This window comes from Trichomycterus rosablanca, chromosome 24 (genome assembly GCF_030014385.1).
Source record: "Trichomycterus rosablanca isolate fTriRos1 chromosome 24, fTriRos1.hap1, whole genome shotgun sequence".
Lineage (NCBI taxonomy): Eukaryota > Metazoa > Chordata > Actinopteri > Siluriformes > Trichomycteridae > Trichomycterus > Trichomycterus rosablanca.
The window spans coordinates 5,338,093-5,399,040 of NC_086011.1; the positions used below are offsets into that span (position 1 = coordinate 5,338,093).

General features: G+C 38.6%; 1 protein-coding gene across 1 annotated transcript; it reads right to left on the reverse strand.

Annotated features, from left to right (window-relative positions):
- Window positions 1–1,526: 1,526 nt before the first annotated feature.
- epha8 (eph receptor A8) lies at window positions 1,527–58,852 on the reverse strand. The gene is made up of 19 exons (XM_062986899.1): window positions 58,704–58,852; window positions 36,835–36,899; window positions 26,777–27,440; window positions 11,989–12,144; window positions 11,471–11,636; window positions 11,181–11,347; window positions 10,029–10,153; window positions 9,111–9,273; window positions 8,116–8,212; window positions 6,789–6,856; window positions 6,478–6,603; window positions 5,140–5,325; window positions 4,981–5,042; window positions 4,411–4,620; window positions 4,103–4,252; window positions 2,686–2,912; window positions 2,421–2,458; window positions 2,004–2,106; window positions 1,527–1,746 (listed from the first exon to the last, which is right to left on the reverse strand). Exons 1-19 carry the CDS (start codon window positions 58,789–58,791, stop codon window positions 1,632–1,634), a joined length of 2,976 nt encoding a protein of 991 aa, XP_062842969.1. The 5' UTR covers window positions 58,792–58,852; the 3' UTR covers window positions 1,527–1,631.
- Window positions 58,853–60,948: the final 2,096 nt, after the last annotated feature.

Sequence of the window (60,948 nt, forward strand, 5' to 3'; positions counted from 1 at the left end):
TTTCAGCGTCCAAAAAGGTGGAAATCAGATGGCGCTAAATCCGGACTCTCTCAGTCTCTCAGAGACGACCAGTTACTACTCCTCCCACCCTCACCGTTTCCAACCAAAATATAAGTGCGGAAACTTTTTGAAGATCCCTCGTGTATATATACCAATGCAAGTTTCAGGCACAAGGAATATTTACAAAGTGTAAAGTGTATACATTTTTTCATACTTAAAGGGTCCAGGTTCACTAAAAGAAACTCTCCAGGAGTTTCCAGCGTCACTGTCAGGTCAATTAAAATGTAGAAATGGGACGCGTCGGCCAGCGTAGAATAATACGACGACCTAGTCTGGCCTCAGGGAGAAAGACAGACAGCTGAAAATTAGAAGTGGGACAGCATGGATCGGTGGCATGATCTATGTGTTACATCATTCTGGGTGGAAATGAGGATACTTATGAAGACTCCTGGCTGAAACACTCACACTGATGTGGGATTTTAAACAGTTAAGTCACTTGCAGATCCCTGATGGCAGTGTTCGATCTTTATTTGCACTTGCCATTGTGTACAGAAGTGTATTGCTCTTTGAAAAAATACAGAAAAGATGGATGTTATTGTTTTATGTACACATGATGAACCGGAAGATAGTTACAACTTAAAACACTATTTCTTTAGTAAATTCATTCTTTTATACACACTGATCTAGTCTTTTACCATATTGCAACAAACCTGACGAAGCACATGGAAATACCCTGCATTTGATCCGTCAAAAAAGTGGCCAAAAAGTCGTTTGCTTACATTTACAAAACCACCCAAATGTGCTTAAAATTCTTTGTCGTTTACCAAAATAGTGTTGTTGGGGTTTTATAAGCTATACTAATAATAAGTAAAGCGTTATTTGGTTACAATACATGGCCAAAATAATGAATTTGTCTGTTTCAGATGCATACCAGAAAGTTTCCATCTATGCAGTCTTCCTAGACAAGCGTTTGGCAGTAGAATGGTTGTGGTTCCAGTCCTTCCCAACAAGAATTGCTCTAGAGCTCGGTGGTGCACTGTTATCCATGATAAAATGCTGCAAATAGTACAAAAGTTCATTAAAACACTCCAAAAAAACACACCCCACAGGGTGGAAACCCCAGATTTTAAAGATGTGGCCTGTTTACTGCATGATGACTTTAGTGTGAGTTTTGGAAATTGTGTGTGATTTTGTAAGAGATCTTCCCTCCTAACCAGTAGCTTATACGCAAATTAGTTGTTTTATAGGTGAACAGTTTAAACTTTGACATGCCGATACTGTAGTATGTGATTGGTCAGGGTATTTATGCAGATTTACTACATCAATAGTCCTCTAAACACTCTCTATACACAATCATAAAATCATTCTTTATATACACCAAAAATTTAAATTATTTGTGTATTTAAGGCAGTCCATTCATTCACAAAAAATATGATATGAAGACAAAGTCCAGGAGAAAAGTTAAAAACAGCAGAGAAAGAATGCAGAGATCTTCCTGTAAAATTCCAGTGTTGGGAAAATCCTTGAAAAGTTCACTCTTTTTCTACAGAAGAGTCTTAAAGAGTTCATAACACACCACACATATCAAATGGAAGTGTATTTAAATTGCGAAATGAGACCCGAAGAGGTGATTATACGTGTACAGAGGGTACACTCTGGTTTAGCACCTGTGCCCGCATCACCTGAACGCTGGTGATGATCTTTTTCTGATGACCCATTAGTGTTACACCCAGCTTGTGAATGTCCCTGTGAAAAGAGATTAAAGAATCTGGGTCACACACTGCTTTTGTAATGTTTGCAACCATTGAACCCTCTATTATGGGAAGTCTTTCCTTAAGATATTAACAAAGTGCGTCTGCACCAATTGGTGACTATTCAATCAAAAGAGTGGATTGAATTGGAACGTCGATTGGAACACCCCCAACAAACAAATGCAACCCAAAGATACTTTCAAATTTTATTTGTCACCCACCTGCATTTGAGTACACGTCAATGCAACTTACTGGTGATTCATGCTCATGACATGACCGAGTGTATGAAAGCCTCCCGCTGCAAAGTGGTCTTTGTAACGGCCCATCTTGATGGTGTCCAACCACTCGTTCACCGATCTGCAGCTGGTGAAATCAGGAATGGTTCTGTTCATCAAAGTGGTGTTGAGTCTGAAAATGGGAGGACACAGAGCAAGAGAGGTAGGAAAGGCAATGAGGGGAAGCTTTGAAATGCAACCAGCTCAGGCAGAAAATCAATATGAGATGAAATGATGGAGAAGTGCGAGAGGTAAGACCTGATTGCGGCTCGGCTACTTTTGGCTAGATTAATGCAGGACTGAAATCGTCACTTTGCTCCCGTTGTGATATGCACCAGTAACTCTCTGGCACCCGCGCTCCCATCCGAGCAATTTATCCAAGTCCAATTGTAAATGCTGCCTCCGAAACCCCCTCCGTTCCCACCGCACACACTTCTGATTGCCGCGGATCAATGTCAATATAGTGCAGAGCCTTTTTATTTAACAGAGAACACATCTATTTGAAATGGGCTTATTGGAAAATGTACACTCTCGACGTAGACCACCGTTCTTAAGACAACTGGTTTCATTCTCGGGTAATGAGGAGAAAACTTTCTGGCCTGAACTTTTTGAGCCTGGGTCATATCTGACACAAACAAACGGCCTATGCTGTAATTTACTTGACAAATGCGGTGTATCGATCGCCAGCCTTCAACCTGCACATTGTGTCCATTGACTTGAGGTTCTCTGGGTTGCGGATCAGCTTGTCCAGGACTGTGACAATCTGGCAGAACCTGGGCCTATCACTGCGCTCTCTCTGCCAGCAGTCCAGCATGAGTGTATGGAGGGAAGCTGGGCAGCTCATAGGCGCTGGCAGCCTGTAGCCCTCTTCAACTGACTTTATTACCTGCACAAACAAACATAGTTTGGTCACTGATTTATCTGCATCACTGAAAAATACTGTAGTAGACGGTACCTTCACCTTGGTGACATTTTTATTTGATATTTAATATATATTTAAAAAAATTTTTATAGACATATACAATGCTGTAAAATGTGTTGTAATTTATTTTAGGAACAAAGTTATACAACAGCCATGTTAACAGCAACTTGCTAGGTGGTAAAATGTATATGGTAAAAAATATATATTTCTGCTTTTTCTGCAATAAACAATTGACATTCTAGAATATTCTGTGCTGCCTGACACCCAAACCCTTGTTGCAAACACTATATGAAACAACGGAACTATTTCTAAACCATGTATCTATGAATTAAAATTGAACTCACTTAAGATGATCCCGGACGAGCCCCCACATTATCATATTAGCCTTTCACAGTGCAAAGTTTTCAGCAATAATCACTCATTACAGGACACCACAGCATCATAATAGAATTCAAGTGTTTGTTTTTAGCTTAACAGATGTAAACATGCACCTCAGCTTTATCTCATGGACAGATAACTTCATGTTTTTAAATGCTGTGTTTGCTTTTTGTAAAACACAACAAGTCCTTTAATTCTGATCCGACTGTCCACAAAACATCATCCTAATAAGTTTGTGAATCACCCAGATACTATTTTGCAACTGACAGATTCAAAGCACTGATATTTGATCTTAGCACTGTGAATCTTTCCATAAATTCCATATTTGCCTATTTTATTTTGCATTAAGGTGTCACGGACTTCGACTCTAACTAGGTCTAGATGTTTGCTGTTTTATAGATGCTTTCCTAGTATCCTTTTTGACTTCCTGGATGAGTTGGAACAAAGTCCTTTGAGAAATGTAAGCAGGTTGGTCATCCCAGAGTAACTGTCTTTATTTAAAGACAGTGAATCTTAATGTAGTGATCCTAAGCTTTGTTATCTGATTTATGACTTTGACTTCGATGCTAAAGTTCAAGATAAGTAGGATTTATATTCTACAGTGATGTTCAATAAGCTGCATTAGCTTACCAAATTCATTTGATTAACTGGTTAATTGAGTTATCAAGGAAACAAGAAAACAAACTTTTGAATATTGAGTGTTGAACTTCAATAAAATTGAATTTTACAAAATATGTTTTTAGGACTTAGGATTTATGTTTTTTTTTTGCACTTACATCTCTGTTGGTGAGGTTCCAGTATGGTCGTTCTCCATAGGACATCACCTCCCACATCACCACGCCATAACTCCACACATCGCTGGATGAAGAAAACTTGCGATATGCAATGGCTTCTGGGGCTGTCCAGCGAATCGGGATCTTTCCACCCTGCTATGGGCAGACAAATCAGCTTAACCCAAGAATACACAAGGCTTTATACATTTAGAGTTTGTTGGTAATCTACATACATTTTGACTTCTGAGTTTTCCACTATTTGTTAGAATTAATTTTAACTATTTAAATACAGCACAATAACAGAGACTCACAGTGGTCGTGTAGGCTGCATCTGGGTCATCCTCCAGCACCCGTGACAGGCCAAAGTCTGAAACCTTGCAGACCAGATTGCTGTTGACCAATATGTTCCTGGCAGCCAGGTCCCGATGAACATAGCCAAGATCGGACAAGTATGTCATGCCAGAAGCAATGCCTCGGAGGATCCCAACCAGCTGAATAATGGTGAACTGACCATCGTGTCTCTGTTAGAGGAAATAAATTAAGGTGTCACTTTTGGTCCTAAGGGGTCAGCTGTTGAGGTACAGACAAGACTTATAATTGGAAGGTTGCTGGTTCAATTCCCACCAATAAGTTGCCACTGTTGGGTTGCCACTCTTACAATGTGATTGGTAACAACTGTAAGTCACATTGGAAAAAGGTTTGTGCTCTAAATGTAAATTGAATTTAAATTGTTTGTGATACTCATATGATGCCATCACATAAATATTGCCATGAAAGTTTAAAATGCTATTTTGTAATATTTTACTTTTTCAGCCATGAGAGAAAAGAGACATTCATAGACATTAAATCCTGCTAAAGGTCACACCACAAGACTAACTTACCCTTAGGAATGAATCCAGCGAGCCATTCTCCATGTATTCAGTAATGATCATCACTGGTTTACCTGATTTGAGAAATAGAGAAGTAAACAAGAATATGGTGATGTTTTTTAAATGGAAAACAGTTGAAATGCATTGACTAAGAAAACACAGAACACATACTTCGTGTGACCACGCCTTCAAGGTGTATGACGTTGGGATGGTCAAACTGAGCCATGATGCTGGCTTCACTCAGGAAATCTTTTCGTTGTTTGTCAGTGTATCCGGCTTTCAGTGTTTTTAGAGCCACAGGGATGTCACGCTTTCCTGGCAGCCTCATACGTCCGTAACACACCTCTCCGAACTCGCCTGTAACATGTGAGGTTAAACAGTTGTACATACACATTTGGCACACATATGTACAGTATATACATGATATACATGAATTCAGAAAATGTAACCCTTTTACTTTTTACCCCTTTTTTGTTGCAGATTTGAATTTGAATGGATATAATTGCCATCTTACCCACCAATCTACACCAATCAATCGTAATAACAAAATGAGAATATGTTTTATAGTGTTATAAATACATGATTCATGGAGTGCTGCAGAGATAGTTCATCCATCAGGTTCTTTTATCTCTGCACAGGACCTGTGTAGCTCTTTTAGAGTGAGATTTGGTTCTTCGTTACTTCCCTGACCAAGGCCCTTTTCCTGGATGCCCGATTTGGCTTGAGGGCCAACTCTAGGAAGGTTCAAGGTTGTTTCATGCTTCTTCTAATTTTAGCTATTGAGGCTACTGTGGTCCTGGGAACACTCACGTTCTAGATGTTCTACATATTCTAGATGTTCTATATGTTCTAGACATTCTAGACGTTGTATATGCTCTACACATTCTAGACATTCTTGGTGTTCTAGATGTTTTACACATTCTACACGTTCTTGATGTCCTACACATTCTAGACGTTCTAGACATAAAACATCTAGAATGTCTAGAAAATGTATAATGTCTAGAACTCCTAGAACATGTGGGGCATCTAGACGCTCTACATGTTCTAGATGTTCTACATATTAACACAATAAAGTTCACAAAACGTTAAAGGCTAATGTATGCTCTTGCAGTATGTTCCTGGGGTATCAATTAATAATTTCTAATTATAATAATAATTATTATTATTACTGTTATTATAATAACAATACAATAACAATAACAGTAGAACTAATAAAGATAAATTAATTGAGCACTGTTAAATGTTGCATAGTTGAACTGATTTTAATGTTTTAGCACTTTGAGATTTGTTTTCAAATGTAAAGTGCGTTATAAATAAAATGTATTATTATTATTATTAATAAAACATTGATATTGGACCCAAATGTAGCACTGTATGCCTAAATATTTTGTTATAAATTGTGTAGAATATAAAGAATCTTGTTTAGGAGGACTTGGTTGAAAAATAATAATACAACCTATTGAATCCAAATACGTATTGCCCGTTCCTTCATATGTATTCCAAACATACCTGAACCAATAATTTTCTCAATCTTGATCCTGGAGGCTTCAATTTCTCTGGCAAACTCATGGACAGCCAAGCATGGGTCCTCATACGTGTGTGGATCAATATAAAAGCGAGCTTCTGGAAACGATACTAGAATCAACAGAATTAGCATTTGGTCACATATTGCAGGATGAAAGCTGTTTTCATTCACATTCATAATCACTGATGCATCCGGCCAGCAGCCTGTGTGAGATATTGGCCCTGAAAAGCAATAGCTGGTACTGACTATAGTTTATTGAAAGTCAAGGTTTGGAGAAAATAGTATCTATTCTTACCGTGCCCATTCTGGTAGTGCATCTTTTCTTCATCTGAGTCTTGGAACGCTTTGCTGTAGCCGCAGTGTCTGTGAGAGAACACATGAGGAGAGGTGAAGACGAATTTTGAGAATAGTGAAAAGAGGAAATATCTTTCTTGTTTGTGAATCCTTTCTGTGGTAATGACTCACAAACCACACTATATGGTCAAAAGTACTGGGACATTTCACCAAGTGTTTGCTAGACGTTTCATTTTAAAACCATGGGCATTGAGGTTTGCAGCTATATAGCCTTTCACCCTTCTGAAAAGGATGTCCATGAAATATTAGTAGTAGTTTGTTTTTGGAAATTTGTACCCACTCAGTCTATGGAGCACTTGAGGGGCACTTTTGTCCTCTGGTTATCAATGGGCCTGGCTAAAACATCTAAACTTAATCGGTAGGGTATATTGTGTATGTGGACACCCAAAAGACTATATTTTTTTATTCAAAAGCTCTGGACATTCATATGCAGTTGGTTCCCTTTTTACTACTTTTATCAGCCTCCACTCTTCTGTAAAGTCTTTTTAATACATTAAAAAGGATCCACTCATTCATCCACAAGATTATAAGTGAGATCAGGCACTGATGTTGGGTGATAAGACCAGCAAACTATTTCTTTATGGGTCTTGCTTTGTGCACAGGGGCATTGTTATGCTGAAACAGAAAAGGTTATTCCCTGAACTATTGCTTCAAATTTGTAAGCACACAATTCTCTAGAATGTCAAAGTATCAAAATGTTTCTTTACTGGAACCAGGGGGCTTTAGTCCAACCATCAAAACAGTTTTAGAATACTAATCTTTCTAGGTGCTATGCATTATTATCCTGGAATTTATAAACCCAGATCTGTTTATAATTGTAAATTTATCAATACTGAGATTGTGTTTAAAGCACCTAAGCTAACCTGGCATTGATTCTCTAAACATTCAGCCAAATAGTTCTAGTGCTTAGCTTGTGCTAAGCTTTCACAATGGGTTTAAAACTGTGTTGCAGTGTTACAACAAAGGCAGATAAAATTTGACACTTTGGTCTCATTTTAAAAGCTTGTGTGACCTACAACTTTAAGGTTACAACTCAGTAGACCAAAACGCCACATCTGAAGACGTGTGTTTTTCCTTATAACCCATTTCACTGCCAGTGTATGGGTGCACCTATAAGCACTTTTTAGTCATTTAAACATACTTTTGGTCATGTAGTGTAGTTTCACCTAGGCTACAGGACAACACATTTCTTATCTTTGCCTATTATAGATGCTTCCTGTCAGAAAATAGGAAAAGAAAAGTCAGACAATTCAAAGTACTCCTCTTGCCGTTTTCTGCAGATGACAATGGCCAGAAATGTCACGATCGACGTAACCAGTGCCATGGAGATCCAGATAATAGTCATGGTGTTGTAGCGTAGGGGGACTGGCAAGCCATGATTGCAAGAAGCCATTGATGATTTATGCAAATAGAGAGACAGATAAAAGCTTATCAGACACAGAGTATGCAAAACAATTGCACATTATTTATTTCAATTGTATCCTTTCTCAAAGTCTACAAAAAATACTTTCACCTATCAAGATCTCTTTTTAGTAAGATCTCCAGAAAATACACATACGGTTTGAAAGACGCTTCAGTAAAGAATTCAAGGTGGTCGATCCCTAAATAAAACCTGATTTAATATGCTATGAAAGCTTTCTTCAAGTATTTTTGTACAACACCTTAACACAATGACTTATTGATATTTCCTTTGTGAATAAATAAGTATGCCTTTTGATTTAAGAATGCCCCTCCTAACAGTACCACAGTAATACGCCTTTTCAGAGAGGGCAAATTTTGATCAGGCTATTATTGACAACCTAGTGACTTTGATGCCTGATTAGATAACTCTGTAGACCCAATTAATACCTTTATTTTAAAAAGCCTTTTGACTTAAGGAGGTATGAGCTATATCTTATGGTTAAAAAGCATATTAACACCTGATCATGATCTTTTTGCGCAAATTATTTAAAAAACAAGGGTATTATTATGGACCCCCACCCCTTTTGAAAATTCAGTTGACATTCCAATTATTTCCCAGGGTGTTCCTATGGGCTGGGGCCAGTGATCTGTGCAGGCCATTGGTTTATTTGTGCACAGTTTAGGGTTAGGGATGGGGTTTGCCTTTTTACTCTATATTCCATATTCTATAATCTTTAAAAGAAATATTCATCTCTAAAATGCATTTATTTCCTTAAACACTTTCTAAACATTAAAACAATAAAGATAATAGTACATATTGATTAGTACATATGATTTTGGCAGTGCTATATTAAACCCTTACCTACTTTTCCTGTCCTGATTTCCACTAAAGGGCTGAAACGGCCGCAACCAGCCGAAGTCCTGGCCCGGATCTGAAAGATGTAACTGGTACCAGGCTTGAGGCCAGATACTTTAGCACTTGTGGTCTTTGACTTCAGAGTAGAGTAGCTCTGTTGCTCATTGTCCTGTAAAAGTTGGGAGGAAGATTTTGGAGGTCTAGAGCCACATGATCAAACCCATATTAAGAAGTGTTTTTATTATTGCTGCCTGAAACAACCATAAGCATTTTTATTTAGTTAGAATGTGTATCCTAGCACTGCTAATTCACATGCACAACTGAGCTCCCTCTTGCCCCATTAGTTGACAAAGCTTCTAGCTCAGTCAGCAATTACTTGCTCCCCAGTGCTTGGCATGGCTCATGCTGTTTGCCACAAATTGTCACTTTCAATAATTGGATTGAATTGGTGACAAACCACCACCAGTTGGTAATTTCCTTTCAATTAAGTGGAGCTGCCATTTAGCCATTCGACTGAATTGCACAATCCCAGGACTACCTGGACCATAATGTTATCCTCCATCTAATGGTTTTACCAAGCCATTTTTGTTTTGGTATAGATACATTTGTATGGGACATGCATTTTAATGGTAGGTATTTTTATGTCTGTTCCTTTTGTCTGACTAAACAAACTTAGTTGTAAAATATATCTTGGACAAAGCAGTATGTGTTTTAAACCTTTAAAGTTGCAGATGAATTCAGATAAATTATAAGTGTAACAGGCTGACCTGTGGAAGAATGCAGAGATCTAATGTTTTTGTCTATCTGTTCTATATGCTTTTGTTCCTCTTTTCCACTATTTTGGCCACTTGTTGGTCTGTATCTTATTTTGGGTGCAATATGTTAAAGATTTCATATAAAATATACCTTTCATATAAAATATACCTTTTCATAGTATTTGATATCATATTCAAGGATTACTCCATTCGGCTGCTCTGGTTCATGCCACTGAAGAGTAATGCTGTTGGTACTTGCGTTTTCTTGATGGACAGCCATTACCTGGGAGGGAGCTAGAAATGCAGAAAATCTCATTTAAATTTAATAAAAAACAATAAGGACTGTTGTTGTATCTCAGTGTACAAGAGTAGAAGAGCAACATGTAGTAGAAGATAATTTGCTGATGTTCCATGGCATTTAATATCAATTTTCTTCTGGCAGCCAGGCTGACTATGTTGCAATGCATATAGCTACTTTGTAGTTTCATTGGTTTTATATACTTTCTGAAAATGATATTACCTTATAGCAGACACACAAACTGTATGGACAAACGTATGTGGACGCCTGACCATGACCTTGTTGGACATCTGTCCATCCATTCATCCTTCCATCTATCTATCTATACCTTTAAACACCAGCTAGAGATACATATGACTACAACACCTGAACTCAGTAATTAGAATGGGTGTCCACATATCTATGTGCTTGTTTACACCTTGCAAGATGTAAGTACAGAAATAGAAAAAGCAGAACAGTGAACCTTTTCAATTGCATGGATTAATTTTAAACTAAAGCATGCAGCTAGCTCCAATATACTAGACCACACTGCAGTATGTGTCCACTTACATTTTGTATATCAATCTGGCAACCTCTGTTTGCTGTTAAGTACACCTAATAGGACTTTGTGAGTATGGATCTTTCAGTTAATGAAGCACACGTCTTATTGGCTAAATACCAGTGTCATTTTTAAATGTGATGAACTAGAATTACATATCACTTTTAAATAACCTCACATGAGGATCAAGGTTCAAGGAAAAAACCTGTGATGTCAAATTCTTCTTACGGATATGTAATACATAAGAATGAGGTAAACACATCCCCCCCCCCCCCCCCCCCCCCCGAAAGTGGTGAGAATAATAGCTTTGGGTGGAGTAGGTAAAAGCCAAATCATGCTTAAATCCCCCGCTCACAAAAATCCAATGACTCTACCCTGTAGTGCCCCAAGAGGTCAAAAAGTACACTGGACACCTTTAATGGAGATTTATTTTTAGTTCTCACAGCTGCGCCTACAACAGCTCATAAACCATAAAAGTCTCCTACCTGCCTGATTTGTGGTAATGTTGACTGTGGCATAAGGCAGCGCCTCCTTGCTTAAATGCGACACCCCATTCATTACCAGGATGCGGAAGGTGTAGTTAGTGTGGGCCATCAGATTGAGCACGTTAACCCACGGCTCCGTCAGTCCCTTCTGCTGGGGGATAAAACGTATAGAGACAGCTCCTGCTCGGGACACCACACCAGCTCCACCTGAACTTCCAGCATTACCAGTTGCTCCTCCACCACCACCTACATAAGCTCCAACAGCACCACCAATGACTCCAGAGAGAGCAGTTCCAGCATTGCAGTCCTCGCACTGTCCACCATTTATGCATTTCTGGCACTGGACATCGTAGATGATATCGGCTCGGCCACCTGTGTCCAGAGGGGACCCCCATTCCAGGCTGACAGAGGTCCCATTTACAGATGAAATCACACTGACTGGGGCTGAAGGAGGTTCTGCAGGAAGGAAGTGCATTAATATAGGTTGATTACAGGAGATTGAAGATGGTCCAGGCTTGTAGATTAAAATGTAATAATTGAATTTACCAGAGATTATTAGCCAATAATTAATTTTTACTTTGTCTAATTTTATCCAAAGTGACAACAGTTCCCAACAGTGACAGGTTAGTAGTGGTGAGTCTTAAATTTTTAACCTTTTGATCGATAGTCCAGCACCTTAAACACTATGCTTACCTTAATGTTTCCATATTATTCACATAAACAAACAAAAAAAATCAATCAATACAATAGAAAACATTCCAAACAGAGAAGCATCCTGACCCCACAAGAAATCTTCTTTACAACCTACTTGAACAAGGAGCAGCAGGAGAGTCGGTGGTGGCACGGTAATAGTTGGCGTCACAAGGGCAGGTAAGGGCTGCTCTCGTCTCCGAGTGACTATGAAGGGGACATTTTGCACAGAGCTGGTCTCCAGCCAAAGGTTTGTAGAAGCCCACTTCACAAGCTGTAGGAACACGAGAACAAAGAGCTTCATAGATGTAAAGCACTGGGAACATTATGCCCTGGATTTACTGAAAAAGTCTAGTTTGTAGGTAAAGTCAGTTAGACTGTAGGGTTTACAGTAAATCTGGCTTCCTGGATCTGATTTCCTTTGGTTGTTTTCACTCATTTTTGTTAAACAATAATAAAATAGATCCATAAGAGCCACAAAATCTTTTATTGCTTTAGAAGACTTTGACATGCAACATGGATCTATTTGCGGTAATGTATTAATCTTTTCATTTCAAATGTGATCTAAATCAAATCTTATTCCTTAAAACAAAAAGTGGCCTTAACTAAGTGGCCTTAAGTTTAAGTTGTTTTTGTGGTGCAGTGAGAAGGAATGTAGCTCTTTAAAAACATGAAATCTCAGGTGGTGCAGCAGTAAAATACACTAGCACACCAGAGTTGGGATTTTGAATACACTGTATCGAATCTCAGCTCTGCCATCCGTCTGGGCTGGGCGGCCATATGAACAACGATTGGCTGTTGTTCACAGGGTGGGATAAGCCGGACTAGGGTTCCTCATAACTGGTGCAATTGCAACCTTTGCTGGCTGATTGGTGGCGCCTGCACAGAGTTGAGGAATAATGCTGATCAGGGTGTGGCTCTCCGTGCACAAGGCTGATCCGCATATGAACTCGCCTGATGCAGGTGAAAAGATGCAGTCGATACTGCACACGTGTCAGAGGGGGCGTGTGTCAGTTGAAAAGCTCTTCAGTCAGCAGTGGAGGATGTATCGGTAGAGGTGAAGCATAACACAATCAGGGTAATTGGATACGACTAGATTAGGGGAGAAAATTGGGGGTAAAAATATAACTTTTTAGTTTATCATATCATACCTTTCTAAAGTTTACAAACTTTGGAATATTTCAAGATACAAGCGATACTGGCTAGTTTAGTAGACACACAATATTATTAGTTTTTTTATTAGAAAAAACTATAATTCTATTTGTGGTTGCGAGCCAGACAAATTCCAGACATTTATTAGATTTAAACTTTGAACAGAAATGCAATATCTATTCCAAAAATATTTAATTTTGTATATTTTAGGAACAGGATCCTCTACAGACCTGGTTGATTAAATAGCACTTGTATATTTTGCAACTGTTATGAAATTTTTACACATAAATCCATATAAAGCAACTAATTTAGCTACAAATCAACCCAAATATAGTGATGTATATTAGCATTACAGTAGCACTAAGCAGACTGGAGTGCTTAATGAGACTCTTCTTAATGTCTGTAAAACAGGTTAAAAATAATACATTTTCTGGGAATTTAGCAATTTAATGTTCCTCCAGCACAATCCTCCTGGGAACCTAAAGAAATCCTGCTCGAGATATTAACCCTGTCTGGTTTCTCACGTTTCATCTCAGTAATCCTCCCTGTGCCCTTATGTTACTTTTTTCTTGCTTGTAGAACGCAGGCCTCGATAAGAATCAGAACTGCACGCTCATCAAGTGTAGAACCTTCTCACCACTTTGAAGTTTTGACAGATTACCAGCAGCTATAAAATCGAACACACATCGAACCTTACGCTCACAAACAACCTTAAACTTCTTCCACTATGCAGTGGTTGTGTCTTTTAATGAATTCATTGTGATGCTCATAGTGACCTTTGGATCCCTTCTTGTAGGCTTTCTTTTGGGTGTTCTGGCCAAAAATAAAAAGCTAATTGTGTGCTGTACTTGGGAAGAAATAAAATATTACAAAATTAAAAAAGAAATTAATGAGGTTAGAAGTACAATAGCTTGTATTATACCAGTATTATACCAGTGCTATGTTACCAGTACCTCTAAATGTCATGATTGCTGTTACTATATAATGTTGTGATGCTTGTGATGGCAAGTCAGTTTATATTGCATGCTATTTTTGGTTGTAGTAATATTCATCATATTATTATTATTATCTATGACATCTGGAACGCTCCCACAACAGTCACATGACTTATTTATGCAAAGGTACTGTAGGATAACTATTCCACCTACTGGGATGTTTTTGGTAGAGTACATTCAGGGGGTTGGAGATCACGTGATCACCCAAGGTATTCTGGGAAATGGAGTCCCCAAGGGCTAGGCTCATTACTGAGCCAAATGGATGCGTGACATTCTGTGTATTCTAAATAGTAAAGGTGGGATTTGATCATGCATAATATAGCACAGTATAAAGCTGCTCAGTATATCACCTGAGCTAATCTTATATATTTACCTTTTTTCTTTCTCTTTCTGATTCTATTCTGCTCCTACGCTTGGGTTCAAAATCAGCTTGGTCGTAAGTTGAGCCGGTGCATTCTTACCGCCCCCGTTACAATATATAAGTACCACCTTGTTTACCTGCCAAAATCTGGCTGTATACTATATAATGTGTGATGTCAAGCCAGTTTATATTGCATGCTATTTTTGGTTGTAGTATTATTCATTGTATTATAATTATCTATGACATCTGGAACGCTCTCACAACAGTCACATGACTTATTTATGCAAAGGTACTGTAGGATAACTATTCCACCGACCGGGATGTTTTTGGTAGAGTACATTCAGGGGCAAAAATAATTTAGATTTGACAGAGCAATTTCATCCAGAGACATTTACACATTCAGTATGAGAGCCCTTCCTGTATTTGTATTCCTTGTTTTGTTCTCTTTGTATCAGCATACTGTTTGGTTTGTCAGCACCTGTCAGGGCCGTGAACTCACTGCACTTGGATTTTGCATTCCAATGAATTGGGCTGAATTTACAAGCATTTTACACTGACTTCATATTTCAGTCTTGGTAATAATTAATTACTGACAGAAAGCGGTTCAGAAAGAATCTTTTTCTCATTTTCTCACAAGCTATAACGCTGCTGTTAACTGCAGGAAATAAGACACTAAAGCTACCAGTGTTAAGTAAAGTATCCAAAACTCAACGGTAAAAACCAACTAACGATTTCTATCTGGTAAATCATGCAAATAAAAAGGTAAAGAGGAAAATAAGTGAAGTATTCATTTATAAGCAGATAGCTACCCTTGGGTGGCGAAGGTTGAAAAACCATGATCTACTCGACCAAAAGAATGATCTGATTTTTTTTATTTGTCTTTACTTGTCAGTGCTTCCAAATGCTTTCGGCTAACACTTTTTAGAAGCTGAATCTAGAGAGTTGCATTGTTAATTCGATTCTTCACCTTCACTTTTGTCCTGTTCGTCCTGCACTGGGACTGTGAAGGCGAGTCAGTGTGTTGGTGGATTGAGTAGCTAGTGTGCTGACCACAGTCACAGTTCCACCTAGCTCTCTTTCTACTCAGTTTCGTAGTTTGTCTGGCAAATCCCAGTGAGCAGAGTTGATTCCTTGATATGTTTGTTTTTTGATTCTTAGTTCTACTTCTCTTGTTGGTTCGGGCCAAAGAAAGACGCATGCAGATGAGGCTAATAAGGTTTATTTACAAAATCATAGTCCAAAAGGTAGTCAGAAACAAGCAAAAGGTTGATAACTAAACGAACATACAAAGTCAAAAAGACGGCCAAAAGTCAAAAACCAGAAAGTACAAAGAGCAATAATAAGGCTTGGTACGCACTGAGAATTGGAGACGATACTTCGCAAGGAACTGAACAAAGCAAACAGCTTAAATAGACTAAGAAACAGGTGCAAACAATCAGTAATCAGGTGAGGCCGATCTGGGATAGGTTGCCGGCTGCATGCTAGAAATCACGTGATCACCCAAGGTACCCTGGGAAATGGAGTCCCCAAGGGCTAGGCTCAGTACTGAGCCAGAGGGATGCGTGACATTCTGTGTTTTCTGAATAATAGAGGTGGGATTTGATCATGCATAATATAGCACAGTATAAAGCTGCTCTACCACCTGAGCTAATCTTATATATTTACCTTTTTTCTTTCTCTTTCTGATTCTATTCTCCTACGCTTGGGTCCAAAATCAGCTTGGTGGTAATTCGAGCCGGTGCATTCTCACCGCCCCCGTTACAATATATGAGTATGCATTAAAAAGGTCCATTACACTCTGGGCTTTGTTCTGGCACAAGGCGGTCACCTTGTTTACCTGTCGAAATCTAGCTATGACTGAAAAATAACATTTCAGTAACCAGTAAAAAGCACTTACACACGCTTAAACCCAATTCAATATCCAGACACTTCTACTGGGACCGAACAACAGCTGCTAACGAGGTGGTGAAATCATTTCAGTAATGAATCATTCTGTCAGAGAAATCATAGCTGGAAATGGGCTACTTTATCACCATGTCTCTGAACGCAAGTCCTGTAAATGGTTTCTTTGGTCCTCTGTGGATTCTTACAGCGGTTACAGCAGATTTGGACCATACAGCAGATCCAAACCACAGGTTGTTTTAAACAGCATGTAAGATTAGTTTATCAATCAGGTGGCACAGCTGCCTAATGTGCTAATACCACCACTAAGATCCCAGGCGGTGCTATTGACCTTGCCAGGCATCCTTAAGCTTCAGTGCTACAGTACATTTGTGACCTCTGCTGTATGGTCAAGGCACCTGCTTTAGTGGTGTCATGTCTCTTCTCTGTGAGATCATCATTGGCAGGTGAAAAGATGCACATGTCGCTGAGAGGGTATGTGTTCCAATAAAGAGGCCAGTATATTTAAACAGTAGTTTGTTACCAGCATCATGACTGGTATAATGGTAAAAGGGGTGGCATGGTGGCTCAGTGGGTAAAACTGTCGCCTCACAGCAAGGGTTTGATCCCCAGGTGGAGCGTTCTGGGTCCTTTATGTGTGGAGTTTGCATGTTCTCCCCGTGTCTGCGTGGGTTTACTCCAGCAGCTCCGGTTTTCTCCCACAGTCCAAAGACGTGCAAGTGAGGTTAATTGGAGATACAAAATTGTCCATGACTCTGTTTGACATTAAACTTGAACTGATGAATCTTGTGTAACCAGTATGTAAAACATGACGTTGAAATCCTAATAAATAAATAAACATAATAATAAAAGCAAAAATACTCTTCACTGAACAGTGAACTTAAACTAACAGCAGCCAAATGACCCAAATATGACTAAATAGATTCTTTGACACTTTTGACAGTTGTAGCCTAGTGGTTAAAATACTGTAATCCTGTAAGAAAATGTCAGAGAAAGCATGTCCCTCATTATAACGGTACAAATATCAGATGGGTGTTTAAATCATCTACTGTCTGTGCCTGCTCTGCCGTGGGTGAGCAAACCATCATGTCTTTTTACGTCTGACATTATTAGAGGTCACTGACATTTGCACACAGCCAATCTGTCTTTGGGCAGAAGAGCATACTGCAGCGATACAGATCATGGCTGGCACCATCTGGATTATTAAACTCTTTGCTCAGGAGCAGATCTGTGATACTAAGCTGCCTTCCAGACCCTCAAGGGATCTAGTCTTAAGGTGTCCAGTAAAAGTGTTTAGGACTGAAAGATGAACATAAATGGAAGGGAAAATAACTGTTCATAAATGATCTGCTCTTCTGACTTACTTCTGAGGCACTGTGTAAATTGCCAAGGTGTATAAAACTGGAGCTAAAATAATAAGCACAATAATAGGAAACGTTTAGAAATGTAAAGATCAGTGCTACAGGTGTCCATATACTTTTGCCCATTATTTCAGGGTCTAATGTATCATGTAAAACAAAAGACATCCATTCATTGAATTATCTTCATACTATTATGTTGTTTACATTTACGTCATTTAGCAGACGCTTTTATCCAAAGTGACTTACAGTTGTGACAGTAAGCAATTGAGAGTTAAGGGCCTTGCTCAAGGGCCCAACAGTGGCAACCTGGCAGTGGTGGGGATTAAACCAGCGACCTTCTGATTACTAGTCCAGTACTTTAACCGCTAGGCTACAGCTATGTGTGTTCAAAATACTATTACAGTTTTATTGCCATCTGTACACCAGCAAATTGTCCTTAAAACCATGATCCTAAAGTTTGTGGGTGCGAAAATAAGAGACAGGAAGAAGAATTGGTGACCAATTTGCTAAATAAATGTGGTGTCATGCCCTAACTGCTTGATAGATTAAGCTGAACTGACCTAAACAGAGTGACCTTGGAGTTCTTGACTTGGGAGAAAAGGCTTCTTCTGACACTCTAAAATCTGGGATGGTTAGATCTAGATTTTTGGGGTATGCACTGCATAACTAAAGCACATTTAAAGACAACAATAAATACTATATTATTTTTATCTTGTAAAATTAGGGTTTTTTATTTTTAATTTGCAACTCCATATAAATTTTTTTCTGAATTTCAAATAATATCATTGTCTGGTCATACCTTTGGTCATATATTGTATATACAAATCAGAACCTGATTTTAATGCCAAAAAGTAACCCCATTTGATCCACCCAGGTTCTGTTTGTGAATGTTCTATGGGATCAAATTGTCTTGGGAGGAAAGGGATGTCCCTAATGCTCAAGACCGAATCTAGTCTGAGTACAAATAACAGGAATGGAAGCATTACATGACCCACACAATTAATTTGTGATGTCAAGAGCAGTTTAAGTTCTACAACAGTTGCTCTCTGGTGAGTTCTGTCCTGGCAGGAGATCAAGCCTGGTGCTAATAAAGAAGTTTCATCTACCTGAATGCTTCCTGAGGGGCTTTACATTATAATAATGTTATTAAACGTGTCCCTCCGGTGCTAATAAGCTACAGTAAAAACACGTCACTGCTCCAAAGAGTCTTGCTGGGGTAAAGGGGACTTGACTGCAGTTATTAGAGCCTTCAGTACAAATATTACTTTTAGAAGTTGTACAGAGATTAAGCTGTGTAATATCAAGCATACGATTAAAGCCTGACCCAGAGGAACCAGAGCGCTTAGTGCATTTATCTTCATTTAGTGGACATGAACTATGCATGACTGCTCAACCACAGGGAGTAAACACGGTTTTATTAGGTTTTAATAACTAATAATAACATGTATGGATATAGTGTATATTAAAAATAGGCTTTTGGTGTAAAAATGCTAATTTAGCACAAGGGCAATAAAATCAATCATATATAAAACAGGCCTCCAACTTTGGGGCAGCAGTTTGTGACAGCGTGACTGTAGTGCTGTGCACAAAACAAGGTTTATAACAATATAGTTTGTGTAAAGTTAGTTTTGTGTAAAGGAACTACTGCACTGACCTTTACCCCACTAAACAACTCTGGAATGATTTTTAATGTTCATTTTCTTTCTCATCAAACATCAGTGCTTGATCTCACAAATTCTTTTTTATTTGCAGAAATGACATTTTAAGACTTCTCTTAAATCCAAAAAAACGTCCCTTAGAACGTCCTCTCACAGAATGGCAGAGGGACATTAGGAAATTTGCATTGAAATAAATTAATAAAAATAAAAAATAAAAAAATACAAATAATAAATTTATTACAAAAGAGAGAGAGATAAAAAGATAGAAAAATTATTGTAGTTTCTAAAGAATAATTTTTTTTTTTGCCATTTACCAATACCACTTTGGTTTTTATATTATATAGATCACATTACTTGCTTAAATTACTATTTTCAGTGCTACCTTAAGTGTTATAATTTAATCTTCAACCCAGAGACTGGCTTTGATCCAAGCTCATCTGTATATACATTTATACAATGTGATAAATCCACAGTGTCTATTGTAGGGACGTTTCCATTATTCTCATTTTGCCCCACATCACCATCTAGGGGGTTTAAAGGAGACCAGAATACAGATGAATTAATTCAGTAAAAATATTAAAAGGCAAATTTCACATGTAGAAAATTGTGCACTGAACAGTCCTCGTTTGCTTCAGAACTGATCAGATACTTTGAATTTTCTGGGGAAAAATGTGTAATGACACATCAAACGAGACAAACTCATCAGTGTTAATGAGATATAAACAGTCAGTAATTGACTGACTAAATGTCTGTCACCTATCCAGGCATGTCTAATTGGTCCGTGTTGATGGGAAGGGATTCGTCTCTGAAGTGCCTCTGACAAACGGGAAAGATCTAAATGAAGACAAGCAACATAGCTTGTGCTTTAAATTACGCCAGAAAATGAGGTTTGCTTTGTGTCCTTCTGTCCTTGTATATTTGTCGGGTTACAGGCCAAGAATAGTCCAAGAGCTAATTATTTTATAACAGTACATCTGTTGCTGAAACACACATGCTAATTTAAAACTACAAACCTTTTGTGTCCTACTGGATTTTGGGACTTAAATTTGTTTTAACCAGCTTTGTAAACAACAATAATAAAATGTTCACAATACATTTATACATTGCAAATGTTTTGCTCACATTGCTTGGCAACCTTTTCTAATTGGTTAGAAATAAAAATGCCGAGTCTAATATAATATTGTGTAAGGAGACTAATTTATCTCCTGTAACACAATTATTGGCAACAATTTTATTCTGTTTGTAGATAAACTTAAATAGGTGCCTATTATTAGAGAAAATTAATTAATTCATGAAAATGGCATACAATTTACTGAATTAATTAAAACGATTTCTACAGTGTGATTTTAGAATTTGGTTGGGTACATATCTGTTTTTTAAGTGCAAATTTAAATATAAATTTTTGTTTTTGTTAATTTCAAAATAAGCCTGACACTTCAGTCAAAACTTAATCTACTACTTAATCCATAACATTATTTCATAATATTGTGTTCATAAGGTCAACTGGACAAGGTCCAAGATCATGTGGACGGCTGGACGTGTGCTTTGTATACTTGTGGAAGAGAGGGCACCAGGATGGACTGCAGGACAATCTACCTTACAATGTTGGAGTCCATGCGTCAGTAGGTCAGAGCTGTTTTGACAGCATATTAGGAGCGTGATCCTAATGTTAATTAATATATGGAACCTGTAGTGCTTCAGATATGCAGCTACATATTTTTATTTATTTATTTTATTAGAATTTTACCATGTTTTACACACTTTGGTTACATTCATGACAGGGCAGATAATCACTGTGTTTGACATTAAAGACTTGAACTGATGAATGGGAGAAAACTGGAGCTCCTAGAGGAAACCCACACCGACATGGGGAGAACATGCAAACTCCGGACCGCTTCACCTGGGAATTGAGGTGATACCCAGTGAGCCACCATGCCAATGACATTTTCATTAAAACACAGGTTTCCACATAAACAATGAAGCTAGTTTTGCTCATCTTAAGAAATGCCACTGGCAAATAATACCACATTTTTTTAGCACAATTTATATCTATGTTATTATGTTTGGATTGTTTGTGTGTCTTCATCACAAAAGAAAATGAAAGAAATATCTAGACCTAAAAATAACCTAAGAGCCCTGATGATGGCAGACAGACTTGTATTCATTTACTTTCTATCTCAACAGTCAAATCTTTCCAGCCACTGAAAATCCACATGGGCGCAAACACAAGAGATGGAATCTAATGCAAAAAATTGTTAAATTAATCTTTTATTTTTTGACTGCCAGGGTCCTTATTGTACACATAATTCCTCAGGATACCTGGAGAGCCGATGTGAGGAAGACTGTGTGTGTGTGTGTGTGTGTGTGTGTGTGTGCATGCCTCATTTGAGTGACAAGCTGAAGCTCCGTCTGGTTGAGATACAATTCATTTCTTTAGCAGAAATAAAAGACCCCTGCCTCCACTGTGAGCCTACAGATTAAACCAGCACTCATTCACAATAGCCAAATAGCATGAGGGAACTTTAATATTGTCGAGGCGAGCATTCTGCTCCCAAATTTAATCCTGATGTAATACAGTGGCCAAAAAAACCCTCCCGTGGAACATAATGCACACCCGCCTGAGACACAGAAGGCTAATTAGGCCCCATAAAACCCCAGTAGTGCTTTCTATGACAGTATTTCTTTCTATAGTCAGAGCTGTGTGTGAATAGTTATAAATAATAGTTTCTTCTAAATAGGGCAAAATATACTTTATAACCAACAGTATGTGGATATTTCTTATTATTAAGTTTAGATGTTTTTAGCCACACACATTGACAATGACACATTGAGACAACAGTTTGGTAAAAACCCTTTTTTTGTTGTAGCGTAACTGTGTCCCTGTGCACAAAACAAGATCTATTAAGACATGGTTCAACGGTGCTGAGGTGGCGCAGCGGTAAAACATGCAAGCACACCATAGATGACATCTTAAACTCGTCGGTTCAAATGTAAGCCCTGCTCCCGGCAGGCTGGGCACCTTAACAAACAATGATTGGCTTGTTGATCAGGGATTCCTCAAAACTGATGCAGTTATGATCATCAGGAGAGGGGAAGAGTAATGCAATCGGGTAATTGGATACAACTAGATTGGGAGGAAAATTGGTGTATATATGTGTATACAGTGTATCACAAAAGTGAGTACACCCCTCACATTTCTGCAAATATTTTATTATATCTTTTCATGGGACAACACTATAGACATGAAACTTGGATATAACTTAGAGTAGTCAGTGTACAGCTTGTATAGCAGTGTAGATTTACTGTCTTCTGAAAATAACTCAACACACAGCCATTAATGTCTAAATGGCTGGCAACATAAGTGAGTACACCCCACAGTGAACATGTCCAAATTGTGCCCAAAGTGTCAATATTTTGTGTGACCACCATTATTATCCAGCACTGCCTTAACCCTCCTGGGCATGGAATTCACCAGAGCTGCACAGGTTGCTACTGGAATCCTCTTCCACTCCTCCATGATGACATCACGGAGCTGGTGGATGTTAGACACCTTGAACTCCTCCACCTTCCACTTGAGGATGCGCCACAGGTGCACAATTGGGTTTAGTCCATCACCTTTACCTTCAGCTTCCTCAGCAAGGCAGTTGTCATCTTGGAGGTTGTGTTTGGGGTCGTTATCCTGTTGGAAAACTGCCATGAGGCCCAGTTTTCGAAGGGAGGGGATCATGCTCTGTTTCAGAATGTCACAGTACATGTTGGAATTCATGTTTCCCTCAATGAACTGCAGCTCCCCAGTGCCAGCAACACTCATGCAGCCCAAGACCATGATGCTACCACCACCATGCTTGACTGTAGGCAAGATACAGTTGACTTGGTACTTCTCACCAGGGCGCCGCCACACATGCTGGACACCATCTGAGCCAAACAAGTTTATCTTGGTCTCGTCAGACCACAGGGCATTCCAGTAATCCATGTTCTTGGACTGCTTGTCTTCAGCAAACTGTTTGCGGGCTTTCTTGTGCGTCAGCTTCCTTCTGGGATGACGACCATGCAGACCGAGTTGATGCAGTGTGCGGCGTATGGTCTGAGCACTGACAGGCTGACCTCCCACGTCTTCAACCTCTGCAGCAATGCTGGCAGCACTCATGTGTCTATTTTTTAAAGCCAACCTCTGGATATGACGCCGAACACGTGGACTCGACTTCTTTGGTCGACCCTGGCGAAGCCTGTTCCGAGTGGAACCTGTCCTGGAAAACCACTGTATGACCTTGGCCACCATGCTGTAGCTCAGTTTCAGGGTGTTAGCAATCTTCTTATAGCCCAGGCCATCTTTGTGGAGAGCAACAATTCTATTTCTCACATCCTCAGAGAGTTCTTTGCCATGAGGTGCCATGTTGAATATCCAGTGGCCAGTATGAGAGAATTGTACCCAAAACACCAAATTTAACAGCCCTGCTCCCCATTTACACCTGGGACCTTGACACATGACACCAGGGAGGGACAACGACGCATTTGGGCACAATTTGGACATGTTCACTGTGGGGTGTACTCACTTATGTTGCCAGCTATTTAGACATTAATGGCTGTGTGTTGAGTTCTTTTCAGAAGACAGTAAATCTACACTGCTATACAAGCTGTACACTGACTACTCTAAGTTATATCCAAGTTTCATGTCTATAGTGTTGTCCCATGAAAAGATATAATGAAATATTTGCAGAAATGTGAGGGGTGTACTCACTTTTGTGATACACTGTATACTGTATGTGTGTGTGTGAGTGCGTGCGTGCGTGCGTGTGTGTGTTTGCCATGAAATGCAATTGTCCGAAAAAACAAGGTTTTTTTTTTTTTTTTGCTGTGATCGTATAGTGGGGACTGAAGGGCCCAACAGTGACAGGACATTTGGTTTTCCAGATTTTCCAAATTGAGGTTCCACTCTATATCTAATAACAAAAAATTGCTATTTTTACCAATTGCTTAATAAAGCTTATAAGTGACAGAAAACAACGATTTAATCAATTTCTAAGTCTGGTTTGATGGGGTAAAACAAAGAGTCAAGTCTTAATATATAAAATAATAAATGGAAGCAAAGAACACAAGAGTTGAGAGTCCAAAGTTTGACTCCTTACAACTTAAGAAACTGACTGGGATGTCTCACATATGCCTTTGAATTAAATGGTTTGACAGAGTTTTTTAATATGAAATTATGACAACAGGAACAAATGAGAGAATTTGTATAATTGTGAAATTAAAATTATTTAATAAGCATAGAATTTCAAAAAATAGTAGCCCAGACACCCACACAATAAACTAAAATGTCATGGCAAATTTTGCCAAAAAAAAGATCAACCTGTTTCAACGACTGTTCACACCACTGCTTTTTTAATTTAATGGAAGGGTGACTGTATACAGAGACTAGAAAAAGATTTAAACTCTGTATCTCACAAAGTTCCTTTAATCCTTTAACAATCTATACTGACTAAAAACGCTTTAGCAAATCCTGTGTGTATGTGCATCAGTTTGGGTAAGACTCTTTTCTGTTCTGTGCACAAAGCAAGCTTTATAAAGAAGTAATTTGGGGAAGTTGGTGTGAAGGAACTCCAGTGGACTGGACACAAGCCTGCCCTCAACCTCACTGAGCAGCATCACTGTCTGAAATCACAAACACGCTTTTGACTGAATGGACACAAATTCCCACAGACAGACTGTAATGCTTTGTAGAAAGCCTTCTAGAGGCTGTTATAGATGAGAAGAGGAAAGTGGAACTCAGTTTTATACTGTATATCCATATTACATTTCCATTCCTAATTTTGCCAGCAGACTAAATGCGCAATTGGAATTTACCTTTTTGTTGTTGCAACAGTGACTCCTACTGTCTGTTTGGGGTGCCTGAATAACAGGTGGAGGAATAGTACAAGAATAGCATGGTGTTCTGTACGTGTAAAAGCTCTCTGTAAGAATCTACTGCTAGTCGGTAAAGAGACAGTCGGTGTAGATACACATATCTGAGGAGGCATGTGCCATCCTACTGCTCTTTTCGACCAACTTGGGTGTAGTCTAAATGGTAGGAAAATTGCAATGGGACTTGAACTGACTACATTTGGAAAAAAAACTAGGAAACAACTGGGACAGGCCCAGCTTCATAGTTGTCTGTATGTGACCTATAGTTCTCTAAATATGTCACTATATTTAAAACAATATACTGCTTTTAAGATGTTTATGAACTTCACAGCTCGCCAGGCTCAATCCTACCGAAAGAATTTGTATTTACAAGCGTCTATGAATAAGTCAGGCCCACAGCGGCAGTCCGACATGAGGAAGAGGCCCTCTATCAAGTCTAAGTGGGTTAAATCAAGGCACTAAATGGAGTGGATTTGACAAGCTCGGAGGCACCCCCGATGAGCCTGTACTGTCTCATCTGCTCTGCCCAAATATTTTCATTCATTTCCGTCTGGAGTGAAACTCCGGGAGCCCTAACACGAGCGCAACGACCCCCGGCTGTGCAGACACTCACCCCACCATCACCCAAAATTTGATCGGCACTTTAAAAGGGAATTGCTCTCGACCCACTGACATGGAAGCTCAGTGCGCCAGGTAGAGAGTCGGCGAATTAGCACGGTGACCCGGTTTGAGAGCGGAGCTTGACTCCATCAGCCTGACACTTAACCTTTAAATGTTCATATGGACACTTAGGACCAGCCGAGCAAAATTGGAGAGCGCACCCGTACCAATTACAGAACCCGCCCTTGTTATTATAATCACATAAAGCACATAAATGTTGAGCTCATAATAGAGGCCAATTATAATAATTGAACAAGGATATTAATTAATTCTGTAGGCAGTGGTAGCTCAGCAGTTACTAATAACCGGAAGGTCGTTGGTTCAAGCCCTGCATCTACCAGGTTGCCACTGTTGGGCTCTTGACCTTTATCTGCTTGCAATGTATACGGTGACTTAGTGGGTAGCACTGACGCCTCACAGCAAGATCCTGGGTTTGATCTTCAAGTGGGGCAGTCTGGGTCCTTTCTGTGTGGAGTTTGAATGTTCTCCCTGTGTCTGCGTTTTCTCTGGGAGCTCCGGTTTCCTCCCACAGTCCAATAACATTCTAGTGAGGTGAATTGAAGATACTAAATTGTCCATGATCGAGTTTGACATTAAAACTTGTGAACTGATGGATCTTGTGTAATGAGTAACTACCGTTTCTGTCATGAATGTAACCAAAGTGTAAGACGTTAAAATCCTAATTATTAATAATAATAACAATGTACAGTATATTCATCCCAAAGGTTTTCAGTGGAGTTGGGCGTCCACACTAAGCTCATCAAAGCCTGTTGCAAACCTTGCAAAAACTCAACAATTTAAAGGTGTGTCCAAATAGTTTTGGCTGTATAATATATAGACATGAGAAGGTACAAACCTGTCTTAAAATATAAATTTTTTGACCATAAAATATAAACTTTATGCAAAATATACTACTCACCAATACAGGCCTCTCTGTGTTCTTCAAACCCTGCACTGCACACACACCGTCCAATGGGAACAAGCCACTCCCCTTCAGCGCTGCAGTACATCTTTGGAGTTTCTCTTTCCTCTGCGTGATCCACACACTGACCCCTGACCTCCACCAGTGACGACGAATCTGCTCCGGTTACCACGTCCGTGAACACAGCCAGGTTCCGCGCCAGGCCCGTACACTTTTTGTAGTAAACCCGTACCGACACGACGGCAATGCAAGCACCGATATCCTGGAAGGCCAGGTAGAAACCCCGTCTGTTGAGCGGGCCCAGACCACGCACTTCTGTATTCAGCTTCAGTCTCCTCACACCCAGGTCCACGTTGGTGAAGCTCTCGTCGGCTGCGATCGTATCAATCTTGGAGAACTGACTCTCCCGGATGTTAGCGCCCATGTCCCGGTCCGTTTCGCAGTAGTGCAGATTGAACGTTTCTTTGCATGTACCTAGGACACCCGGCATGCTGTTGCAATCTCGTAAGGTGAATTTGATCTCTATGTAGACTCGGTGGGCACCGTCGCGCTGAATCCACTTGGTGCGGAGCCAGTTGTTCTGGTTGGGACTCATGACGTTGCAGACCTGGTATGTGTGGATGGGGCTGAAGTATTCGTCCATTTCATTTATTGCATCCCACTGGGGGAAAAAAAATATTAATGGTTAGTTTTGCTACAATTTAGTCTTCATTTTGATCATAAATAAAATTTGCAAAGGACTTGATTTGCTGAGTAAATACAGTCCAACTGCCCTTCATCTGCCTTTCATATCCTGACAATTAATGAATGAATAAACTGAAACGATAAAGACCTTGATTAAATCACATATATTCACCCCACCATACACACACACACACACACACATACATACACAAGCATGTAGTTTGAAATGATTTTTATGTGTAGAATTGTTCCAAACTTCCCACATACCAAATCCACAGACGAAAATGAGAACAAATCTGATCACAGAAAAAATTAAGTTATGGATTAGAAATGTAACATGCCACCAGATACAGATTTCTCTTGATGTACAAAACAAAGCCTTTATGTGGTGTTGATGTATCTTATTAATATTTATCACAGAGACTGACTTTCTTTAAGCCTTCTTTGCCTCTTTTGGATAGGTCTCATAATTTGAAATGTAAGATAAGAAGATTATGTAGCAATTACCATGTAGGTGTGAATCTTTTGTTGAAAATTTACAAGTTTTACTCTGTTTTAATATATAAGGGCAGGAATAAAGAAGACATTAAGACAAGGATGAATGCACAGGTATGAAATTATGGAGGATTTACATTTCCAAACAGAGGTGTTTAAAACTGTGACAAATATCAGAACACTGTGTTCTAATATGATGAGCCCCAGCACAGTTTGTAAATGCCAAGAACAGTATGATAACAGAAATTGTTTTTACAAAAGTTCCCTATTTTGTCAATTCATATAAAATGCATTAAAGCGTTTCCCTTAAAAAACAACACTAACAAATGGAATAATAACCTTTGCCTTGTTTTTTTTTAGCTGAAAATAGATACATCAAAAATGGTCGGTTCGAATCTCAGCTCAGCCATCTAGTAGGCCCAATTGGCAGTGCCTGCAGCAGACAGAATTGGCCATCGAGTCTGCTGGGTGGGAAAAAGACCGGATTAATAAAGTGGGTGGGGTTCAAACGCTGTACAAGGACCCTGGTTAGCAGCCCAGCATGTGCGAATCCACATTGCAAAAAAAAAAAAAAAGAATCAAGGGACTGCACATGTGTCAGAGGGGGCGTGGAGCAGGCGAATATACTCTTTTCAAATGCAATTGGGATCCCCAGCAGCAAAGGACTAATTGGCTACAAGAAAGAGGGAGAAAATGCATACATTTTTTGTTGACTGTTTTGGCACAAATTCCCACAGACACACTATGAGTGGAGACAGTTAAATGCCAATAAGCTGTTTAACAAGCTGATGATCATAATCTTGTTCTTTGATAATGCTAGTATCAAATACTAACTGACATCAGTTAACCGGTCACTGGTGCAGTACCCTGATTATTGATTTGCTATTATTGATGTCTTCTTTTCTCTGTACTGGATCCCAACCTTGACCCGCACTCATCACATGTGATAATATAATAACATTTATTACTCAGAGTTGTCAGTCCACATTGCTCTAATTAGCCTTCAGCTTTTGTTCCTGAGCTTAAAACAATCTTCAGGGGTGTGGAGAGATGAAAAGTGGTTCGCGGCACTGTTTAGGTGGACGTTCTCTCCCACATGCTTGCTTCATATGATCAGTCTGGAGGTCTTTCAGAGTGCAGCTAGCCTCCAACTAACTGCCATTATTATTGCATGAACTAGCGAAGAGAGATGAGCTTATTGCCTGTAGGGCAGAAAGTGGTGAGTATGTTGTTATACAATTCTTCAGTAGGCAGCTGGTATATCAGGGTCGGTGTAAGGCAGGTGTGAGTTTGTACAGCAGTGATGAAAAGTTGATGAGTAAAAACTCATGGACACCTGACTTATGAGCTTATAGGAATTTCATTCAACACCATGAAAATTTATATAGAACTGTTTTGCCCTTAAGGCTTTCCACAAGAATTTGGAGTGTGTCGATGGGGATTTGTTACTGCTTAGTAAAATTAGACCATTTCATGAGGCATTAATGAAGGCCTGGCTTGCAACCGATATTCCAATTCATCCCAAATGTGTTCAAATGTGTTCATTGGGGTAGGGTCAGGGCTCTTCATGCCACTTAAGTACCTCCAAACTCCAAATTCTAGCCAAGCAAATGAACAACATGGACGTTAAATTAGACTTACAGTATATGTGCAGTAAATAGCTGCCGTTTTAGTTTAAGGGTAAGCATGTTGAGCATTATGGTCTTGGTTCTTTGTCTACCCCAGTATAAGTACTTTTTAGACTATTAATAAACCATCTTTAACTGATTTTTGGATGCTTGCAAGCACCAGCAGTTCAATTTGTGTCTAGATTAGATCAGATGTTGACCATGACATAATGCTGAGATACATTGTACACCCTGGACCCGGTACCACACACTTACTAACTTTTTTACTTTATTTATGAAGCTTTCCAGTTTTTTAGAGCAGCTTTCAGAATCTACACCTCAGGCAGAAGAGACATTTGGACACATCATATTCTTTTATTGTTTTTTCTTTATATTTTATTCTGAAGGGTGACCATGGTACATTAAGGGTGTTTCTAAGTCTATCGTCACACAAGAGCTCAAAAAACAGGGGGCAGACTAAAAACATGAAATATTGCCAAGACAAGAGACTGTGAGACCTTTATCTTCTTACCTAATTCTACACATTGCTTGCAGATTTTGGAAATGTACAGTACACAAATATAATTTAATGCCCATTTAAGGTAGCCAATCATATAACAGTCATCTAACAGTATATTAAAAACAGCAAGCTGATGGAAAAGAAGTTCATGTAAACAGAACACAAGAACTGCCACTGTGCACAAACTAAATATGGCCCACATGAGTGACATTTACATAAGATCTCTACTGTCTCCTCCTCACTGCACTGCTGAGGTTATGGGTTGCTAATATTTACTTAGGCGTCGATGTTCTAGCGCTAAGTGTTTGAGAGTGATTACGTTTAACAGCCTAACAAGACAAGGCTGTTTGAAGACGATAAGTGCTGGTCTATTTTTTCTCTCAATGCTTGCTTATTATTTACTCAAGCAGTATGAAAGAGGCATTGTAAGTAGCACCTATCAAGTGTTAACAGAAACCTCATATAAAAGTGCTTTTTAGAGAAGAGTGAACAATTAGAGTATAGTGAGTGGGTGATAGACTGACTGAATGACTATCTGAGTAGTTAAGTGTCTGGCTGGCCAAGTGAATTATTGACTGACAAACCAAGTACCTGACTAACTAAGTAACTGACTGACTGGCTGATTGACTGGCTGACTTACAGACTGACTTAATAATAGATTGAGTCGAACAGACCCAGAGAGTCGGTAAAATGAAGGAATTGACTAATATCTTTACAGAATGACCAATTGACCAACCAACCAAGGATTCAGTGACTAACTGATGTCTTAACAGAAGCATAGAACAAAAACAACAGAATTCCAGTAGTTTGGCATATCAGCTTGCTACAACACCAGTCTGACCATAGAAAATCAAATTTGGATGTTATAACACATCTCTGTGTGTTACACAAAAAACAAGAGCTGTAAAAGGGCACGGGACGGTCTGCCAAAATGACAAAATGCCACGACGAGGGACGATGACATCCATATCATCTCACTCTTAGAAGCCATTTGTCACTGGTCCGTGCGCCTGTCTTATCAGCTCTATTGATTGGTAAGAGGCAAGAGGCTGCGAATGAACTTGTCACTGCAAAAACAGGAGGCAGATGGGAAAATAATGAAGCCGTCTTCGGCGGGCTGTCAGGAGTGGCAGCTGGCAGCGTGTGGATCTGGGTGGTTAGGGCAGCTCCAGGGCATCAGCACTTTTTCCCTCTCCAAGTGGAAAAATACATCCTGTTTTTCACGGGTTTGCGAAAATACATAAATAATTCAGCATGGCTAGGAGGAGGGTGAAGAAATGCAACAGTGGGGATTTTATTCAGTCTGGGCTATAATACAGTAATGCTAAAAGATTTATTTACTGGTGAAAAGAAGTGCTGTGAAACTGGTAACAGAAAAAAAAAAGATTTGTAGGTTGTGCATTGGTCCACTAGTCTTCCTTTCAGGCACCAGTCGAACCTAATGGTACTTAATGACATGTAGCATTGTTCATCTGATAGATGGAAAGTGAAACAACCCAAAATTAGGATGTAAAAAGCACCAACCAGAGGATCCAGAATCAGGCTTTATTGGCAGAGTATGCTCACACATATAAGGAATTTTACTTGGTTACATGGAGGTCCTCCAGGCCGCCCAGGAAGGATGGGGTCCCTGCTGAGTCGGGTTTCTTTCAAGGTTTCGTTCTGTATTTTTAAGGGAGTTTTTCCTTGCCTGTCGCCCTCTGCTTGCTCAACAGGGGTTTTTGGTCTGTTGGTCCCAGATTCTGTAAAGTTGCTTTGAGACAATGTCCATTGTAAAAAGTGCTATACAAATAAAATTGACTTAAATTGACTGGCATGCAGATCCAGCAGTGTGGGCAGCTTTACACCAGTGGTCCTCTCTGCTGACCTGATGATGCGCTGTAGTCTTTTGATGTCGTGTTTGGTGGCTGAGCTGCCCCACAATGTGATGGATGTGGTGATGACAGACTATGATGGCTGTGTAGAACTGCCTTGGGGTAGGTTAAACTTTCTTAATTGGTGCAGGAAGTACATCCTCTGCTGAGCCGTCTTGATGATGGAGCTGATGTTGCTGTCCCATTTCAGGTCCTTGGTGATTGTTGTACCCAGGAACTTCTAGGACTCCACAGCCATCACAGTTCTGCTGAGGATGGTGAGTGCTGGCAGGGTTGGGGGGCTCCTCCTGAAGTCAACGCTCATCTCCACTGTTTTTGCTGTGTTCAGGACGACCTGATCAACCACCCTTCTGTAAGCAGACTCAACACTGTCACTGATGAGACCAATGACTGTAGTGTCATCTGCAAACTTCAGGATTCAGGATACAGAATCATGTAGCATTGACCAGTTACCCAGTTGGGATCAGTTTATCAGTTTGATCCAGTCGGCAGTGTGGCATGGACTGGTTAACTGCACAGTGTGGACCAAGTATGTGTCACCTGGTGTGACTACAAGTCACTCTACAGGAAAGTCAGGACTATCTTTTAGCAATAAGATGCATTTAAAAGCAGCTTTGTTGTTTTCACCTGATTATTTTTGTAGACTGTGGATGCAACAGATGTAACAGAGCAACACTTACGTCTTCTTCACACCTCTCAGCTTCCATCCTTCAATCTTCTTTGCTTCAAATACACACTCTCGTACCTTCTTTGATAAGCTCAACCCTACATGCCAGGGTGTCCTGGATTTCACACCGGAGGTGCTATTTAAATCCAATTTTAATCCGCCTTCCAGAGTTTTCAGTTTGACTTTCGTTCCCCTTGGTCATTGTTGTTTGCTTACCTGTCAGGTGTGTGTGTGTATGTGTGTGTGTGTTTGTGTGTGTGCGGGCTGAACTGGCAGTAAGTTGTGCATGTTATTTTGCTTTAGATGGAATAATCTTAGCAGAATGAAACGTGGTAAGAAACAGGAAGTAGGATAGACAGAGTGGGGGCTTGGAGAGGAAGGAAGGGGTTCCAGACTCTCTGACACTAATCTCTTTGGAGGTCTCTTATCAGAGGATGGGATAGAAGCAAGCGTCTGAACTCTGACAGCGTCTGTTCATTCCTTCCTAAGCTACTCAAACGTCACTCTACAGCCAGTCTAAGTCAGTCGCATCTCAATGCCTTAAAGTAGGCCAGCGGGTTCAGTCAGGACTGTTAAAAAAGTGCTGAATCTAAATCTGTTGCGAATCAGTTTTACATGAGTAAAAAAGGATCATTTTAATAGGTAATTTAATAGGTAATATAGGTAATTGATCCTGATTGCTAGATAGAAATCAAAATGGGAATTATGTCATTAAAATTCAGATGTATATACATATAAGCTTATTTTTATTAAATCCTTAGATTAAATGTACATACATATTTAAAATGTTTTCAACATCTATTTTATAGAGCAACACACTGTTTCATTAGGAGTTTAAACTAAGCCCAATATTTATGCTTTTTTTACAATGCACGAGTAAAAAAAATAATAATTGCATCACTTATTACCTGTAAAAATTTGTTGTCCGCATAATTAGGAGTACTGACCATTTACGCAATGGAGTAATGTCCACGTAATTAGGAGTAATGTCCACCTACCTTATGGAATAATGTCAACATAATTAGGAGTAATGTCCTATTATTTTATGGTGTAATTCCACGTAATTAAGAGTAATGTCCACCTACATTATGGAGTAACGTTCATGTAATTGGGAGTAATGTCCATTTACGTTATAGAGTAATGTCCACGTAAACAAGAGTAATGTCCACGTAATTAGTGTAATGTCCATTTACATTAGGAGTAATGTCCATGTCATTACTCCAAAAGGTAGGTGGACATTACTCCTACCTACTTGGACATTAGAAGTAATGTCCATGGAATTAGGAGTAATGTCCACCTACTTTATGGAGTAATGTCCATCTAAGTTATGGAGTAATGTCCACATAATTAGGAGTAATGTCCACATAATTAGAAGTAATGTCTACATAATTAGGAGTAACGTCCACCTATGTTATGGAGTAATGTCCACATAATTAGGAGTAACGTCTACATAATTAGAAGTAACGTCACCTATGTTATGGAGTAATGTCCACATAATTAGGAGTAACGTCTACATAATTAGAAGTAACGTCACCTATGTTATGGAGTAATGTCCACATAATTAGGAGTAATGTTCATTTACGTTTTGAAATAATGTCCATTTAATTAGAAGCAATGTCCACGTAATTAGGAGTAATTTCCACGTAATTAGGAGTAATGTCCACATGTGTTATGGAGTAATGTCCACCTACCTTATGAAGTAATGACCATTTACGTTGTGGATTAATGTCCATTTACGTTATGGAGTAATGTCCAAGTAATTAGGAGTAATGTTCATATAATTAGGAGTAATGTGTAGAACACAGCAAAAACACAGACTAGACGTGATCTGTACATTTTGGGGAACAGCAGCGTCGTCTCTCTGTGCTTACTGTGAGACTGTATTTGTTTCTGAACCGCCGCTGTTAAATGTGTAAACAGACAATAAGGGGTTTGTCTCATGGCTAGCTGGAACATGCTGGAGACGGGTTAATTGTCGCTTAGCACTCTGAGCGGCTTCACGTCTTCATCAGACCCCTGACAGCCGCGTCTCTAATTGTGACAATTCAGTGCTTAGATCACATTTGTGCTCTGCTGGTTCAACACCTCATGCTTCATTTTCTCCATTAGAAAATGCAAATGTCTCCAGACGGGAAAGCAAGACAACAGCACTGGTTGTCTTGTTCCAGCTCTCTTGTTTTTTTGTCTCTATTACTTTATCTCTCGCACTATTCTCTCTCTCCTGTCTCTCAGCTTCCTTCTGTAATAGCTGTGAGCTGCTGAATAACATGTCAAGCTGACAAGTGAGGTGGAGGAGACGGGTACGTTTGGGGGTGTGTCTGTGTGTAAGACAGCAAGAGAAAAGACAGGGTGGAAGCAGAAGAGAAAAACTCAGCCACCGCTCAACGTTTATCTTTGTTTCCTAAGAATATTGATTCAAAGAGATGGTTAAAATCAGGTGATATACAGTGTGCCATGAAAACATGTTCAACCCTATAAAGTATTGCTCATTTCTCTATCACATTTTTAATATTTTATATTGTATTATTTTGGGGTTTCTGTTGGTTCTTTAATAAATCGTCAAGCTAGAAGATTTAGAGAAGAATACACAGCCAGTACAAAGGCACTAGACATGCCTTAGAGCTCAATTCAGTCAATTAAAAGATGAAACTACAGCCACACTGTATGGGTCAGACAATCCCACTAAACATAGTCAACTCTTAAAAAGCACTCAATAGAATTAGAACACCAAATGTAAGACTAATTGAGATGCAAAAGACAGTTGCTTTGACTAAAGGCAATGCACTTATACCAACCATATCCATTTTAGGGAAACAACTTTTAAAAAAGATGAACTCTTAGTACCATTCCCAAGCCAGGGAAAAAAACAAAAATGAGTAGGGTTAAATCGGGAAGAGCATCTGATATAAAAACTGTGTTAGATCAGGTTTACGGACCACAAAAACCTACTGTGGTGACCTCTAAATATGAGAGGATCCGAATCTTCAAAAAGTTTCCACACTTTTATATTTTGGTTGGAACCGGTGAGGGAGGAGTGGTAATCGGCCATGTCTGAGAGACTGAGAGATGCTTATAGTCCGGATTTAGCACCATCTTCCATCAGATTTCCACCTTTTTGGACGCTCAACGAAGCTTTATAGGGAAGAAGATTTTCATGTGATGATGATGTAAAAGCAGCGGTGCATCAGTGGCTACACGCTCAACCAAAACATGTTTTGCTGATGGCATTAAAAAGTTGGTACGATGCTGAGAAAAATGCACAGGAAGGTGACTGTATAGAACGTGATGAGAGTTGAAAAAGTGTGGAAACTTTTTTGAAGATCCCTCGTATATACAGTATCTACAGTATATTAAGGCTGAGACACATGTAGTGGTGTCCCAATACTTTTGGACTGTCTACAAATCATGTAACCATTTTATGAGATGATGAACATCATGTGTTTCATATTCAGAGGCTAAAAAGCCTATTTTCTGCCCTGAATACTACTTTATACTTTACTTCACTGCTTCACCAGTGAGAAGCAGATCCAAGCAGGTGAAGAATCAATGACAGACACCTCATTTTATACTTTAATTTATACTATAATATAGGTAAAAAATTTATTTAGTTTGGATGAATGAATCATTTATTTTCAGTTTGTAAGAAAGCTGAATAAAGCTGATATTCACTTAGGTGTTACCTATTGACTAGTCATCTGCATCTGGGATACATCCTTAAAAATTGGGTTTAAACAGCACTTAAATGAAACACAGCCTTGTCCTCACTTCGCAGAAAGGTGATTGACATTATCTGGTGATTTCCAGGATTTTTATAGTTTTACTAAGATTTTGTTACCACACACGGATCTGTTAGCACTTCTAGCTTCTAACACAATTCTAAATCTACTACACTGCAATACACAGTTAACCTTTAAAGGTCACCACAGAAGCAGCTCTGTAGTTGTACACTATTTCTTTCTTATTTTTTTTAAGTACAATATGAAAGTGCAACTTCAGTGCTAATTGGTGTAGCCTTTTACACACTATAAATGCTAAAGTCCTGCACACACACAGCATCCCAAATTTACAATTCATAGTTTTGGCTTTTAAATGCAAGACTATATGTAGGGATAGTCAGGCACAACAGCCAAATGTTGACCACATTTTAATAGAAACCTAATTTAAAATATTCAAGATGTAGAAATGGCAAATAAATTTGATATCCTTACCCCATGTGATGGATACGTCAGCCAGCCCCAGTCTCCTGATATAGTGGTGGTGTCCAACAGATTCACTACAAGAGAAAAAGGAATTGGAATTTTAGCGACACTGTTCATTGTTAATGAATTGTGAATATCCTACAATGTTTTATTAGTTGAACTGAGGTAGAGACGCTCATCAGGTAGGAGTTTCTACACAATTTTAATCATGTCAGCTAGGGAAACTGTTGAATTCAATAGAAATGTCCACAACAGCAATAAACCAAGTCAGGCATAGTTACATAAAGTATCTATAAAAATCTTTTAATGTTAATGTTAAATTTTTATTTTGTATAACCACGTTTAGTACATTGAATTTTTTGGCATTGGATTGGTGTGGAGAATTGATTGACATCAGTGAAAAACCTCAGTACTTTACTATGTTTATGTATATCTATGACGTGGATTACAGTATCATGCTCACCTGCCTTTCCATTAAGGCTGGCAGAAGGGAATGAAGGCGTAGATGATTGACAGTGGGGGTTCCTTTAATCAAGCTATATATAAAAGTTATCTATTACAACAAAAGGGTAGGCTGTCTTTTGTATATTTGTCTTTTAATCCTGCTGTCATATAAAATATGGTTAATTTTTGGACATGACCCTGGAGATAGTTTAACATACTAATAACATTTTTGAGGACACAGCTAATATGAATCACTAAATTGGCATGGCAATGGGCAAATTAACCTCACTTGTATCTTAACAACCAGTACTGATGAATGACATTCTAGCTGTCTGTCAATTTTTATACACTATTTAGATAAATATGCCAATAAAATCCAAATCACAAGAGGTGAGGGTAAAATCCAGACCACTTTTCCTGCCGTAAGCTATACACTTGGCATGATGAAACATGTCTGACCATCAAACTGACATTCCCTTTGGGTGTTTCTCCTGATTTATTGATGGCCAGACCCCCAGTTTGCTCTAAGCATGCTGCAGGGTCAACCTGCAATGAGGAAGAGCAGCCGATAAGCTTAAAGCACATATTATCGTCTGTGATGGTAAATTGTGTTGGGATAAACAGTGCAAATGATGCCACCATATCTCATTTTGCTGGGGAAAGGACGGCTCATCTGGCCCAGGTGCCACCCGACGCAGAGCTATGGGGTTCTCTGACCTGTGACAGATGAGGCTTTTCTGGCGTGGTGAGCGGGCGATGAAGGACATTAACCTGACCCACTTTCAACCCCCTTCTGATCCCTACTTTCATAACTCCACTTAACATTCATCTTAGAGCGTTTGCTGAAAATTTGCACCACCAGGCCATCCAGAGGAGCTTGGAAAGGAGTGCATCTGCAAACTGGGCAAAAATGACCCCTTTTTAAAGTATGTGTGTCCTTATTAACTTTCAGTTAAATAACATATATAGCCAAAGGAATGTGGACACCCCTTCATAAAGACACTTTGTTGGTCACTAACCCTTCACAAAGCCTGAAGTTCTAAGGGCCAGTTCAGAGTTTTGGATTTACAAAACCAGATCACCTGAAAGGCAACAACACCCAAGGTAAGGTCAAATCCAGATCCACAGGATCCATCTGTGTAGCCTTTCGACAACTCTTACCTGCTGTGGCATCAAGTCACCAAGGTATAGTCCTCCCCCAGGTGTCTGTGCCATTTTTAACAGATGGCACATAAATATAAGGTCTTAAAACAGTCAGTGGGCTTAGTTTTTCTGTGCCTTGGAAATGAGCCAAATGAGGTGCTTTAAGCCCTTCTGTCTTATCGTCTTGCAGGACGTCCATGTCGTTATCATGGGCATTACAGCATACACTGATGAAAACAGCTCATTTAAAAAAGCTGTTGATTATGAGGGTACTGGGTCAGAAGGCAGGAACAGGTGGCTTCTTTATGTTTCTGCCTCTCGATCCCTCTATACCAGCTTCAAGTGTTGCTCTCTAGCTGCCACTTCCTGCCGTCTCAGACTGATGAGACTCTGGCCTTTCAGAAGCTCCAAGGTCAGACACACATGTCACAAATTACACATCTCAGAAACCCTGTTGACAGCAGACTGTGTGATAAATGACTAAATGATATCTAGGAACAAACAAAATGAACCTTGTCTTGAACATTTTCAATGTCTAACACAATCTAACACAATATTTTTACATGTAGTTTCAATGGGCACCTGATTTAGTAAACCAATTAACATAACCTATGCCCCAAAGATTGGTGTGGATGAATACCAGTGGCCAACACTGAAACCAGGTCTTCTCTTTTGACATCAGTGTTTAATATCACTCTAAAATATTCTACAAGACTGGCTAAAATCAAACCTGGCTTTGTTTAACTCATTAGATTGGCTTACGATTTAAGATTTGGCAACTATTTAATACACTGTATATGCTAACAAGCTATTTTTAGCATGGAATTAAGCTTATTTACTAATTACCCCAATTACTTGTCACGTATCCAGCCTGTATGTGCTCCTGGAGTGCTTCTAAGTGCCACACCCCTCTCTTCGGTAGCACTCTCAGTCTCCAGCCAACGCCCCTTTTTTGATTGGTCCCCTGCTAATCACCCACAGACATATAAGGAGGTAGCTGTAGAGGACTCATTGGGGACTATTTTGTTCTATTTTAGGCAGTCTTGGTCATGTTGGACTGTGCATAGCTCATGAGTGCTTGATTTGAATTGGACTTTGATTCTGTCTGTCAGGTTGCCTTTGCTTTACTTTTGTTTTGTTTGTTTGGTTTGTTTGGTTTGTCTGTCACTTCCTGATAGCTCCTGTTTGTTCCTATTAGCTCCCATATTTACTGTTTGTTTCTGTTTATGCCTTGTTTTGTCTTGTTCCTGTTTGTTAGTCTAGTTCTTGTTTAGCTTTGTTCTTGTCCAGCTTTGTTCTTGTCCATGTTCTGAAGTCCTGTTTGTGTTAGTCTAGTTCTTGTTTAGCTTAGGGTTCATGTATTAGCATTAGCATATATGTTAGCTTTAGCATTGTTCATGTTTAGTGTTAGCATTTAGCATAGGTCACATGTTAGTCTTGTGTAACCTTGTTTTGTCTTTTGTTATCATTAAACTCTTTGTTATAACATCTCTTGTCTTGTCTTAGCCCTAATACGTTACATTACTCTATTCAGTATTACTGGGTTCAGATGAGAATTTCCAGAAAACAGATTAAGACTACATTAGATTCCACTTTTGTCAGTCAAGAACAGAAATCTGAGGCTACAGTGGGCACAGGCTTAACAGAACTAAACTATTAAAGATAAAATGTAGCTTAGTTGAATCACTAATTTGAGGGTAAATGGCATCAATCCAAGAACCCAACCATGTCAAACATTCAGGGTGGTTGTAGAGGTGTAATTGTGTGAGAAATATTTTCTGGACATACATTTGACCCCCTAACATCAAGTAATTACTATCAGAATGATTATTTGCTGACAAGCTGATCACTTATTAACTTGTTTGGATTAATCATGGAATTAGCATCATGATTAGTTTGTTAATAGTCAAAAAATCAATATATTTAGTAGGTTATATTAGTACATAGTTGTCATGTTAAATATTTAGCTTAACCTTTGAATTATTATGGTTAGATTTTGTATGTGCCCTGTGATTGTGATTGGCTAAAAATTTTGGGTATTTTGCTGTGATCATTTATGTGACACAAAGTAATCAGGATCAACCACCTAAAAGGTTAAAATTCTCTGTTCAAGCACTTTAAAGAAACATATCAGCCAAAGACAAAATATACTCAAACTGCCCTGGGGTACTTCACAAATAAATGATACCAGTGGTGTTGTGCTCCATTGGAGACCTGAAATAATAAATGACTGAATGAGTCATTCACTGCCTCAGCCCAGTTTCCTCTTCCCAAAAACCTGCTTTTGATCTCCTCCTTGTCAGTCGGGAGCTTGTATCAAATCAGGGCTTTGATAGGCAGCAGCTGTATGTGGCTAGTCACACAAGAAAAGAGTATAGCCTGTTTCTAATAATACTTAATAAAGAGGGTACTATGAGAAGATAAAATAAACATGCACAAAAGTAATGAGGTCAGTGGAAGATTAAAAACCAACTAGGCATAACATTATGACCACTGACAGGTGAAGTGAATAACACTGATTATCTCTTCATCACGGCACCTGTTAGTGGGTGGGATATATTAGGCAGCAAATGAACATTTTATCCTCAAAGTTGATGTTAGAAGCAGGAAAAATGGGCTGGCTAGACGACTGGGTCAGAGCATCTCCAGGACTGCAGGTCTTATGGGGTGTTCCCAGTCTGCAGTGGTCAGTATCTATTAAAAGTGGTCCAAGGAAGGAACAGTGGTAAACCGGCGACAGAGTCATGGACGGCCAAGGCTCACTGATGCACGTGGTGAGCAAAGGCTGGCCCATGTGGTCCGATCCAACAGACGAGCTACTGTAGCTCAAATTGCTGTAGAAGTTAATGCTGGTTCTGATAGAAAGGTGTCAGAATACACAGAGCATCTCAGTTTGTTGTGTATAGGGCTGCATAGCCACAGACCAGTCAGGGTGCCCAGGTGATCCATGTCCACCTCCGAAAATGCCAACAATGGGCACGTGAGCATCGGAACTGGAGCATCGGAACTGGACCACCGAGCAATGGAAGAAGGTGGCCTGGTCTGATGAATCACGTTTTCTTTTACATCACGTGGATGGCTGGATGCGTGTGCATCGCTTACCTGGGGAACACATGGGACCAGGATGCACAATGCTACACAACACCACTGTTCTTAGTGTTGAGTTTAATCCATTGACATTCCATTTCAAAAACAAACGGTGTTAAAATAGTGACTTTAATGTGATCTTTTCAAGCCACATTCACTGTCACATTGTGATAAAACCGTTTTAGAAACATGACTGATTCAGCAATACACTGCCAAACAACATTCTGCATGTAAATCACTGTTCTCTTGTTTTATTGACATTTTTCTTATTGTCCCAAGTTTTCTGGACTTAGCTTTGTACAAATTGTTATTCTTTGAAAAAGAGAGACACCAGATGCACCATAAGCGGTCTATTTAGTGCCCAAACTACTTTCCTGCTCTAGATTCAGCCTCCATCTGCCCTCCACTTTCATTCTAATCTTCGTAGCATTGAAGCCTTGTCTTATTTATTCAGTGTGAGATCAAGCTAACTGACCAAAATGTGAATAGTGAAAGTGGAAGGGACTGTAAATCTGTGTTGTATGTGTTTGCTCTGAATTTATCTGTGCTAACCGTGGTAACGGAGGTGCCGGCCATGTGCTGAAAACCTCTCACTAAAAATCAAAGTGTGACAACAGGGCAGCAAGAGCTGAGGCAAGCAGCATAGAGTCTGCTGACAGGGTATGATGTAAAAAACTAGCTTAAGCCATTCATTCAGGAGAGGGAAGGCTACAGAAATGATGTGCGAATGTGTATCTTCACCACATACTTGTCAGAGGTTCCATATTTACCTGACAACAAGATCCTGCAGTAAGTATGGTCATTAAGTTGTTGATTAAGCATTTTAACATGGTGCTGGACAGACCACAAGCCATTTTGCCGTATTTGACTCAATTAAACACTGATTTGTGCTAATGAGGGTGGTGGTACACCAGGTCTTCACAGTTATGTATTTATTTATATTTTCTTTATGAGGTCCTGGAGACTGCTGGACATAGACTGTCTAGCCATTCACCATTTGGTAATCAAGCATAAGCAATAAATACAACAATACATAAACATGTGGCTATTTGGCACGGACAGCTCGATGGTCCAGACTATGCAGGGCGTACAACAGATTAACCCAACCTCACAAGATTTACCTGGACAAAAGGTCACCATCCCGAACCCCTCATTTAATTTTCTTGATTCCTGAATTAATTCCTTGAACTCTGACACCTATTCAACTCTTCCTTTTCCTCTTGTCGAATGTACATTGGTCTTGTCAACAAAATGTAAAGAATTAAGCAGAAAAAATACCAAACATATGTACATTCAATTGGTTTGTTTCCCCAATAGCAATATACACCTGAAAACCTACCAAACATGTACAGCCTAACAAGGCAAAAATGCACTTTAGCATTTTACCAGCTGAAGAAGGCACTGATCTCACACCCAGCGTTTGGTAAGCTGAAATGTCATCAATAGTGTATTTACTTAGACATCAGTATGGGACAAGAATGTGAGATTAGGCTTCTTATAGACTGTAGCTTTCTCTACACACAGGCTATGTAGCCAGTGGTCAACTGTGGACCATAGGGGGGTCCTGTTGCATTTTATTGAGAAAAAATGATGTGATGGAACAGGAAAGCTAATAGGCTGGTGGTGTCATATACATGAGTGGTAGCTAAGCAATTAAAGTACAGGACTAGGATCTACCAGGTTGCCACTGCTGGGCCAATAGAGTCTCAGTTGTAAGTCACTTTGGATAAAGGCATCTGCTAAATGCTGTAAATGTAAATACATTTTTATAAGCTACCCATAGTATAGATTTTTGCACTGTTGAGGTGAGCGAATCAAATATTTGTCTATTCTCTCAGATCATCAGGCACTATGAATGATTTCGATTCAACCAAAATCAGAGAATATTAAGATAAATCCCTTTATTATGAATTTATTGAATTTCCCATGAACAAAAGGCTAGTAAATGTTGTTTGAAAACAGAACGTTTTGTCATCCTTGCTAAAAGCATAAGTATAATATCACATCGGGCGGTATAAGATAAAAAAGGTTAAGAACCCACTGCTCTAGGGGATTCAGCAATACTAAAACAAAAGCTCATGCTTCCTGTACAGACCCAGACTCAAGAACCCCTGCCTGGAGGATAGAAGTGAATCTAGCCTGTCAAACAAGATTTCTTTTAAAAGATGCACTGTGTGATGTCAGATACAATATCAAGCTCGAACTAATCTTATTTCTATTCTACAGATTCACCAAAAAAAACAAAACTGTTCCAGATTATTACCTGGTTCTTGATGTGATGCTCAACAAGTACAAATAGATGGTTTTCCATTTATCCAAACCACTGGAGTGTTTTATCAGACTTTAACTTTATGACACGACTTTATCAGCTATGTTCGGGCTAATAAAACGGGGATAACACAGCAATGATGACTTGATAGCACGGCACGAGTGAGTGTCACCGCTATGCTGTTTGCTATTTATGTTCCTATCAGACATGCTCGACTGCACCGGTGTACGAATCTCCAAGCCACATGCTGTCTGTGTTTTGACACCGCGACACCATGTACTGCAATATGTTATTACTGGCCTTCATAACACTGAAGTCAGGAGATAAAAGCTGAAGGATAAACAACACAAAGCCAGACGATAAGGTGAGAACGTTCTATTGAACATTGACATCAATGACATTCAACTAATCTATGTGCCTTTAAACTGCACTACATTTCAAAAACATAATTATTAAACAGAAACAAATCTTGGATGGTTTATTGTAATTATTATTATTATTTTTTTTTTTTCTGCAAATGATCCCCAGGTAAGGCGATCCGGGTCCTTTCTCTGTGGAGTTTGCATGTTCTTCCCGTATCTGTGTGGGTTTCCTCCGGGAGCTCTAGTTTCCTCCCACAGTCCAAAAACGTGCAAGTGAGGTGAATTAGAAATACAAAATTGTCTGTGACTGTGTCTGACATTAAACTTGTAAACTTGTGTAACCAGTAACTACCTGTTCTGTCATGAATATAACCAAAACTGTGTAAAACATGACGTTAGCCGCTCAGGTGGTGCAGTGGTAAAAATACGGTAGCACACCAGAGCTGGGATTTCCAATACATCGCATCGAATCTCAGCTCTGCCATCCGGGAGGGAGCCAGATAGGGATCTCATAACTGATGCAACTATGACCTCTGCTGGCTGGTTGATGGCGTCTGCACAGAGTAGAGGAATAATGTTGGTCAGGGTGTGGCTCTCCGTGCACAGGGCTGGTCTGCATATGAACTCGCCTCGTGCAGGTGAAAAGATGCAGTCGGTTACTCTACACCTGTCGGAGGGGGCATGTGTCAGTCTCATTCTCTACAATCGGGGCAGGGGTCAGCACCAGTAGCGCGGAAGCATAACGCAATTAAGTAAAAATGGGACACGCTAAAAATGCATAAAAAAACATGACGTTACAGTCCTAATAAATAAATAATATGCTGCATGAATATTTTAAACTCAGTTTTTTTAAGCAATTATTAATAATAATAACTATAAATTACTATTATTATTATTAGTACTACTATTATGACAAAGAAGTCATAAAAATGCAGTTGCAAAAATCCAGCACTCCCATAAAATGCCTTTAGAGAAATTTTGCTCAATTTTATGCACCATTTCCAGTTTGGTAGATTATATAGCTAATATAAAAGTTAAATTAAACCCTGAACGTATATAAAATGAGGGAGAAATAACTTTTTACTATAAATAGGAAATGTAACATTATTATTCTTTCCTACATTTTATAGGCTTCAGAAGTGGAAAGCTATAGTATGAAAGTATAAATATAAGTACTTATAAGTATATTATTATTATTATTATTATTATTATTATTATTGACAAAAAAGTCAGAAAAAGCAGTTACAAAAATTCCAAGACTCTCATGAAATGACTTCTATTTTTCAGAATAAAGAACAGAAAAATTATATATAATTGTACATTCAATTTAGCTCAATTTTATGCACCATTTCCAGTTTGATAGATTATGGTAGTTAATGTAAAAATTAAATTGAACCCTGAACGTGATGTGTTGTTACGTATATGAAAGGAGAGAGAAATAAATGTTTACTATAAACTATGAGCATTCTTCGAAAAGTTTTCACAATTTCAAAAACAAATTACACCACCTTACTGCATCGTCACCTTCCGATGCATTTTTCCCAGCGTCGTACCAACTTTATAATGCCATCAGCAAAAAAATTTTTTGGTTAAGCATGTAGCCACTGATGCAGCGCTGCTTTCACATCATCATCACATGAGAATCTTCTTCTCCTTAAAGCTTCTTTAAGTGTCCAAAAAGGTGGCAATCAGATGCTGCTAAATCCAGACTATAAGCGTCTCTCAGACACGACCAATTACTTCTCCTCCCACCCTCACAGCGTATAACCAAAATATAAAAGTGGGTAACTTTTTGAAGATCCCTCATATAAATAGGAAACGCAAAACTATTTTCCTTTCCTAAATATTATAGGCTTCAGATGTGGCAAGATATAACGTAAGTCTTATAAGTCCCTATACTCTTAATCTGACCAGTCTTTTTTCTTGTATCTTTAATATTAGAACTTCTATAGAGATCATTAAGCACCAAATTTGGTTATTTATTCTCACTTCAATTTATAGAATGGGGATTTCACCCTCTAGTTTTAGGCACTGGCATTTTGGCTTCAAAGCTTTTGTTTTCAGTGCAGACTACAGACAACAAAGCCTATTACATAAATTAATGAGCATTACTGTCGTTTAAAGGCCAGTTCCTGACTGCTGGAGAAAACAATGTGTGCACATACTAAGCAGTGGTCAAAGTTTATGGGTCAGTTTGCAACAGATTTGAACCTTAACTAATTAATTTTATACAAAATTGCTAATCAGCACAAATCTAATTGGTGTAAATAAAATTTAACATACAGAAACCCTTGTGTGATCGGGCCACTAATACCTCTGGAATTCACATCAAAAGAGTTACTGCAGCTCTCACCAAATAGGTTTGTCTCCGAGTCGAATGGCCTTGTATTCTCTTTCTGTGTTTCTCATCCTCTAATAAACATGTGTAAGATATTCTCCAATGGATCAGAGTGACTCCTGGGTATCCTGATGCAACTGTGAGAAACAGATATGAACTTTTCCCCTCACCAGTCTATTTTCTTTCATTCCCGTCATAATAGTCACTAAAATCTCCCCTCAAAACTGAAACGTTGAGATTGGCAATCTATCAGGACAAGTCTTGCTTCTGTGAGAGGTGAGTATCTTGCTGTAGGTGGGTTTTACCCCTGCATAAGTGATTGATTAAATTAAATCTGTGATTTATGAGCAGAAATAACATTTTCAATTTCAGTCAGATAATGGTGAAGAAGATCCATCACTCTAGAACAGAATACAATTCTGTAATGCTGTATTACCAATTTTAATTCTTTTGGGAAAATGATTTGAAATTCATAAAGAAGAAAAAAACACAAATAGAAAACAGTCAGAATGTCAATGATTGACTGACTTTTAAAATACACTACATGGGTATAGTTGGCATCTAGACTCAAACTGAGGGTATGAGTGGATCAGACACAGCAGCGCTGCTGTCCACTCTGTGACACACTCCTACCTAGTTGGTCCACCTTGTAGATGTAAAGTCAGAGACGATCGCTCATCTATTGCTGCTGTTTTAGTTGGTCATCTTCGAGACCTTCATCAGTGGTCACAGAATGCTGCCCACGGGGCGCTGTTGGCTAGATATTTTTGGTTGGTGGACTATTCTCAGTCCAGCAGGGACAGTGAGGTGTTTTAAAAACTCCAGCAGCATTGCTGTGTCTAATCCACTCATACCAGCACAACATACACTAACACACCACCACCATGTCAGTGTCACTGCAGTGCTGAGAATGATCCACCACCCAAATAATACATGTTCTGTAGTGGTCCTGTGGGGGTCCTGACCATTGAAGAACAGAATGAAAGGGCATGCAGAGAAACAGATGGACTACAGTCAGTAATTGTAGAACTAAAAAGTGCTTCTTTATGGTAAGTGGAGCTGATAAAATGGACAGTGAGTGTAGAAACAAGGAGGTGGCTTTAATGTGATCGGTGTATATACAGTGTATCACAAAAGTGAGTACACCCCTCACATTTCTGCAAATATTTCATTATATCTTTTCATGGGACAACACTATAGACATGAAACTTGGATATAACTTAGAGTAGTCAGTGTACAACTTGCATAGCAGTGTAGATTTACTGTCTTCTGAAAATAACTCAACACACAGCCATTAATGTCTAAATGGCTGGCAACATAAGTGAGTACACCCCACAGTGAACATGTCCAAATTGTGCCCAAATATGTCATTGTCCCTCCCTGGTGTCATGTGTCAAGGTCCCAGGTGTAAATGGGGAGCAGGGCTGTTAAATTTGGTGTTTTGGGTACAATTCTCTCATACTGGCCACTGGATATTCAACATGGCACCTCATGGCAAAGAACTCTCTGAGGATGTGAGAAATAGAATTGTTGCTCTCCACAAAGATGGCCTGGGCTATAAGAAGATTGCTAACACCCTGAAACTGAGCTACAGCATGGTGGCCAAGGTCATACAGCGGTTTTCCAGGACAGGTTCCACTCGGAACAGGCTTCGCCAGGGTCGACCAAAGAAGTTGAGTCCACGTGTTCGGCGTCATATCCAGAGGTTGGCTTTAAAAAATAGACACGAGTGCTGCCAGCATTGCTGCAGAGGTTGAAGACGTGGGAGGTCAGCCTGTCAGTGCTCAGACCATACGCCGCACACTGCATCAACTCGGTCTGCATGGTCGTCATCCCAGAAGGAAGCTGACGCACAAGAAAGCCCGCAAACAGTTTGCTGAAGACAAGCAGTCCAAGAACATGGATTACTGGAATGCCCTGTGGTCTGACGAGACCAAGATAAACTTGTTTGGCTCAGATGGTGTCCAGCATGTGTGGCGGCGCCCTGGTGAGAAGTACCAAGACAACTGTATCTTGCCTACAGTCAAGCATGGGGGTGGTAGCATCATGGTCTTGGGCTGCATGAGTGTTGCTGGCACTGGGGAGCTGCAGTTCATTGAGGGAAACATGAATTCCAACATGTACTGTGACATTCTGAAACCGAGCATGATCCCCTCCCTTCGAAAACTGGGCCTCATGGCAATTTTCCAACAGGATAACGACCCCAAACACAACCTCCAAGATGACAACTGCCTTGCTGAGGAAGCTGAAGGTAAAGGTGATGGACTAAACCCAATTGAGCACCTGTGGCACATCCTCAAGTGGAAGGTGGAGGAGTTCAAGGTGTCTAACATCCACCAGCTCCGTGATGTCATCATGGAGCAGTGGAAGAGGATTCCAGTAGCAACCTGTGCAGCTCTGGTGAATTCCATGCCCAGGAGGGTTAAGGCAGTGCTGGATAATAATGGGCTTTGGGCACTTTGGGCACAATTTGGACATGTTCACTGTGGGGTGTACTCACTTATGTTGCCAGCCATTTAGACATTAATGGCTGTGTGTTGAGTTATTTTCAGAAGACAGTAAATCTACACTGCTATACAAGTTGTACACTGACTACTCTAAGTTATATCCAAGTTTTATTTCTATAGTGTTGTCCCATGAAAAGATATAATGAAATATTTGCAGAAATGTGAGGGGTGTACTCACTTTTGTGATACACTGTATATATATATATATATATATATACAGTATATACATAGAGAGAGAAAGCGATTGGCCAATCAACGGCATTCATGTTTAAAATAACCAATAGGTTGCCAGATTTCTGACAGTGTGTTGCATCCACAATCCAGCCTCTCATGCGCTGTTTAAAGAAGATGAATCTTGACAATCAGATTTCCTCCCACAAACCTGTCAGTAGGTGGATTGACCTCTATAACTGAGGTGTGAATGAGAAAGTAAGTGACAACCCAAGTGAGTGTTGCCCTGTGATGGATTGGTTCCTCTATTCAGGGTGTATCCACCCTCGTGCCCGGTGTGACTAGGCCGAACATCAAAGTCATTGAAGCCTGACATTTTATGGCCGTTCAGGTTCTGCTCCGGTACACACAAGTGCAGAATGGCTTTAAACCCTCCATCATTTAGTGCTGAGAGGTGAAGTCAGTCAGCACGGCTACTGCAACGGCCCTCCGGCTGTGGCCGCGGATGGTGACAACGCCGGCACTACCACATAGCTCAATGCTGCCACACTTTATGCCTGCAGAGGGCAACTTCATTAGATTCTGTCCTGAAATATAATTTATCTCTCGCACTATTTTTTTCAAATGTAGTTGTTTCCTTTTTAGATAGAAAAATGAAAACTCTTTTGTGAGTGTGTGTGCATCTATCATGTCTGTAGTTTCTCACTTATAATTTCTTGCATGGTGCCAAAGCAGAAAGAAAACAACTAGTGTGTTTGGCCAGGCAATTACTGGGAAAAACAAATGTGTTATAAAATCCAGCTTTAAACATACGTTAAATGGCCAAATGTATGTAGACACCCGACCATGAGCTTGTTTGGCATACCAAGTTGTGGCAGGTAAAAAACAAGAATATATTATTTCTTTTTTATTTTTAGTAGATTCTTATTACTGCAAAAAAATAAAAAAAAATAAAAAAAAACTGAAATACATCAGGGTGTTACAATTATTAATTTTAAAATGTTGGGAATACATTTTCAAGTAAACAATAGATTGGAGGAGTTGCCAGCTTTAATCCATTGTATAGTTTTTATAAGCAGGTTTTTATTTATTTATTTATTAGGAATTTAATGTAATGTTTTACACACTTTGGTTACATTCATGACAGAAACAGTAGTTACTGGTTGCACAAGATTATTCAGTTCAAGTTTTAATGTCAAACAGTCATAGACAATGTTCACTAATGTATCACTAATTCACCTCACTTGCATGTTTTTGGACTGTGGACCCAGAGAAAGGACCGGGACTGCTCCACCTGGGAATTGAACCCAGAAACTTCTTGCTGTGAGGCGACACCGTGTGGTGACATTTACTTTTTTGGCTTTTAGCAAATGCTTTTATCCAAAGTGACTTACAGAACTGTGACAGCATATTGTCAATTAAAGGTTAAGGGCCTCGCTCAAGGTCCCAAAAGCGGCAACCTGCCAGTGGTGGGGCTTAAACCAGCGACATTTTGATTACTAGTCCTGTACCTTAACCACAGTGAACCACTGTATATATATTGTAACAGTATGTTGTTGTAACAGTAAATTATATATACAGTATATATAAGCATATACTGTATATAAGCATTCTTTTAATTTATCATCTGTCAACTGGTTATGTTGGGTCTAGAGCCTATGTAGTAAATACTAGGTCCCATGACAGAATGTACATAATTTAGACCAGTTCACAGTACATAATTTGGAAAGTAAATATTGTAAATATTAGAACCCAGGTCCCTAAGACTGTAGTTGCGTCCGAAATTGCATACTTCCATACTCGATAGTACGCGAAATGACGACGCGAGAGCGGTTAGTATGTCCGAATACATAGTATACACAAAGAGGTACGCGAGAAGTACCCGGATGACCTACTTATTGGGCAGCCATGTTTGAGTATGCAAGCGATGCACACTTGTGGTCCGCTAATGTATCCCATAATGCAACTGGAGCTGCGTAGGCATTCGAAGCGGAATAAGAAACAAGAAAGATAGCGGAAAACGGAACGTTCTCTGTTTACAAGTGTAAGTAAGATAAATAAAATAACAATTTTAAAGACGAATAAATAACAAAAAGACGATAAATATCCAAAATTTTGGCGAGTGGGTCTGTAACTATGGTGATATTACGTCATCACGTCCTCACGTCATCACTTGTCGTTGGTAAGATGGCGGATGTAGTACGGAGCTGTGTTGTGTTCTGTACTGGAAGTATGTACTTTTTTACCAACCGAGTAGTGCATACTTCCTCCAATCTAATACGTACTCTGTAAGTATGCGATTCCGGACGCAGCTTGTGTTTAAAATTAAAAGTGATGCAGCAGGAAGTTTTAGTGCCACAAACATTTCTTTACCTGACACTGAGCAGTGTACTGTAGGTCAGGTTCAATAATAACTACTAAATCTATATTCATGGTGCTGTCAAGAAGCCTCTCAAAAAAGGAGAAAAAGCTTCTCATCCCACTTTCCCCTGAATCAAAAATGCCTGAATCATTTCTGAACACCCATCTGTATAGAACAGCACTAACGAGAGATTTCACACAGGAGAAGTTGGCATAGTTGGCAAAAGAGAAAAGTGATACCGTCTAGCAACAGGAAAATTTTGGAACTAACCAGCTGGCATGATGCATCCAGAATGATTAGTGCTCCAATTATTAAACGACTAGACCATGATGCAAATACAACAGCAGCTGGAACATCAGTATTAACAGGTCTTAATAATATGTATTTATTGCTAGATTAGTTATTATATTTCATATAAAGGTAACTTCATTACTAATTATTTATTCTTATTTCTTTTCTTTTTTAAATTCTTAGAACAACATTAGTTCCTCTTATTACAAATGCAAATCTTTATTGAAAAAACTAAAAGCTATTTAAACATTGCTGCTTTTAATAATAATTAATAACTTCAAAGTCCAGCAAAATCAGATCAACTGACCCACAGCAGGGCCCATTAACTGAAGCTGTATACTGACAGTGTCATTAGTGTGCGTTCAGTACGCTGCTTCTTCATTGGTATCCATTCACCTTGGCAGACTGCTGCCTCCTCCCAAGTCTTAAATTATATTAGCTTTTCGTCACTTGCCAAGTTAGCTGGCAGATAACAATCAATAATGAGTTCACTGCAAATAGAGACGTGCCAGAATCCCCCTGCGCTACATACTGAGGAACATGAAATGTGATTATCAGAGCTGAAAGATTTCATTTTACTTTCATTTTATGAACAGGGAAGGGAAAGAGTTTATAGTTGTGTGCGTGTGTGCGTGTTATAAATGAAAAAAGGACAGGATGCATTATAGTGGAGAAAAGGGGCATAATGAGGGTGGGTATAAATTATATAAGGAGCATTTAGAGATAATAAGCATTTATAGTACTATGAGTTGTCACAGCTGATAAAAAAAGCTATATAAAGCCTAACAGTTTAACCATTATACTGTATAAAGAAAAACACAGAAAAATAATAAAATCTAATTAGGAGAAAAATGATTTGGAAAAAAATGTAAATAAAGAACTTATTTGCTACCAGTGTTGTAAAAAGTTACAGTTTTTTAAAACTAGATTTTTTTTTTTTTTGTAGTACATATTACATGTATCATCATGACATCTATAAGGGCATCATTAGCGCTAAAAGGTATATAATCCCTGTTTAGACAACCTCAGGCAACGTTAACCAGTCTTTCTACACACTACAACAGCACGGCTGCATAGTTAGAATGTGCAGATGATAGCTTGGCTTGCCTGCAGTCTATTAAAATATGAGGCCAGTATTAGGCAAAAAAAATACAAAAACCTGCATAATGATAGATTGGTATGTGTAGTCATTGTCAAAATATTGTCAATTTTTCGCCGAACAGACAAGTACTTTTGAAACTATTTTATATAATGCTAAACTAAAACTACATTTAAATTCATTAATAAAAAAAACAATAATTTAAAATAAGCTTGTAAAGCCCCACAACAAATGCCTAAAGTTTATCCCAAAATAAAAAAAAAAATTAAATAGTAATAATAATAAAAACTATATACGTAACACTACAATAACACTGATCTAAACAAGACTTTTGACATATACTTATGTCATCTGTTTTCTTACTTATATTGTGACATGTGAAGCAGAATGAACCCTTGGTACTAATTTGGTGTCTCAGTGTAAAGAAAATCCTAGACATTGAGCCTCTATAAAGACTTAAGATATCTTCATATCGCATTATTGGGTCAATTAATTGCGATGCTTTAATAATTAATTCATAAGAAGCCAAACTGACACATTTCGGCTGAACTTGTGAACTCGGTCCCAAACTAAACCTAAATTTAAATCATTTAATAAAAACAATAATAAGAAAAAACTTGTAAAACCACAGAACAAATCCCCACAATTTATCCCAAAATTACACAAATAATTAAATAACATCAAAAAAAACTATAAACTACAATAACACTGATCTAAACAAGGCTAATGGGACACACTGTCATCTGTTTTCTTTCAAATTTTGTATCATGTACAGCAGAATGCACATTAATAAGAAAAACTTCAAAACCACTGAGCCCTTATTGAATATTCTTTATGTCTGGCTTATTTTCTTCTTGCTCGGCTTTGAGGCTCTAACGTTGGCTGAAAGTGGGGCAGCACTGATCTTTCTCTGTCTGTCTGTGTTCTCTGTTAGAACAAAATGCTGAAGAGTCTGAGGGCTTGATGAGACACTGGAGATCCTGCTAATGGTTTTACTGTTTTAATATCTCATTTTATATATAATATATAATATGAAATAAATTCTATAAACATATTACATTAACATCGTTGTATTGAAATAATGTATTTAACATCATTTAACATCAACTGTCACTTTTACTAAGTCTCACAAGTCACTGACAGTGACGTTCATGAATCAACCGTATCCAGGGTGTCACAACAAAGAATTTAAAAGTCTCCCCAAAGTAGAGAAGCTTGTGATCTTAAAAGTATAAAATAGAATATTTAATATTAAAATCAAAGCAGTAAGTGTGGTGAAAATCAAACAAATCAGCTAGATAACACCACCCCAACTGTAAAATATAGTGATGGGATGCTTTTTAGCAGTAAGGGTTGGTCAGGATTGGTGGATAAATAAATGGAAAACAAGGATAGATTTTTGTCATGCAGGAAACTTAAACTATTGCAATTTTAATGTCTATGTCAAATCTTTAAATCTGCAAAACCTCTTTTCTAACCTATCAAAAGCTTCAAAATAATCCCACTTCAATGTGCAAATGTAATTGAGACATATCCAAAAATACTACTGACTGCAATAATTGTCAATGGGGGACCGCCCCAATAAAAAGGGACTAAATACTTATGTTTTTTTTTTCTAATTTTGACTTTACTAAGTAAATTAATGTCTGATTGAAAAACATAAATAAATAAATGTTTATAGTCAATTTTTTTTTACCATGTGGACTTTCTCAACACCCTCCCATATCCCCAAAACATGCAGAAGGTGAATTTGCATCTCTACACTGTTTGGTAGGTATAAGTGAATTGAACCAACCGCTTTGTCCTGATCAGAGTCATGGTCCAGTACCACCCGAAAACACTGAGTGCAAGGCATGAATACACTGGACAAGACAAGGTGTCAATCTATAGCATAACTATACACCCACGTATTCACTCACTCACACCTAAGAGCAACCTTGGAGCAAATTCATCTTCGGCATGTTTTTGGCAGGTGAGAGGACACTGGACTACTGAGAAGGAACCCATGCAGTTACAGGGACAACATGCAGCACTTCTTACAGACAGTGAACCTCAGGACCCTTGGAAAAGAGATTTACTAGTAATAGTTTAGAGAAAATACAATGTTGATGACATTTATTCCCTAGAATAACAAGAGATCAGAATAAACACAACACAAAAGTCACATTTACGATGATCTTTGTGTAGATTAACACAGCATTTAGGCGATTAGCCTAGGGCTTTCAGCTATCAACTGAAAGATTGAGAGTTTGAATCCCAGCTCTGCCATACAGCCACTGTTGGGCCCTTGAGCAAGGCCTTTAACCCTGTCTGCTCCAGGGCGGCGTACAATGGCTGACCCTGCACTCTGACCCCAGCTTCCAAACAAGCCGAGATATACGAAGAAAGAATTTCATTGTACTGTACACCTGTATATGTATATATGACAATATAGGCATTCTATTCTATCTCTGTTTTTGTTGTATCTATTTAGTTTATGATCTGATACTAAACACTGCTCGCTCGTATTATCTGACCTCATTTATTTATTTGAACTCTATTTTTGTTGTGTCCTCTCTCACTGCCCCTCTCACTTTTTCTCTCTGAGCTCTGTGGTTTTCCTCATGCTGTGCTGAGCTGAATATGACAGCAGCCAATGTGGGCAAACAGGCACGCGATGTGTAACATCACTTAGTGTAACCTAGTGGAAGATCCCGGCACAAGTGCACGCTGGAGTCTTTGACACGCAAGGCTCACTCATTCACTCACTCACTCACTCGCTCGCTCTCTCTCTCTCTCGGTAAAGAGAAATATGCTCAATTGAGTTTTTATAAAACCTTAATTCCAAAAAAAGTTGGGACAGTAAGTAGACGCAAATGAAGACAGAATACAGTTATGAATGAACTGTCTTTAACATATTTTCAGGTAAATAAATGCAATATTTAATGCTTTATAGTTTACTGCTTTTTATTAATATATGCTAATTACTAATTTAATGCATAGAACACATTCCAAAAATGTTGGGACAGAATTTTAAAGCACAAAAAAACTAAAAAAATATGTCTTTCACATACAATATAAAGAATGCAGCAGGTAATGTTGGTGCCACACAGCTCCAGAGGGCTGGTGACCTCAGTTTGACCCATTATTCCAATTACTTTTTTGTTATGTTTGTACTTCCCATTGAAATTTATTATTTCAAGTAACTAACCACTTTATTTAGATTAAGTGGTAATTCAAAACCTATTCCACATAAGTAAGAATTCCATTACAGGGCATAACACCCTACAATTCACTTACTCACACCTAGAGGCAATTTAGAGTTGCCAAAAACTCTATTACCATGTTTTGATAGGTTGAAGGAAACTGAAGTAGCTGGAGAAAACCAACATGGAAATACTAGAGTTCACAAAGACTACAACCAGAACCAGAGTTTATCGACACTATGTTGTTGCATTTATATCTCTAGTATGTTCCCCTAACTGATCAATATGAGATCAGTGATCTAGTATTTATTTTTGTTAGTGGCCTGTGTCCTTAGGCTACTATAAACGGCCTACAACACATAGTCTGAGGGTCAGTGGTTAGTCTGTATGTCCAATTGCCCAAGCAAGCATGAATTTGTAAAAAAAACTGTAGCACAGATAGTCACTACATGTGTGGTACAACTGTGCAATTATAATTCTAAATATTATTGATTATTATAATTCTAAATATATCATAATAATGAACTGTACACACACACACACACACACACACACACACACACACACATACACACACAGATAGATAGATGAAACGGAATCTGTAATAATCTATACATCAATTCTTGCTCATTCATTTTTACTAACTGCTTCATCCTGGTTACATTCTGGTGTTTGAAGCACCAATCCGAAAACACTTAGCACAAGGAATGAACACACTTTTTGTTTTATCAAACACACATACATTAAGCTATATATGTATTAAATCTATAATTCAGTGCCTTTGATATACAACAATCAAAACTTAAATTTTTTGTTTTTGTCTTGTGCCCTCGACTAAAGCAGATCTGATCTTGAAAAACAAAAAAAGGATTTTAATTGAATAACAGTTGGGGGTGATGTGACGGATTTTGTCACTGATGTTGGGATGTTGAGTAATTGATGTTGGGATCATAACTATAACATAATTACAATTTGTGGTACACTACAGTTAAAAAATAACAACCATTGTTCATCTATTATAAATATGGCACTTTAAACAGTTTATAAATTTTAAAATAAAATGTGTCACAGATAATTACATTAATTAACATCAATGTTATTTATTTATTATTTATTTATTATTTATTTATATATCATTTATAAATTTGCTCATTTTTGTGCTGGCTGGTTTTGTGGTGCAGTTTTTCGGCCTACCCGCATAGTCAACGTGGTCAGTCAGTTTGTCCAAACTGATTTATGCACACATCTAAATCGCTGTGTAGAAGCGTTTTATTTTTAAGTAAAAAGTAATCCGCTTCTTAATATGTAATTACAGTGTAATTACATTGTATTTATCTTACATTTTCAGGTCCTAAATACACTAATAATTACTGATTTTTTGTGAATGGCTTGTATTGATGCCTCAAGCTACAGTGTTTGTGCTACACCTCATAGTCAGAATAGTCTGTATGTCCAAGCAGATCTGATCTTGTAAAGAACAAATACGGATTTAAACTCTAGAGTGAGCATGATGTGGCCCAAAATGATGTACATTAAACTTTTCTTTTTGGTTAGAAGATATTTAGAACATGTAGAAATTTTTTTAAATTGATGTATAAAGGATTTATGATCACATAATGATACCAGATAATATATGTCAAACAACATTAAAAGTACATACAAACATAAAAAGTAGAAGATGAGTATGGCAAGTGGACATGGTCAAATTTTTAAGCCTCCTCACAACCTCACAAAATCTACTTTCACATATAACATGTGACTTTTTCTATTTTTCTTAATTTTTTTTGTTAAATGCCTGATCCAATTTATTGATTTATTTATTTTACTTCTAGCAGATGTAAGTTGTTTTGTTATTATGTTATTACATTTTACTATTATAGACACATTTAATAAAATAATCATTGTTTCTATTAACAATTATTAATGCAGTTCTTACTATTTTTTAATTATTTATATTATTAAATTATTATATAATGAAATTATTATTACTATTATTTTATAAATGTAATTTAAATTAAATTAGAATTTAAAGTACATGGGGTGAAATTTTTGAGGGCTAATTATTTTTAGAGATGAAATGACAATTCTGCATTGTGGGATTTTTATTAATAATAATAATAATAATAATTTAGTCTGAATTTGACTAGCGAGGGATTAAGTATTTATGAAGCACAAACACAAGCTCTAACCCTAAAGTTAAACCATACCTGCAAGTTCATATAAACTGTTGTTAATGTGCAAGTGTAAGACCATGTTATGTTATGGTTAAGTCTGGCACGACCTCAGTGACACCACAACGAGCCCACAAACATGGCAACACATAACAAAAAAACCCTTTTTAATCATTTGCCATGAGAAAACAGCATCTCTTACTGCCCCCGTCACTCTATTGAGTTCCCAGAGCTTTAGGAGAAACTTTATATTCCCACCAACACTGTGAATAATCACATTCACACTAAGACTGGAAAATGTAAAAAAGTCAAATAAAACAAACAAAAAACAAACATAAAACCCTTTAAATCCAGGTGCCGTTAACATTTAATAAATGAAAAGTAATACCATTTCCAGAGCAGACAGTGAGTCAGACATGAATATTGATCTATGATGAATAAAAGCGTACCTTCATTACCGGTCGTGGCTCTGGAGCCCAGCACCTGCAGGGATATAGTCCACAGAAGGAGAAAGATAACCCCTGGATCTGATGCCATTGTGAAAATGTGAGGAGCGCAGGGAGCAGCTCCCTCTCACGTTCTCTCTCACTCGCACTCTCCTACTCTCTCTTTCTTGTGTTCACTCTCGCGCTCTCGCTCCTTTACGCTCGGCTACGGCGGGAAAGCGGAGCAGGCTTGAGCTGAAACTCGGAGTGCGTGCGGCTCAGCCTGCTCGCACTTAGGCACATGCGATGCAGCCAGACTCAGCATGGGGGGTGTGTTCAATTCTCAACATCACAATTTAACAACCAATCAGAGTGTAAGGCTTTACACTAGAGCTTTACATTCAACCAGGACCCACGCAGGACCAGCGGGTACAGACGCAACAGCTTGAAGTGCTGGACTTAATTGAAGGGTTGTGGGATGAAATGGGAGGTTAAACAGTCCAGTATGGGTGGAAATGGTATATTGGTATACGTCTTATAAAATACCTAAGAATGATAATTATATATCATTTTCAATAACTTGTTTTTACTGACCCTTATTCATCAAGGAAGACATCAGAGCACCCAGCATGCTGTCCACACTGTCAGAAAAAGTACCAAAGCATCACCACAAGCCATGACTTGACATGATGACTCAAATTCATGACTCGAGTACTTTAAATGTCTTCTAACCAGTATGACCAGTATAGCACATAAAGTAACATGTAAAAAATCAAAGAAATTGTCTGATTTATAAGTGTTACAAAGACGTGTAAGCTTTCCTTTTTGTAAAGTTCCTGTACAATGATGTAAATGGCTAATTTGAAATAATAGAAAGTGCGTAGTTGAAAGCTCCACCACTGCTAACTTGCCTCTGTGGAGCCTTGAACAAGGTCCTCAACCCAATGGAGATACAGACAGTCCACATAAAGTTAATATAGAAAAATAAAGAGTGTATAATTAAATATATATTTGGCACTAAAATACACCATTGTAATATCCAGTGACACAGATACTATTAATATGTGAGGTTTTTTTCTTCAATTACTATTTAATTATTTCTTCTTCTTCTGATTTTGTGCACCATTCTCACAGAAACTTGAATATTATTATTGAAAATTGCAGCTTATTATTTATCCCACATATAAAAGGTCATGAATAATCAACAAGATTAGATGGATATGTTGTAAATGGACTTAATGAGTAAATTCAGAGTACTTTAAATGTCTTCTCCATAATGTAAAAAATCTTTTTTATTTTATTTAAAACAGGGTTACAAAGACATGAGAGCTCTAGTTCCTCCACAATGATGTAAATGACTAATTTGAAATAATAGAAAGTGCTTAGTTAAAAGCTCCACCACTGCTAACTTGCCACTGTGGACCCTTGAACAAGGTCCTCATCCCAGTAGAGATCCAGACAGTACAAATACAGTAAATATAGAAAAATAAAGAGTGTATAATTAAATAATTTGGCACCAAAATACACCATCATAACATCCAGAAATGATACCCATACCATTAATATATGTGAGTTTTTTTCAATTACTATTTAATTCCTCCTTATTCTTCTGATTTCTTTGCACCATTTTCACAGAAACTTAAATATTATTATTTATCATGAATCATGAATAATCAACAAGAATTAACAAGATAATAATAATAATGGGACCACCTTGACCATCGTGTTCGCTCTATGGATCTTCCCCATGCACCCTCCAACAGCTGTGGGATGCACTGCAGTCAGCATGGCTTTAGCTACCTGTGACAACCTACCAGGACCTTACTGAGTCACTCCCAGCCCGTCTAGCTGCTGCTGTATATGACGACTATATATATATATATATATATATTCTTTGTTGTTGAAAAGATCTAGCTGATTTTTTGCACCATTTTTACAGAAACCTGAATCTTAATTAGTAAAAAAATGAGTTTTCAACCGAAAGCTTATTATTTATCCCACATACACACCAAAGGTCATCAACAATCAACAAGATCAGATGGATTTGTTGTATAACAGCTCGAGGCGAAGACATGAAGGATTATTGCATATTGAATTATTGTTTGGCTGATATTTGACTTTTTTCGCTCATGGCCATATCTGATACAGTCACTTCTTCGTCCTTTGTTAGGAAAATGTCCTCTGCATAAAATAGTCTGTGGTTTCATGTTTTTATTATTAGAAACCTTTGCCAGGTGTATTTAATGAATTGTATCTTACCTCCACTGCC

Bases quoted from the DNA above. Each gene is read 5' to 3' on its own strand.
- epha8 (XM_062986899.1), bottom strand. From the start codon at position 58,791: ATGGCATCAGATCCAGGGGTTATCTTTCTCCTTCTGTGGACTATATCC. The intron at 2,913-4,102 runs GTAAGTGCAAAA...TTGTTTGTGCAG, and splicing joins GGAACCTCACCAACAGAGAT to GTAATAAAGTCAGTTGAAGA. The intron at 1,747-2,003 runs GTAAGTTGCATT...CTCTTTTCACAG, and splicing joins GTCATGAGCATGAATCACCA to GGACATTCACAAGCTGGGTG.